Here is a 70,200-nt window from a genome sequence, read left to right on the forward strand (position 1 = left end):
AATAAGGAAAATGGTAATTTTACTGGGATAACTGCTATGAAGAAATAAACACGATAATTGCTTAGGCAATGACTAGGGTTGGGGGAGTGGCACTAATTTAGTCTGAATGGTTGGAGAAGGTTCTCTTAGGAGGTAGCAATTTAGCCGAGACTTGACTGATGAGAACCAGATATCTTTCTGCATGTCCCATAATTCCTTGTCTCAGGAATGGAAGGCTCCTTATGATTATCTGGAGAAGGTCCAATCCTACATGGATTTTATCTTCCAACAGTAGGTTACTGCTCCCAAGTAAGACAACCAGCCTCAAGGTTGCCAAAGATTCACACCAAAGTTGTTTCTCAAGACTCCCTCATGGATAGCTGCAGATCAAGCATTTTCTAGACACCTGCTGTGCACCAGACACTTCTACACCCAGTATCTTACTTGACTCCTACCTAGTAGTACAATTATTATTATGACCCTTTGAAAGATGGGGCAAATCAGAGAGTTTGAAGACTTGCCCATGGCCACACTGCCAGCAAATGCGTGGTGAATGTGCGTGACTCTAAAGCTGGTGCATCTTGCTGCCATTCTTTGCTCTTTAAATTCTGAAGTTTAAACCATCCTGTTCAGGCTAGAATTTCTTTGAGATTTCTAATCTCCAAACAGGCTTGATTTCATTGGATCTTTCTCACCAGAGCTATCAGCTTAGCTTTTTCCACATACTAACCCTATAGACACATGAAACTTTGCTGTCTTTATTTTTTTTAAGATTTTATTTATTTATTTGTCAGAGAGAGAGAGAGCACAGGCAGGCAGAGTGGCAGGCAGAGGCAGAGGGAGAAGCAGACTCCCTGCCAAGCAAGGAGCCTGATGTGGGACTCGATCCCAGGACACTGGGATCATGACCTGAGCTGAAGGCAGACACTTAACGAACTGAGCCACCCAGGTGTCCCTGATGTCTTTATTTTTCATAATTATAACATGAAGACTGAGATCTAGTATTACCCGAAATGCTCCCAACTGGACATTCTCATGCCTCACTCATGTTCCCTTCCACAAATCTGGGACACCCTCATAATTTCTGTGTGTGTGCATGCGTGTGTGTGTGTGTGTGTAATAGACTAATGCTGTTTACTTGCCTAGCCTGGAGGCTAAGAGGTCATTTCAGTCCCTTGTATTGTGACTTCTTCCCTCCCCCCTCAACCCCCAAATGTGCTGAGCCAGTTCTACTTTCCCTTTTACTCCCTTCAGTGGGTTGACATAAGGTATCTTTTGTGCCCCAGAGAGGGTCCTGTTACTCCTAGACTCTCTCCCTCCCTCCATCAGCCTCTTTCTCAGTCACAGGGTCTGGGCCTGCTGCCCTAGAGATAGAAACAAGGGAGCAGGAGCCTGGAGCTTCTCTGGGAGTCTCTGAGTCAGTCTGTTGTCATGCCCTCCTATGTTCACCTCATGTTAATTCAGCCTGAGATGTCAACCTGTAACCCTCCTTGTAGAGTCTTCTTTCTCCAGGGCCTAGCCAAGGGTCCTACGTTATCTCTGCCTGTTTGTACCACTGCCTTCCTGACATTTGAGTCAGCCTGGGTCTTGGGGACTCCATCTGGTCTCACTCCAAATGTAAGTCCTCCTGGTCATTTCCCCCTCTTTCTCTCTCTTTCTCAGCTATAACTATACAGTAATAAAAATAGCCATCATTTGTTAAAGCTGTAGTATGTGCCGTGATATTTATATACATGAACTCATTCAATCTGCACAGCTTGCTGATGGGTAAATGTTATTTTCTTGGCACATAGTAGGCATTTAATGAATGAATAAATGGTTTCTCCCCAGTTTATCATGGGGCCAACAGACATTGAGGAGGATCGCACAGGTAATAAGGGGCAGAGACAGAATGGGAACCTAAGTCTATTTGACCTCAGAGCTCAGGTTCCCAAAAATCATACCAGAATGCTTCTAAAACCACTGTCAGTGCACTGAATGTCAATTCCCAGGCCTGTGTGAGGGGGAAGCTGAGAGTTGTGGTTAGGGATGCTGGATGTGAAGTCAGGTAGCTAGTAAGCAAGCACACCATTTCCTGCCTATGTGAATGTTGTCAAGCTGCATAACTTCCCTGTACCACAGCTTCCTCTTTGGCAAATGGGGTAATAATAGTAACAACTCAGAGGGTTGGGTCACTTTAATGAGATAATATACATAAAGGGCTTGGCACAGAGCTTGATACATGGATATCAATCACCACATAAATGTTTTTGGTGGTGATGATGGTGATTGAGACAAACACAACACAACAGCCCCTTTTCATACCTTCTCTGCACTTGGTCCTCACCCTGTCCTCTGAATGGTAGCCACCAAAAATACATGACCCGGCCCTACTACTATGTAAACTACGAATGTTATCTTATTTGGAAAAAGGATCTATCTCTGCAGGTATGATTAAGTTAATGAGCTTGAGATGAGGAGATCATCCTGGAGTATCTAGGTGCATTCTAAATTCAGTGACAAGTGTTCTTAAAAGAGAAAGGCACAGGGCGCCTGGGTGGCTCAGTGGGTCAAAGCCTCTGCCTTCAGCTCAGGTCATGATCTTGGGGTCCTGGGATTGAGTCCCGCATCGGGCTCTCTGCTCAGCAGAGAGCCTGCTTCCTCCTCCTCCTCTCTCTCTCTCTCTCTGCCTGCCTCTCTGCCTACTTGTAAAATAAATAAAATATTTTAAAAGAGAGAGAGAGAGAAAGGCACAGGAAGATTTGAGTATCAGTATTTAAGCATTGTTAACTTTACATCATATTATTTAAATTTGGGGGATATCATAGGGAAAGTAAACGTCACTCAAGGACTTTACCCCTCATCTGGGAAAGGGGTTAGTGTGCTTTTGGTTGTAGGCAGGATAATTGCATCATACTGGTGGTATTATAACCTTGTTACTGTCTTTATTTGGAAACTATGTATGGTTTAAGGAGATGGATGTGGGTGTCAAGTTGATAAGGGGTGGGCTTGTGATAGATACTTTTATGTGCCAGCTTTATAGGGTCATGGGATACCTAGATATTTGGTCAAACATTATTCTGGGAATGTCTGTTGAAGGTGTTTTTTGGATGAGATTAACATTTAAACTGGCAGACTGAGTAAAGCAGATTGCTTTCCATAATATGGATGGGTCTCATCCAATCAGCTGAAGACCTGAACAGAATAAAATGCTGATTCCCCTCAATCTTTCTTGATTTTGCCCCCAAATAATTTTCCTGCCTGTCGGCCTTCAAGCTAGAATGTCAGCCTCCATTATTACATAAGTGAATAAGCCAATTCATATATATACTATTGGTTCTATTTCTTTGGAGAATCCTAATACAAAGAGAGAAACCTTTTCAATTCATTCAGCGAAGTAAATATTACTGATATTAGAGCTAGACAAAGACATCATAAGAAAACTACAGACCAAACCATGTCCAGTAACATATAAATAAAAATAACTAAGCACTATGAATCAGTGGAATTTATCCCTGGAATGAAAGTTTTATTTAATACCCATATTAATTAAGGACAAAACTAAATGAGCTTCTTGATAGACACAGAAGTACTTGATAAATTTGTCATTCTTTCATGATAAATAAAATCCCCCAAACCCAACAAACTAGGATGAGAAGGGAACTTCTTCAACCAGATAAAGAGCATTTACCAAAAAATTCACAGCTAACATATTGCTTAATGGTGAAAGCCTGTGTTTTTCTTCCCTAAGTTAAGGAGTAAGACAAGGATGTCTGCTTTTGACACTTCTTTTCAAGATTTTTACTGGAGGCTCTAGCCAGGGCAATATGGTGAGAAAAATAAATAGAAGGTATCCAGATAATGAAAGAAAAAGTAAGTATTTATCTCTATTTATAGAGTAGATAACTTTATGTATAGAAAAACATAACAAATCTACTAAAAGCCTACAAAAGTAACAAATTAATTAAGCAAACTTTCAGGATACAAGATCAATGTACAAAAATGTATATTTCTGAACCAATCTGAAATAAAATTAAGAAAACAATCTCATGTATGATAATATCAAAAGAATAAAAAAGGAATAAAGTTAACAAAGGAAGTACAAGACTTGTAATCTGAAAACAACAAAATGTTATTGTCAGAAATTAAAGAAGACCTAAATATGTAGAAAGTCATACTCTGTGTTCATGAAATGGAAAACTTAATATTTTAAATTTCATTTGTAATTGATCTATAGTTTCAGTGCTACTCCCATGAAAATCCCAGGTGGCTTTGCTTTGTCAATTTGATGGACAGATCCTAAAATTCACATGGAAGGCAAGGGACCCTGAAAAGGCAAAAACAATCTTGAAAGAGAGAAACAAAGTTAGAGAATTTACACTTTCCAATTTCAAAATGTACTACAAAGCTATAGTAATCAAGATGGTATCATACGGGCGTAAGAATAGACATGTAGCTCAATGGAATAGGACTGAGAGCCCCCAAATAAATATTCTCACATATAGTCAGTTGATTTTCAGCAAGGGTGCCAGGAAAATTCAATGGGGACAGAAAAGTATTTTAAACAAAAGTGCCAGGATACCTGTATATCCCCTTGCCAAAAAAAGAAAAAAAAAAGATGTACAAATGTCCAATAAGCACATGAAAATGTTCTCAACATTACCAGTCAGGGAAATGCACACCAAAATCACAGTGAGATGCCACTCCACACTCACTAGGATAACTATAATCAAAAAGAAAGGAAATAAATGTTGGGGAGGATGTGGAGAAATCGAAATCCTCGTACACTGCTGGCGGGAATGTAAAATGGTACAGCCGCTTCAGAAAACAATATGGCAGTTTCTGAAAAAAGTTACAGATAGAATTACCACATGACCCAGCAATCCCACTTGCAGGTATGTAACCAAGAAAAATGTAAATATATGTCCACACAAAAATCTGTGCATCCATGTTCATGGCAGCATTATTTATAATATCTAAAAAGTAGAAACAACCCAAATGTGCATTAACCAATGAACGCCTAAAAATTGTGGTTATAGCTATGCCATGCCATATTGTGTGGCAATAAAAACAGGAAAGCTAGTGACATGTACTACAGCCTGGACGAACCTCAGAAAAACTATGCTACGTGAAAGGAGCCAGTCACAAAAGATGTATGTATTGGATGATTGCATTTATAGGAAATGTTTAGAAGAGGCAAATCCACCAAGACATCAAGTCAACTCGTAGTTGCCAGGAACTGGAAGGAGAAAGGAATGGGGAGTGGGGAGTGGATGCTGATGGATATACGGTATTGTGGGGCATGATGAAATATTCTGAAATTAAATAATAATGACATTTGCACAACTATATAAATACACTAAAACCTACTGATTTGTACATTTTATTTTATTTATTTTTTAGTAAGGTTTATTGAATGATAGAATATAAAGCTCCCAAAGAGGGAGGGGACCCCAGAGGGTTGCCCTGATTTGTACATTTTAAAGGGGTGAATTTTATGGTATGTAAATTATATCTCAATAAGGCTGTTACAAGGGATAATCCAAAAAGCCAAAACATAATAAAAATAATTTGAGCTCCAAGTTCAAGAGAGTTTCAACAAATAATTAATATTCTCAACAGATAAGTTGTTCTTACAAATTATTTTTTAAAAAAACCTACAAAGTCAAAAGAGAGAAATATGTAAAGCTGAGAAGAAATACAAATTGGCTGATAAATATTTGAAGAGGACAAAAAGACAGTTAATAAGAGCTAACACATCCATGGTGTGTGCTGTGTAAATGCTTCACATATATTACCCATTTAACCCCCACAACAACTCTATGAAATAAGCTCCCAGCCCCTCACAGTGAATGCCACCAGGCTACCCAGTATTGTGTGACACTCCTGCCCCATCCACGGGGGTCTGCTGACTTGTGTGATTGACGTGTGCCCCCACAATCTCCATCTGAGTGCCATTGATCCCAGGGATCTGATTTCATCAGATAGGATTTCAGATCTGATTTCATCATCATTAGGATAGCTTGCTGGACTGCACGACTTCCGACAAGGCTCCTAGAGTCATTATTTCTGGAAGCACATGTTTTGCTAAGTGCTAGGTGGCAGTGTGTGAGTCCAACTTCCCTAATGAGCTCCTGGAGTGCAAATATTCTTTGTGGCAGGGTATGTGCACACCCATCAGTCTTAGCAATCAGCCAGGCTGGGAGTGAGGTTGTTCGCTGCTGATGGAAGGTGGGTTGCCCGGTGAAGGCACGTATGCTTCTGGAAGAAGATCACTGTGCTTCTGCCCATCAGTGGCCCTGGGAGGCCCTGCTAGCAGGGCTGAGATTTCTTATGGGAAGCAGTTCTATTTTGTACCCATGTGAGAAAGAAAAAGAAAGAAAGAAAGAAAGAAAGGGAGGGAGGGAGGGAGAGGGAAGGAGGGAAGAAAGGAGGGAAGGAAGAAGGAGGAAGGGGAAGGGAGGGGAAGAAAGGGGAAGGGAAGGGAAAGGAAAGGAAAGAAGAGAGAGAGGAATGAACGAAAGAATGAATGAACAAACTGGTTTCAGAGTCAGAGACCTGTGCCTGGTCATTTCAGGCTGGACATTTTTATTTTTAAAAGATTTTATTTAGTTCTTTATTTGAGAGAGAGACAGAGCACAAGAGGGGGGAGAGGCAGAAGGAGAGAGCGAGAGAAAAGCAGACTCCCCTCTGGAACCCAAAGACAGACACAGGGCTTGACCCCAGGACTCTGAGATCATGACTTGAGCCAAAGTCAGACACTTAACTGACTGAGCCACCCAGGTACCCCAGATTGGACATTTTCAAAATCAGGTGTTACCACTCATCGAATTTGGGAGGGAAATCCTTTAATAAACTAGGTGTTACCACTCATCCAATTTTGTGGGGGGGGAAGCCCTTAATAAACTGTCCGTGGAAAGTCCAACCCAAAACCTGAAGGCTCTGCTCCTTGTAGAATCTGCCTGGGACACTAAGCTTCCTGCTTTCCAGGGCTGTCAGCTCTAAGCCAGGGCCTTGCCTTGTTGGAACCTTAGTGGTGGAAGCAGGCAAGGGAGGGGGAGCTTGAACCACCCAGACACCTACAATGGGCTCTTTTCCTTTTCAGCCCCCCAAGGACTATTATGAATGGAATGACTGAAGGAGTCTCCGGTTCACTTGGCAAGAAGGGAGGGCAGGCATGAGATGACTCAGTTTCCCTTAGGTCACCAGGCTTGAGAAAGGCAAAATGGCTCAGGGAAGTCAAGACAAGAGTAAGGTTCAGATCAGTGCGTGCTCTACTCCATGGTGCTTATCGGCCTGGGACTGTTAGCTAACTGGGCACGGCACGGAGAGAGGGGAAGTAACACACATCTCTCTCATTTCTTTAAACCTCAGATTTCAGCTCCTGTCAGGCTCCCAGAGAAGGTCCAGCGGTGTTTGTGAACTGAACTGACCCATGTTCGTTCTTGAGAGGGTCTGAGTATTCTACTGATAGCAATCTCTGATGGACTTTTCCTGGATTGGAAGATCCAGGAAGAGTCCAATGGCACTGGATTCTTCACTCTTTTAAGCACTCATTATCCATAGAAGTCTTCTGGTTGGCCCCAGTCTCTTTGTGTGATGAAACCTGGGAGACTTGCATCTGGGCTTGGCGATCTGCTCTGTCAAAGAGCAAACTAGAGAAAAATTGGAAGCATGTGGAGCCAATTTCTCCATGTTCCATGGAGCGTATTGTCTTTGCTGTGGCCCACGTCATGCCTTGTTGTTGGGGACTGAGTCCTAGTCATCCCCATGTCCCTTCCAGGGGTAAAGACAGTGTATGGGACATAGGAGATAGTGATACCTATAGCTTGGAGCCAGAAAAATCCACCTCAAGCCTTGGAGTTGGCCACTTACTACATGTGAGGTGTTACTGAGGTCGGTTGACTTTCGATGACATCAGTTTCCTGGTCTGTATATAAAAAGGACTTTCGAATGAGAAAATGGATATGAAGTACATGGAAGGTAGTAGGCGCTCAGCAGACAGCAGCTGTCACCATCACCATCATCACCAGTAACATTTATTGCACACCTTCTGTATGCCCATCCTTATGCTTGACCTTGACATGGAGGCTAAAGGAGAAGCAGTGATTTCTGCCCCAGGTTAGTATGTAGTGGGAAAGAGAGGATGTACACAATGAAAATTTAAGTGCCAATCACAGGGAGTACAGTCATGATATGGACCTCCAAGGAAGGAAAGGTTTCTAGGACCTGCCAGTAAGGCTGCCCAGAGGACATGGATGCTAATGTAGGCCTGGGTAGATTGGATTTATAGTACCGGGAGGGAGGATGGGGAGGAGAAGGAAGGATGTTCTTGGCCTGGCCCAGCCCAGGCCAACACCCAAAGCTGGCAGTGTCCCTTACTTCCTGTTAGCTGTCAGCGCCCAGGTTTAGTGCTAGGTCAGCTTTTGGGGTGCAAATACTGGGCTGGCCGCTGGAGGTCGACAGAGATTGAGGAATAGGGAAGCTACCAGGGAGAGAGAATTTCCTTGGGGACTCTACCTACTCCTTTGATTCAACAACCTACCTAATGCCTCATTTCCCCACCGCTGAAATCCCACCTCCTCCTTCCCACACCTTTAGAGCCCTAATCACCTCTTAGTTCAGAAGCCCCCAGCTTCCTGACTTCCCCACCCCTTCCCAGGACACCAGTCCAAGGAAGAAAATTCCTCCTGAGGTTGGGGGCTGCTGTCGGCTCTATTTTGTGTCCTGGAGAAGGTCTGTGAAAGAAAAACATCCAGGCCAAGGAAATTCATGTTCCCCAGAGAAGCTGGCATCCTGTAAGATGCTGGGTGGTTCCTTAATTGAAGTCTTACCCCAACCCCAAGTTAGGCAGCCCTCTGGGGAGGTGGAGGTATGGTGGGGGCAGGGTGGAAGAGGCTAGGTGGGGAGACTAATGGCTTAGAAGGGAACTGGGAACTCACTGGGAGGTACACTGAGCCCAGGAGGGAACACTGGGACCCTCCTGGCTGAAGGTAGGACGGGAGGTCTCTAAATCAAATGGACTAAGTTGTGAACGGGGAGGGGCGGTTTCAATGTCAGAGGTCCTAGCTACGTTGGCTAAGGGGCAGCTGGAGGCTGGTGGGCCTCAGTGCCATATATCTGCCGGTGGGTATCTGGCCAGCTGGGTTCAGCCCCTTATCTCTCCTCAGGATGCCCCCAGGGGCTCATGACCTCTCTACCAGTGGGCCTGGGTTTATCAGTCAAGGAAGCCCAGGGGCTGACCCTTTAGCCCTCGCGGCAGGGTAGGATGTAGGAAGTTAGCTCATAGGCTAGTGAGAGGTCAAATCTAGGAGGGCTGGAGAGATGAGGAAGCAGCCTCTCTTCCCTTTGCTCCTTGGGTTGTCCAGATGTTTGCTCTGCTTCGGGTGTTCCTGCAAGGGAACTTTATTCCCTGCATTTATGGGGCCTGACATGTCCAGTGTGTTCTCTAAGGAGCCAGGAGCAGGACTGGGTGAAGATGCTATTTCTCCAGCTAGCATCATCCTGCTGGCCTTCTGAGATGGGGAGCCAGGCTGGGGTCAGTGACAGGTGGGGACCTCTACCGCTTCCCCTCCCCCAAACTCCTGAGACTTTGACAGTGATGTATGGCCCAGCCCTGCTTTGCATACTCTCCATGTCATGGGAGAGTGAGAGAATAACAGGAGGCCTGCCCCCACCCCTAGTGCTGTGGGATTACCCCCCCTTTAGACTGCCCCCTGCTGGGCTAGAGAGCACAAGACAGGAGGGACCACTAGAGGACACAGGAGGGCAGGGATGTCCAAAGACAAGGCTTCCGAGGAACCCAAGGTCCTAGCTGCTGTTCAGACCCTTGTGCCCCCTTCTCTGCCACACCTAGCCATGCTCCGTCTCAGATGTCCTGTTCTAGGCTCTTTCCAGGGACGGGGGCAGGTCACTTGCCTGTATGGGACCTGAGATTTCTAGAAGTCCAGGGTAGGGTGAAGTGGAATAAGGAGGGAATAAAGAGAGAGAGAGGGAAGGGGCAGGCAGGACCATCTCCAGAAGACGGGTTCCTCCTTTCCCCAGTATCCCACCCACAGCCTGAGCAGGGGCCAGGCTGACACCTGGAAGATCAAGGCAATCTCAGTGCAAACATCTGTAAACCAGGTGTGAAGCTGGGGCAGAGACTGGGGGTTAAGAGTCTGGTTGAACCTTGGGCGTTGGGGACCACCCCCTCCTTCACCAGCCACTGAAAACTGCCATGGCTGCCGTGGAACTAGACCTGCAAGGTTTACCTCCCTGGGGCTGGATCTGACCTAGTCGTGGGGTGTGGTGCATGCAGGAGAGGGGAAGAGGGAGAGCGGGAGGGCTCCAGCCCCACCCTGGGTTTGCCCGGAGACTAACCCAGAGATAGAGTGATTTGGGAAAAACCAGGTATTTGTGGGGGAGGGAAGACAGCCTGGGTCCCACACAGATGGCAGCAAATCTCAGCCAGCAGAGCCCTGAGGGCAGAGGGAAGAACAGGAGAGAAATGGACAGTGGGAATGAGCCAGCAGGACTCAAGAGAGGGCCTCACTGGCGGAGGTTGGCGGGGGAGGGCGGAGGGAGGGGATGCAGACCATTTGAGCCTGGAGCCTCAGTTTTTCTCATCTCTAGAGTAGACCTATCAAGGTCTACTTCGGGGACGTTGTGAGAATTAAACTCAGCTAATACAGCACCAAAGGTGAAAGTACCCAGCTACAGTGCCTGGCATACAGTGGGTATTCAAGAAACACAGCTCCCCCTCTCCCTATAGGGAATGGTTGTGGGTGTCTGTGAGGAGGGTATGCGCAGAGGCTATGGGTCTCTGTGCGGACAGACAGGAGACCTAGGGCAGGCTGGGGATGACCTGATCTAATAGAGGGTTGCTAGCCTCACTGGGCTCGCCCAGCTTACATTGCTCTGGGCCTGGGGTAGGCTGCCTGTGCTCTGACCCTTTGGTATGCAAGGTCCACACCTTGGCACATACTCCTTTCCAGAGCCTTGGGATATCAGTGTAGACTCATGAGAGTCATTGGTTATAACACAAATTGGGTAGCTCAATAACCTAGGTTAAAATCATGACATTTCTACTTCCTGGCTGTGCAGTTTTAGGTAAGTTAATTCACCTTTCCCGTCTCAGAGTGTAGGACAGGCAAGGACAGGTCGAGGACAAGGGCCACAGAAATTGAGGGTGAGGGTATATGTGTGTGTGTGTGGTAATGCTGATCTGGGAGGCCCAGGGAGGGGTGTGACTGTTATTGGAGCAGTGAGGACTTGGATAAGAGAGGATCCACATGCTACATGGAACCCAAGTTCTTCTCAGTCTCCCCTTGGGGGAGGGGGTAATTTCTCCCTACCTCAGGGGCCTGAATCCTTACGTCTGAGGCCCTTCTAGGGTGGCACAGAGAGTGGGGGCCTGGAGTCAGTGATCCTGGCTGCAGCTGAGAGTAGGTCCGGTCCTACTACTGAGGCCCCTAGAGCTGGAGTGGACAGGCTGAGGCAGAAAGGTTGTGCCATGACCAGCGGTGACCAGCATGTAAAGCAGGCCTCAACATAGAGAGTCCACTCCTCTTTCCTTTGCTGCCATCCCCACCCAGAATTAGGGGGTGCCAACGCACAGTCAGGAGTTGCTTAGGGTTCCCAAGTCTGGCACCATAGCCTCATTTCCCCCTTCCCCGACCTGGTTTGGGGCTTGCCTCCCAAGAGACACTGGGGGCGTGTTGGCAGCAGAATGTGAGGCTGGTGTTGGGGTTGGTAGTGGTGATTTTAGGTGGGAATCTTGAGATGTGGCCAGGAACACAGATGAATAGTCCCAGACCTAGCAACCTGTGAACGAAGAGTACAGTCCTGACCCATCCTGACGCTGCTCCCTTCCAAGCGTGAGCCAGCTTTTGACCAGGAATGAATTACGTAAGCAAGTAGGCAAGAAAGGGCTGAACATGTGACAAATCAGTATGGTACAGGCTTTAGGACTGGTTCAGGCTTTGGAGACAGATACGCCTGGGGGAATGTCTTGCTTCTACCACCGATTAGTTCAGTGACCTCAGTGGAGCTATTTCTCTTCCCTGAGCCTTGTCTTCCCTCTTATGTGAAATGGGGGGTGTGGAACTTATCCCAAGGGACTATGAGAGGAAACCCATCTAACATGATTCTTGGTACAGAGTCAGCACTCAGTAAGCAGCAGGCTTCTTTCCATCAGTGGTGCCACGCACACACTTCAAGGGATCCTAGTCCCCGGGCTGGACGATTGGTGCGCCCTTGCACCTTGTTCTCATCTCTCCTTGTCCACACCCCAGTAAGGGGTCCAGCTGTCAGGTGAAAGACCCGACTTAGCTTTTCCTGGTCTCTGTCCCCCCAGAACGTTTTCACCCTCCAGGCCCTGGCCCTAAAAGGAGGAGAGGCCTAGCTTCTCCCTTCTTATTCCACCCCCCCCCCAATCCAGGTCCACTCTAAAGCCAAAGAGATCATCACAGGATCCAGTGAGAAACACCTACTTAAGTGTGATAAGGACATGAACCTGTTTAGTAAACGGTAGAACCCTTTGGGAATGTTGCTCACCTGTCTCCATCAAGTAGCAGCAAGGAGACTATATCCCAAAGCCAACCCCAAACCCAGATCTTCCTCCTGGTGCTTTCCCTTCCTCCCCATACTGGACCGCGGTTCTTGCCAAGACTACCACGCCCGTCCTAAGTCTCAAGTCCAAGTCAAGTGCTATGTTTCTGTGTGTCAAGCTCCTGGGTGAGAGCTTCCCATTTCTCCCGGGCTCCCGCAGTGCTATGGAAGACCAGTAGGGGGAGACATTAGCACGTGGGTATGCCTGTTGGGGGTCGGACCAGGAGAGCGGGCCGGACCGGGAGGGTCTGAGCTATGGGATGGAGCCAAAGTTATAGGCAAGGAAGCGAGGAGGGGCGGGGAGAATGGGCCAGGGCTGGGAGACAAAGACCCAGATGGCGAAGCCGGGAGGGCCTAGAGTCTGGCGTCTTGGGGCCAGGACGCTCGCTTTTGCTTTTTCAAAAGGCGTCTGCCTGCACCCTTTTCTCTCTGCCCAGGAGGTGTCTTTCTTTATTGAGATGCCCCCTCACATCCCCGCTGGCCTATTCCGGGGTCTTGCCTGCCCCTTCAGACAGGACAAGACTCTAAGTTTGGCCTCCCAAGTCCCACAAAGCTCTCCCCTGAGGCTGAGATTCCAAAGGCCTGGTCCCCAGGGGCAAAGAGAGCACCTCCCACCCACCTCCATCCGGTACTTGATCTCTCTTGAGTCTCCATCACCTATCGGATCTGTGTGTTTAGGACTCCAGGTCCAACTGCAAGCAGACACTGCATTGTGAGGTAAGAAGGAGGAAGGCCCACCAGAGCCCCACGTGAGATGGGACGGGGAGCAACCAGGCTACTTTTGCCACAGAGGTGGGCGCAGAGCAGGACTTCAGGGTTCCTGTATAAAGAGAATGGAAGTACGTTCCCGGGATACTTGCGACAGGGCCTATCTGGTTCAGTGGGCCAGAGTGTTGACTAGGCGCGCGAGAGGAGAGCAGGCCGACAGCCCTAGAGGAACGCCAACTTCCCACCGGCCGAGCGCTCTGGAAACGGGACTAAACCGGACCCACCCCTAGCCACACGAGCCGCACTCTCTTAGTGAGCACGGCGTCCTTAAGAGCTCCCAGGAGCTCCGCCCCCTTCCTGTTCTGGGGGCGTGACAGGGGACAAGGACCCCGAGACGGAGCTTCCTATTGGCTAAGAGGAGTAGGGTCGGCCTTGCGTTCGCCTGAGCAGGGGAGTAGACAGCTCAGCGGCAGCCGGGGGAGTCTATGCGCGCTGGACAGCAGTGGGAGGCGTGTGAGAATCGCACTGGCCGCAGACCTTCGGGTGCAATCGCCGGGGAGCTAGGACTCGGCGACTGGGCTGCGGAGCGATCCGGCCGAGGCTTCAGAAGCGCAAATCGATGGGACTATCTCGCTCTGCTGCGTCTTCCCGCTCTTCTGAGTACACTGAACGGGGCCCCCGCTGAAGTAGAAGCTGTCGGTGGGGCGCGCAGCCCAGAGTCCCAGTGTGGCCTGGAGGAACGGAGACCGTGCCAGGGCGACCCGGCCGGGAGCCCCCGGACTGAGCTCGCATTGTGGGGAGACTCCGACTTCTTCCAAGGGGCGTCGATCCCGGGACAGTCGAGGCGTCGGTGCGGCCACCGAATCCTCAGTGGGGAGACCCAGTCAGGGAGAGGGCGCGCAGTCCCGAACAGTCTCGGGGAGCCCAGCGGAATCGGGCCGGATCACCCGGGGGCGCAGAGCCCCCATCGCGCCTCGTGCGAGGAGCGAGCCCTCAGAGACCGCGGCCCATGCCCGGGCTGGGGACGGCTGCCCAGTGAGTCCTCCTGGCCCGCCGGGCGGAGAAGAACGACGCCGAAGCCGGCGGGAGGGGAGCACTTCAAGGCCGGTGACTGCGGAGGATGGGCGCCTGAGCGGTTCAGAGCGCAGCGCAGCACGGGAAGGCGAGGCCAGTTTGCTGAGGAGGCGCCAGGGGATCCCAAGTGCAGCCTGCTCCTGGGAAGATGGCCCGGCCTGGGCAGCGTTGGCTCGGCAAGTGGCTTGTGGCGATGGTCGTGTTGGCACTGTGCCGGCTCGCCACGCCGCTGGCCAAGAACCTGGAGCCCGTGTCCTGGAGCTCCCTCAACCCCAAGTGAGTAACTTACTGGCTCAGGTCCCTGGGGGTGGGAGGCACTCCTGCAGGGTGAGGCCACGCGTCCCCGAGTGCGTGTGGGGAGGTGTTTCGAGGAGGAGCGGCGCCCCATTTTGTCTCTGGCGTTTTCGAGTGTGTTTTCCTGCGGGCGGGTGGGGCAGGGTGCGGCGGGGTGGGGTGGGGGGCACTCGGCTGGGTTGTGACCCCTTGGCTTCCCCGCTCTCTCCTTCGCATGTCCCGGATCAAGTCGGGATGGTCGCGCCTGGCGGAGCTGGGAGTCCGGGCGCTCGAGGGCGCACCCGAGAGCTGGGTGGGGGAGAGAACGCATTCCCCTATGGGGCCCCTGGGAACGTGGCGGTTTTCTCCGAGAGCCGCTTTAGGGGCGAGCTTGACCTGGTTGGGGGACGAGGCCGGAACACAGGTTTCCCATTTGTTTGGCTGTGAAGGGACCACGGCTCGGGACTCCGCGCTTGGGGCGGGTGGCTGCGCCTGTATCCCCATTCGGGCTTCTCCAATTTCCATTTCTCTTTCTTCTCTCTTTGCTTCCCTAGCTTTTCGCTTTGCCGTCTCTTCTGGCCCCTCTTTTCTCCCCACTGGGGCGGTGGAAGGGCGGGCGCCGCTCTCAGGCTCACAAAGGCGGCCGGTGGAGAGGGGCGGAGTGGGAGAGGGATTTGTTGGGGAGGGGGGTTCGATCCAGCGCCCGTTGGGGGTCCAGTGGAGCCAGCGGCAGAGATTCGAGGGCCAGCCCAGGCAGAGTGGCGTCGGAGCTGGCGAGGGAGGTGGGGTGGGGATGGAAGGATTCCTGGCCAGGCGGGTCCCGGTGGCCCCCTGCCCTATGTCCCTCAGATTGGGAAGCTATGCTTAGCTTTTCCCAAGGGGTTGGGGATGTAGCTATGTAGAGGAGATCCTTTCTTTTCTTCCTCTTCCTTCCCCTTCACAATCCCCCCCACCCCCAAACAACACACACACCTTTTAGGGCGGTGGCTCAGTGGTTTCTGGGCTGTTAGTGAAGAGTCTCTGGGGCTGTGTAGTGACCTCTGGACCTTTTACTCTTTTGGCATTCAGGACTGGGGTTGGAATCCAGGGTCAAGATTGCTCTTCCTGTTTTGTGGAGGTTGTGGTGATGTGCAGATACCCCTACTTAGTGGGAAACTGGGGGGCTTTGGCCTGCCCTCTGTGCTCTCTGATTTTTGTATCTGTAATCTCTTTCCACTCTCCTGGGCTCCCTGGCTAACTTCCCGGGCTCCTGCCTGCCTTGGCCTCTTACATTCCAGGGACAGTGCATCTCTCAGCCCTGGAGTGGGAGAAGGCAGCTTCTCTAGTTCTATTCTTGCGTTAAGGTAGGGTCCTATTTACCGGTTTGTGGGATGGCTAAAACAAGGTCAGTGTAGAGGGTTCCGGAAAGGAAACAAGGTACGAGGAAAGGGATTGACAAGAATTTCTTCCCCACCCAGGAGCCAGACTGGGTGCAGTGCTCTCCTAACAGCAGGGAGTTAAGATAGTCTGGGGACCCTGAGCTGTTTAGCTCAAGGGAAAGGGTTGTGAAGAGCCCAGTCCCCCCGCCCCTCCTGCTTACAGGGGAGGTGGAGGCTGGAAATGCTCTCTCTCCAGTCAGGATAGCTGAAATCCGCCTGGGGTAGCCCATTATAGGGGCTCATGGGAGTGACCTAATTGCTCTCTCGGGTCTCTAACCAGAGATAGCAGGCAGCTCCGCAGCTGGAAAGGAGCCCTCCTGCAGAGTTGGAGGGGGGCGCTGGGAGAAACAAGATCTCTCTGAGCTTCTCCCTTTTTGTGTTTTGAGCCTTTAGTGCTGTGGACCAGTTTCCAGGTTTTTGAGTTCCACCCACCCCACCATCCACTTCAGGCTGAGGGCAGGCATCCGGGTGCAGGGTGAGGACTCAGTAGGACTACGTAGGACCTGCACAAATTCTGTCCTGTAATCGAGCAGATCCCAAGAATGGTGGGGGACTGATGCTGGTGCCCCTGCATGCCCCCCAGTTCCACCCACGCCCAGGGGTCTGTGTGTGTTGGTGCATGGGGGGCTGGGCAGGAGGACAGGAGGGAGGCACTGCGCTCAGCTCCACAAGAGCTCCAGGGGCTGCTTCTGCCACCGCGCCCAACCCTCAGGCTGCCACAGCCTTTCAAATAAACAGTCTCTCTCTGTCTGTCTCTCCCTCTTTGCCTCCTGCCCGAGTTCTCCCTCTCAGGTCTGTGTTGGTTCGCCCTCTCACGCCCTCTGTGAGCCTCACTCACCTCCCCTCTCCAGTGAGGCTCGCCCTGCTCTCCCTTTTTCTCACACTCCCTCTCACTCTTAGTCACTCTCTGCCTCTTTTTCTCAAGTCCTTTTGTTTCTTGCACATGCCCGTGCTCTCCCTCACAGGCTCATTTTCTCTCTTCCCTCCCCTCTTCCTCCCTGCTTTTGGTCTCTTTCCTCAGCCTTGTCAGGAGCTGGCACCCCCCCCCCCACTCAAATCTCCCAGTGCCTATAAACCTTGCTTAATTGCTTCCTTCTTGGGGAAAAGAAATCAAAATAAAGAAGTGGTTGGGTTGGGGGTATGTTTCCAGGTTCCAGGGTGCATGCAGCCCCAGCCCTGACTGAGAGAGAGGAGCAGGAAGCGCTGACTTGAGACTTCCAGGCTCTTTCCCAGAATTGTTGCTGGGGTCTTTCAGTGTGAAAGTCCCTGGGTGGTGAGGGCTTCTGCCTCTCCTTTGCCCCTCTTGTCAGATTTGCCTGATGAGCATGGGGGGTGGGTGGTAGGTTTAGTCCCACTACAGGTTGGGAGAAACCAGAGGGTATGCATGTGCTTGGTAATAGTCCCAGAGTGGCCCCCTCCCCCAGCCTCTTCCCCAGAGAGCTTGGGGCAGCCGGCAGGCCTCACACTTGAGTCCTCAGCCAAGTCCAGCTGCTGCAGTTCAGTCTCTCTGTCCCATTCTGACCCCTTCCTGCCCCCCACTCAGGTTCCCCCACCTCCAGGGAGTGGGAATGTGCCTGAGATCACATTACACCTTCCCTATAAGGGGGTGGGGGTGGGGGGGTTCGGCTTGGTGTCCAGGACCCTTGACTCCAGCCAGCATGGGTGGGGGCAGCTGCAGACCCCAACCCAGGCTTGCCTGCTAGGAGCCAAAATATTGGTCCCAGCCCCCTCACAGCTGTTCCAGCTCACAGTCCTGGGGAGGCCAGCTCAGGGGGCCCCTTTCCGGGGCGGCTAGAGACCTGACCTCTTCTACTCTGTGGCTGATTTGGACACAGGTGGGGGCTTGAGAGTGATGGGAACCCAGCAGCTCCTAAAGTTTCCTGTTCCCCTCCCTCCCCACCCCCACCCCAGGCAGTTGGGCCAAAGCAAGAAGGGCCTGTGAGTCTGGGGTGGGGGCTAAATTGAGGGTTCCCTGTTTCCCCTCAGGTTCTCCACTGCCTCTTCAGCTCAGGTGGATGGGGAAGGACAGGCCCTGGACACTACTGTTTTCTGGGGTTGGGACTGTGGAAGGGGTGGGCCAGCCAGGAGGCTGCTTGTTGCCATGAGAACACCAGGTTTGGGGGAGGGTCCACTCTGTGACTATTAGGCAAGTTGAGGTGGAGGGCGTTGCTCACCAGTCACATCCTGGATTCCTGGCCCTGGAATAGCAGCCCCTCCTGTGTGTGTTTTCATAGTGGGCATTTTGGGGCGGGGGTGCCAGCAGCCAGGAGTGGAAGCTCCTTTAGTTTCTTCTAAATGGTACTGTGTTTGGCAGGCCAACTTAACAGTCAGGCAACACCTTGCTACTTACTTACAAAGCATCCTCCTATGTGAGTTCGTTGGTGGTTCCCATCAGCCCTGGGGAGTAGGAATTGCCCCCCTGCCCCCTGCCACCCGTTTCCAGATGAGAAGGCCTGTGCCTGGAAGAAGGAAGTGACTTGTCTAGACTCAGCTCACAGGGGGCAGAGCTTGCCGTATGGCATTCTTTCCATGCCATCCTGCTCCCTCGGGATCTAGGAGAGAGAGAAATTCAAGGTTGGGTTTGGAAAGAGGAGCCGGCTCCCTGCCCCTGGGTTCCCCTCTTACCTCACAGGTGTGTGTGCATCTGTCCTTGTGACTCAGGCCCTGCCTGCGTGGGATGAGCAGTGCCCTGGCTTCCTCCTTTGATTTGGTTAGGCCTTCCTCTGAGGGCAGCCTGCTCCAGTCACCCGAACTAGGGGCGGTCAGCTCCTGCCTGGCACTCTCCCTCCTGAGCTCAGAGTGGTACCTTGGGTTCCTCTCTAGGCCAGGAGCCTCACTTCCTCTCAGGGATCCCACAGAAAGCAGACAACAAGGAAAGAGGTGTGAGCCCCCCTCCATTGGACCCAAGTATGAGCCTGGTAGGGCCGAGGGAGGACAGAGTTCAGTGTAGGTGGGGAGGGTGACTTCCTCTGGGACTCTCCTGGCTTCTCTGCCTCCGACAGTGCTGTGTGTGTGTGCCAGGACCCAGCTGCTGTACCTGCCCACCCACGCCTGGGCGGGCACTGCTGGGACACGCCAGGCCTGCTCCTGACGCCTCGGGGGCTGGGTGGAGCTGGGGGAATGAAAGAGGAGCCTTTAATTTGGGGGCTCCCCACCCTTGCTGGGATGGGAGCAGACTTGAGCTTTGGCTTGGGGTCTGTCCTCCACTCGTCCTACCACTCTGTGGGTACAGGCATGGTGCCGCCGGGGTCCCCGCATCAAAGGGGTGGCTGGAGTCTACTACCAAACTTGGACCGGTGCGGCCTGGGACTGGGCTCTCCCTTAGGCCACTCTTTGACCACAGGTTTCTAGAGCCTGAGGGAAGGAAAGAATGAGCCTGGTGGAATATGAGCACCTTTCTGGGCATGACCCCCACAGCTGCAGGCTGCCCCCACTGCAGATTGTATGTGTTTGGGCAGAGAGGGGCTCAGCGGGACGAAGGAAGCAAGAGGGCAGTTAGCCTCTGACCAAGCTACTGCCCCAGACCCTTCAGTCTTCTTGCCTCCCAGGATTTGTAACTAGCAGTCATGGCAGCACTTCTCGGCTCAGCAGAAAGGCTGAGGGAGAGACTTGGGCTAGGGTGGAAGGGAAGAGGTAGGCCATAAGAAGGAGCTGGAATGCTCCAGCAGCCTCCCCCAAGTCCTTTTCCTCCCTGGGGTGGCTCACTGGGGTCCTGGGGCTATCAGAAGCTGAGAAGGGAAGACCTCAGGGGTTACCATGGCAACCTGCTTCGGGCTTCCTGCTGGGCCTTGTCAGTCCCCTTATTTTCCAGAAAAGGGCTTTGTCTGGGGGTGGCCCCAGGCAAGAAAGCTTGGCCTGATAATAGTTTTGAAAAGTGGGGGATAAAGAGTTTAACTTGGGGACAATCTCTTTGTCCTCCTCCCTTGCCCCTACTCCTAACCTGACATGTATGAGGGGAGACCTGCAGGGTCCCCCCCGCCCCCACCTGGATAGTATGACTAGTGTTGTACCTGGCTTCAGGCTTCGCTCTCGCTGGCTACACACCTGCCCCTTATGTCCCCTTGCCACTTTCCTGGGCTTCCTGTAGGCCAAGAAGCAGTTCTCCTGATGTTTGAGAAGATGCTGCGGAGGCACCATTATAGGGGATCAGGGTCAGGGAAGGCAGGTCTCATCAGGCTCTTCTCCATTCTGCACTTTAGGGGAAGGTGAGTTTCCCTCTGCCAGCTGCTATGCAAATGAACTGGTGAATATTCATGAAGTCTTTTGCTGAGGTTGAAGAGAGTGTGAGCGGTGTTGGGGGCCATAGTTCTTTTTTCTACTCCCTCCTCCATCCACTGTATAGACATCTGTTTCCTCAATGGCTCTGGATTCAAGGTAGAGCCCCCAGTAGCTGGAAGCCCTGTATTTCAGATCTGGAGCTCCAGAACCTGAGCAGCCGTAGATGTGCTTAGAACAGCTAAGCCCCCGGTGAGGAAGCCAGGGCCAAGTGGCACGAGAGGTGAGATGACCTGTACCCCTTCGCATGCCCTCTGTGCACCTGCCATCACCTCCATGGAAGGTCTCATCGAAGCGCAGCTCTGTAAGGATTCAGCCAAGGCTTTAGGTCTTCTTAGAGCCCTAGGGCTTAACGTCCTGGCTGAGGGTAGCCTCCTCCAGTCAGCTTGGAGCACCTCTCTTCCATAGGAATGTTCAACTGATCACGCCATCCCTCATATGAGGGACGTGGACTCAGTAGGTCTCGAAGGTTCCACTGGTTCTAAGAAGTTAGAAGTCATCGAATCCAGCTATCTGGGTGGACCCAGTGTGAGGCTGAGGAAATGAAAATGGCCTTGGGAATTATGGGGGCCTGGGGTGAGGCTGTTCCCTCTTCAGTGTTTATAGGGGCCTTCCTCCCATGCCTGCCTCCTTTCTGGTCCTCTAGAGTGCAGTAAAGCTAGGTCCTAAGGGAAAGGCCTTCTTGTTGTGGTTTTTACCCTCCTGTAGAGGAAGATGGCAGGTCTCAGCTTGTCAAAGCCTCGTTTAACATGGAGGGAGGGCTGCCTTTCTTCATCTGCTTGGTCTAGAGTCACCTCCCTGGGTATCATTTGCCTCCCTTGAGTGAGGGCCCTGAGCTCCCGGCAGGCCCTCGTACCTTGTGGTCCCCAGTGAGCAATAGGCCCCCAGGAAGTGAAGCCATGCTCTCCTGCTGTCAGCTCTGTTCCCTTGAAGTGCTACTTTCAACCCCCCATTGTCCTTGCTAGAAGGTCTGTCCCCAGTGGGATGCTTGTTGTGACACTTGAGGCCTTTCAGACTGGCCCCAGCTGAGCTTTTCTACCCCCTCTTCTTCTCTCTACCAATTGTGGGGCCAGTCACTGGCCTGGGGTTTGTGTTCTAGCCACTTCTGTCCATTCTTGCTCTGTGTTAACTTCTTATTTTCTTCCTCCTCCCCCACCCCCGCCCCCGCCAGGACCCACTTGCATTCTGCTCCTTCTGAGGAACCATCTCCTGTCAGATGAATTGTCTCCTTCCTCTCGCTGCCTCCAGCCCTTGCAGTTTGAGCCACCATCCTCCCACATAACCTACAGATAGCCTGGTACTGTCTGTTGCTAAAGCATGGATCCTTTTTACTTTTTTGACCCACAGCAGACAGAAAAATCCTCAAGGATGGGGTTGTAGCTTCTCTTCCTAGCCAGCCCCCGCCCCCACCAAAAAACCCCAAGACTGGTGTCATAGGCATTTGCTGTTAGTTAGTATCTTGCCTCGCGGCAGACTAGACTGTTTCTAAGCAGGAGTCAAACATGTTGAGTACCTACTATGCACTAGGCACTCTGCATGCACCACTGTACCCACTCCACAATCCTGGGCCAGGGGTGATGTGTAGGGCTCTTACCACTGCCAGTTTATAAGTGAAGAAGCTGAAACTCTGTGAGATCATACAGCTCATCCAAGGTTGCAGAGCTAGGAAGGGCCATGTCTGTCTGGTTCCAGAGTCTGTCTGCTTTCTCCTTCCTCCATGCTATTGCCTTGCTCCCAGCTCCAGCCTGCCCAGGCTCAGAAATGGCCAAGATAGCACCATGGTTTGACTGTGGGCTTACGTAAGGACAGAGTGATAGGGGTAGATGGGCTTGGGCAGTTGCCCTCCCTCTGCTACTCCCTGGTCCCAGCCTTCAAAATTAGAAGATGAACCTGGCTCAGAAGGCATTTGGCCTGCTCCCTCAGGGTCTATAACAGGGGCAGATGTGGAGGTGGGGGTATTAGAACACAGATGTGTGAGGTTCCTGGGACCATCTCTTACATGATCTGTTGTCGGTATTTGGGCCATTTCTCCCCTCCGTCTGTTCTTTTTTAGGATTGAGACTAGTCAAGTTTGGGGACTCAGGTCCTCACACTATGGGGGTTGAATGGGTCCCCCCTCTAAGACATTGGGCTGTGGAGAGTGGGGAATGCTGTGTAGAGTCGCACCTCGCCAGAGACTACCCATTACTCCTTGGTTCCAAGCAATGCCTATTCCTTTCTCACTATCAGGCCCAAGATTAGCAAGGATGGGAGAGAAGGCTTGGGTCTCAGACAGGTTGAGATCCTCCAGTTGTAGTCTGGGAGCCACAGGGGTGGTGGCTAAGGCATGTGTGGGCTCGTTGTATGTTTGTGTGTGTGTATCTGCACACACACACACACACACACGCGTGCGCGTGTGCTGGGGAGATGGTAGCAGTGGCTCTGAAGGAATGTAAGTGTGACGGGGGTGGGAGGAGAACAGGGCCACCACCTCCAGGCAGCCCAAGTCTGACACCATTGGCCATGTCAGCCCCCTGCGGAAATGCCACATTAGGACAAAAGGCTCCCCCAGGTAGGCCGTGCCCCACCCTGCCAAGCAGTCAAAGCCTGGCAGCCTTGCCCATGGGCCACCCCTTCCACACCCTGCTGGCAGTGTGATCGTCTCTCCTCACCCCAGCCTGAGGATGGTAGAAGGACGAGATACCTCTCCTTCCCATCTCCACCTAGCAGGCTCAGCCTGGCCCTCATGGTGTGTGCCCCCAATTCAGGGGAGGGCCCAGGACCCCTGACCCTGAGGCTGACTGTCTTCCCTTCTGGGCAGGTTCCTGAGTGGGAAGGGCCTGGTGATCTACCCAAAGATTGGAGACAAGCTGGACATCATCTGCCCCCGAGCGGAAGCAGGGCGGCCCTACGAGTACTATAAGCTGTACCTGGTGCGGCCCGAGCAGGCGGCTGCTTGCAGCACCGTGCTTGACCCCAATGTGCTGGTCACCTGCAATCGGCCAGAGCAGGAGATCCGCTTCACCATTAAGTTCCAGGAGTTCAGCCCCAACTACATGGGCCTGGAGTTCAAGAAGCACCATGATTACTACATTACCTGTGAGTCCCTTCCCATCATAGGGTTCTCTCTTATGTGGTAGCAGCAGGAGTTTCTAAGTAGTACAGTGAGCGAGCACATGGCCTGTCCTGGTCTGGACCCCTCTGAAGACCAGTGTGCTCTCCTTCCAACCCGGCCTGGGATTTCTGGCCCTAACATTCACCAAGGGGGTGGCTGCCAGTCCCCTTGGCCCTAGAAGTTGGGTGGGGGAAGACTCCCAATTTGTGGTGCCCACCTGAAGTTCTCATTTTCTTGGCCTGCCTAAGGTCTAATCTCAGGAATGGAAGAGTTGGCAGAACTCTTTGGGATCAGCTGGCGGTTAGGCCTTTCTCTTCATGAGAAATTGGCCCCAAGAGGTGAAGGAGCTTCTTGCCCCATGTCACTCGGGGAGTTAGGGACAGTATTGGGACTCCAGCCCAGTTCACCTGACTGGGTTCCTTCCAGTCTCTGCAGGAGCCTCCCGCATGATTCTGGTTCTGATTGTTTTGCCTCTGAGCAACCTGGCCCAAAGAGAAGATGCCTTAGTGTCCACTGAGAAAGAAGGGCTAAGGCCTGGTCATGATCAAGGAGTAGCATCCTTGGGGGAAGCGCTAGTCTCTCATGTGGGCTGGGTCCGGGGCTGGCTACTCTGTTCCCAGCGCAAGGGAGACAGGCAGAAAGGTTCGCAGGTAGGTGGGAGCTGCTTGCCACCCCCTCCAACTCCCAGTTCTGTTTTTATGGGATAAGACAGCACTAGGATTTCTAGGTAGTGTGGGCAGACCTTTTTCTCCTGCTGACTTCTCTGGCTTCTTGCTACAGCTACATCCAATGGGAGCCTGGAGGGACTGGAAAACCGGGAGGGAGGCGTGTGCCGTACACGCACCATGAAGATCGTCATGAAGGTTGGGCAAGGTGAGTGCCCGGTGTGAGGGCTCCCCAGTTGAGCCTTTGCAACAGATGTCCCTGGCTGAGTATGGGTGCTTTGGGGAGTAGGGGAGGGGCAATAGGGTCAGAGTATCTGAAGTCTGACTTATAGGTCACTGTTGGCTTGTGCTAGATGATTGAGGTCCTTGGCTCACCCATCCTCTCCCTACCCCCAGACCCCAATGCTGTGACGCCTGAGCAGCTGACCACCAGCCGGCCCAGCAAGGAGGCAGACAACACTATCAAGATGGCCACGCAGGCCCCCAGCGGCCGGGGTTCCCTGGGTGACTCTGACGGCAAGCATGGTGAGTGCTGTGGGTGTCTCCCAGAAGGGCACAAGCCATTGCTTGGCCACCCTTTCAGGCCCTGTCTCTGAAGCGAAGCAGGACAGGGCCCAGCCAGGAATGGGCAGTGTGTCCCTGGGACCCGTGGCCAACCACGTCTCCCCTCCCTCCTCCTTCCTCAGAGACTGTGAACCAGGAAGAGAAAAGTGGCCCTGGGGCAAGCGGAGGTGGCAGTGGGGACCCCGACAGCTTCTTCAACTCCAAGGTGGCGTTGTTCGCAGCCGTTGGCGCTGGCTGTGTCATCTTCCTGCTCATCATCATCTTCCTGACAGTTCTGTTACTCAAGCTGCGCAAACGGCACCGGAAGCACACCCAGCAGCGGGCACCCGCCCTCTCCCTCAGTACCCTGGCCAGTCCCAAGGGGGGCAGTGGCACGGCGGGCACCGAGCCCAGCGACATCATCATCCCCTTACGGACTACAGAGAACAACTACTGCCCCCACTACGAGAAGGTGAGTGGGGACTACGGGCACCCCGTCTACATCGTCCAGGAGATGCCACCCCAGAGCCCAGCGAACATCTACTACAAGGTCTGAGGGCCCAGCGCAGCCTCGGGTCCCCGAGAGACAGTCGGCCAGGACTGCACCTCTCCTTTCTCCCCCACACTCCCTCCCCTGACCAGCTGTGCCCACCTTTGTATTTAGTTTTGTAGTTTCTTGGCTTTTATAATCCCCCTTTTGCCCTGCCCCCTGGGCTTCGGAGTGGGGTGCTTGTGCCCCCAGCCCCCACGCTCTTGTGCCTTCCCCCTCTGGCCAGGCCTCTGGGCTCTGCAGGGGCGCCCCTTCTTGGAGGGCAGGGTTGGACGCTGATGGACAGCAGGCAGGAAGATGCCCCCCCCAGCTCTGTCCCCCTTCCCCTTCCCCCCTTTCCCAGGACTGTTTGTCCGCTATGATCACTGTTTTTAATGTTTTTGTGTTCATTTTTTAGCTGTCAACTCATTTTCATCTGTTTTTTAAAGAAAAATGGAAAAATGTAAAAGCCAGCCCCTCCTTGGGCTTTCTGAGCCTGGCCCAGCCCAGTTTAAGGGAGCAGGGGCAGGATGTGGCCAGCCAGGAAGCATAGGATGGTATCTCTTTTATAAACTCCTTGGTGTTTGGGGGAGGGGTGGCTCGACCAGAGCTGTTCTTGCCCAGGAGGGAAGATGAGAGTGCCATTGGGCAAAGCATCTCACCCTGCCCTCCTGACCCTCCTTCTACAAAGCTGATCTTGGCAATGGGGTAGTGGCTGCCACCCTTCCACCAAAAAAAAAAAAAAAAAAAAAAAAAAAAATCTCTTCCTTGTGGGATTCTTGGACATCTCCTGCCTCCCTCACTCTCACGGTAATTAACGTCTTAATTGGCTGTTGCCTGGGGAACAGGAGAGCTGCTGCAGGCAAATGACCTCATGGGGGTGGAGGGAGGTGAGGTGCCCAGGTGGCTATTTGCCCTGCAGAGCTGGGAGTTCCCCCTCCCCCTCCCCGCCCTGTTCTCTTCTCACCTTTGGCATCCTTTGGCCTAGTGGGAAACAGAGGCCCAGGGCAGAGACCTAAGCGGGTATAAAGCCAGGTGGCCTGCTCCTTTTCTGGGCTCTAGCACAGGCAGGTGCCCCCCTCAACCCAGATTCCGCTGGCCCCTCCAATCTTGGGCCAGGGCCTGGAAGGAGGAAGAGGCTGCCCAGGGCTGGGCCAGCACGCCGTGCACTTTGACCCCGGCCCCTTGCCAGCACGGCTGCTAACAGAATGCCACTGGAGTGCGCTTTGTAGGCGCTCCCCAAGTGGCCATGGAAGGAGCTGGGCCTATCACCACCCACCTCTACACTGCCTCCTGGCCAGCTGCCCACCCCAATGCCAGGTGGGAGAGGGAACGAAACAGCCAGCCCCTTCCAGGTGGCAGTCGGAAGGGTTTTTTGTTTTTGTTTCTGTTGCCATTTGTGTAAATACTAGTCTTTTTGGAAGAAATAATGTAAAGATGTTTTGTATAAACTCTGAATTATTTTCTTGTTGCTTTTTTCTTAGAAAAAAAATGAGAACTAAAAAAAAAAAAAATTAACCACATGGAGAAATGGGTGTAAAATGGTGTCATGATATTGGGGAATGAGGTGTGAGTATGTGAGTGCTTGTGTGTGTGAGAGAGAGAGAGAGAGAGATTGAGAGAGGGAGAGAGAAAGATTTCCTGTGCCCAAATCACTGACGATCAGGGCAGGTATGGGAAAAGGGTGGCTTTCCTAGTAGAGCAAGCTGTTTCAGGTGACCTATGCCTGTCCTATTTTCCCCTACCCCCCACCCCAAGTTCCTCTGCCCTCTTGTTCTGCTGGAGCCTGCAGCACTTTCTCCCTGTCTGTCCCGTCACCTCCGTGGCATAGGCCATGAGCATCCGCCCAGTCTGTCATTAGGCTCTGCTAGAGAGAGTTGATGGGGGAGGGGGTGTTCCCATGGGGACCTGGGTGTGTCCACAGGCACTGCCACCACCTGGCTGGAACTACATCTAGGACCTGCTGGCAGGCCCAGCCCTGCCCTGCCTCAAGATACCTAAAGGTAGATAGAAATGACTTTCCAAGAGTTGGGCCTCAGCTGTGGCCCACTGGGGACTGGGGTTGCTTCAGGCCACCCAGTTCACTTCTTAGCCGGAAGAATCTTCCTCTCTTGTTTTCAGAGGTGGGCTACCCCAGAGTCCTCACCGTGGCATACTCAGGGGCTTCTGGCTGGCAGGCAAAGCCCTAGAGCTAAGCAGCCATGAGCAGCCGTGAGCACCCAGTCTCCCACAGGCTGATGGTACAGGAGGGTCTGGCCCCAATCCCGCAACAGAGAGGCAGAGTGGCAAGGGCCTGGGGCCTTCCTGCTCCAGTCTGGGGGTGGGGAGCTCCCTATAGAGCTGGCCAAGGCAAATGTCAGGAGAGGAGGCAAGTGAGATCCCAGTAGCTAGAAATGGGTAAGAAGGCACTAGAGGAAAGAAGAAGGAGGAAGGAAGGGGAGGGCTAGTTAGTGATCCAGAGCAGGAAGGCTTCTGGAGAACCAGCCAAGGTGCAGGCAGGGCTATGAGGGAAGTGGGAAGCACAGGGAGAAGGAAGGGGGAGGAGAGCTATGGTACCTGTAGGGTGAAGGGAAGGGAGGCTGGGCTGGAGCAGGGCTGGGCCTGGCTGGGGTGCTCCTGGAGCCAGCTGGGGCAGAGGCTGTTTATTTGGTTTCTCATTAACCAAAGGAAGTGCCTGGATCAGATGGGGCCTCTGCTACTTGACTGCCTGCCCAGAGTGGGGCCCCCAGCCTGGGTTGGGGGGTCTTTAACCAGGGCTTGGTTTTCAGGACAGGTTGATGTCTCTAACTGGGGTGGAGCCTGACCCGGCTTGATTGAGCCCTTCATGCACTTCTGCAACTCAATGTCCTTGTGTGGTCCCCCGCTATCAGCTATCAGCTGCCCTCGCCCTGCCGGTGGGGGGTCGAGTTTCTGGGGGCCCTTGGGAGTAGCTGTGGGGGTGTGAAGGCAAGTCAGTGGGAGAAAGCTGGGGAAAGTGTGGGGCTGTCTCTCCAACAGCCCAGATCTGTGACTGGCTCTTCCCACTTGCCCTGGCCTGGGGGCCGTGGTGGGTGCTGGATTGGGCTCGGTGCCTGAGCAGTGCTGGCCACACAGTGGTGCTCAGTAGCTTCTTGCGGCAGTGTCCTTCACCTGGACCACGCCTGCCACTTGTCTCAAACACTTACCTTACACACATTATGTCACCAAGTCTCATAAACCTTCCTGTGAGGGTGGACAGTGGGGAATTCTTCGCCTCCTATCTGAGATGAGGAAATTGAGACCCTTTCGGGGCAGTGACTTGCCCGGGGGCACCATCAAGTGATCCAGAGCACTGGGATTGGAGCCCAGGCCTTTTTCTACACTGTGAGCAAATAGAAGTTCCCCGATGGCAATTCTCCTTCTCCCCACCCCCTTGCCCCTTACCCTGTCTGGGGGGAGACCCAGCAAGCTTGCTTCCTTAGGGACCTTGACGAACAGGAGCCCTCCCCACCTTCCCTTCCCAGCTGTGTAAGTCAGAGAGAGACCAAGCTGAGCTAGGTGGAGGCTGGAGGTGTGAGCCTCCCGTGGTAGGGCCCAGACCAGCCGCACCCTCAGCTCTCCTTCCTGTCCCAGCTGGGCCCAAGCTCCTGGTGAGTCAGGGATTGATGATGCTTTCCAGGTGAGGGTGGGGCTGCCTGACTTCCTCTGCAGGCTGAACCCAGATCACCAATGAGGCAAGCTGGACAGGTGCTAACCAGGCCTCAGTTTCCCTCAAAGGGACAGGCCTCGCACCAGCTGGAAAACCGGGGCTCCTGTGATTTATTGCACTGGTCCACTTTACGCTCACAGGAGGCCTCGCCAAGGATGTGGATGGCCTGGCACATTCTAGGCAGGGACTGAGTGTGGGCTGAAGAACTCAAGGAGAGACCCGGGCCCCACTGGGACCACCCTAGTTTGCCCCAGCTGAGCAAGCGGCCCTTTAGCCACGTGGCATCAGTCGCTTTCAGAAATCCAGCCTTGCCTGGACATCACAGTCACCACTGACACCCCTGCTGAATCAGCCCCAGCCGGCCTGGAGACCCTTCTTGCCCATCTGCTGCTGGTCTCCTGTACAGCTGGCCATTAGATCTGGGGGGCTGGAGCCCCAGCTGGTGCTTGTTAGGTTGGATCCCCCTCTGGGAGGCTGCTGAGGGAGAGACCAACCTCCACCCAGGACAGGGGTCACAGATCCCAAACTGAAAGCAATTTAAGGGCATGGGGGAGACAGTAATTATGGGTTCGGTTTCCAATGGTTAATTACCCAGCTGGCAACGAGAAAGAAAAGAGGAAAAGCTGGGGGGTGGGGGGAAAAAGGAATGTGTGAAGGGATATGGGAGGATGGAAGGAGTTCGCTGCAGGGCGCTTTGATAAAGGGGAAAGAACCCCAGCCTGAGGGGCTTGAGACTGAGGGCCTGTGCCAGCTCCCACGTAACTCTTGACCAGAGGCAGGCAGGTCCCTGTTTCTTTGGGCCTCAGTTTCCCTGTCTGGGTAATGAGGAATAGAACAAGATTTCTTCATCTATTCAGAAAATATTTACTGAGCACCTACTATATGCCAGCTGGTGGTCTAGGCATTGGGGTACAGTGATGAACAGAATAGACACATAGCAGGGACCTTACATTCTAGAAGGGCCTTTAAGGCCCTGGTTAGCTCTTAAGTGTTTGTGATGGGCTGTGGGAACAGGAGAGGCAGAAATAGAAGGTACACAGATCAGAAACTTGGATTCTAAAGTTAGCCTTTCATACATTCATTCACCCATTTTCTTGCCCCATAAAATGTCGAATGCTGGGCATGTAGTCAGCACCAATAAATGGTACCTGTTGCTTTTCTGGCAAGGCAGGGAATGGGCAATTTGGCTGGGCTTCCTGGAGACCCCAAGCCCCCGGCTGTTATCATCATCACTGACCAAAGCTGGCCTTTTGCAAAGTTTCTGAACATCCTCAACAGAAGTTACCCTGAGGCTCCAGTCTCCAGGCTGCCTCCCCTAGCTCCAGTCCCAGATTCCTGGGCTGGAGGCTGGCTGAAATAGACCCATGATCAACACTTCCAAAGCCAAAGTAGAAGAGATGTGTGTCCACAGCCCTTGCTACCCCTATAGCTCTATGGGCTCAGCTCTCCCAGCCTCCCTGGAGGCAGCACTTAAGGAACTGCCTTCTGAGGGAGGAGCTGCCCCCTTTTCTCCAGCCAGGGTCCTAAGGGAGAGGCTCCAGGTGGCTCCCTAGCTTCCAGATTACCAGGAGAAGCCAAGGAGATCCTGGAACCCACCCTGCATCAGGGGGATTTCACACCAGCTGGATTCTACTGGGCAGAGCTTTTGCTCTCAGGGGGACGAGCCAGATTTCCCTGGCTGCCCTCATGCCTGTTCAGTAGAATCTGAGAGGTCAGAGGTCAGGAAAGGGTGGAGCTAGGACTTTCCCAAAGAGCTCCTTTCCAGACCAAGCCCCTTAGGGGGAAATTGAGGCCCAGACACCTGAGGGGACTTACTACCCCAGGACCGGCCAAGCCAGGCATCAGAACCAGCAACTTTGCCTCACAGGCCACTGTCACTTGCTCTTTCTTACGCATTGTTTCTTTCTTCTCTCAGAATCCCCAGAAGTTTGTGCCTGTGAGTGAACCTCTATATACACAGTATTTATACTGACAAACTCTGTAAGTTGACAGAAAGCAATTACCAAAACAACGCATTATCTATAAACCCTGAGGGAAGCACGGCCCTGGGAGGTTTAGGCCTGGTCGCAGCAGATCTGGAAAATGCAGTAAGACTGTTCCCCGGTCACCCCATGCTCCCCAGCCTCCAGGGGCACCTCACACAGCTCTGAAGTCACTCCGTAGGATAGATCGGGGGTGAATGTAGAGACCTGCCCCAGAACTGGGCATCTTAGTTGGGCGGGGCCTTAAACGGAAGGCGGTTCAACCTTCCTGGGGAGACAAGTGAAGTGGGGTGGCCTCCAGTGTCCACCTCTGGGACCTTACCCCCCCCCTTTCTCTCCTAGCCAGGCGGCCAACCTGGGCCTCTCAGGCCAGCCTGACAGTTAGCTGTCTTTGCCCTGTCTTCAGCGCCCCCCTACACACACTAACAGCCATGGCAGTAACATGCTTTCACATGCAAATTGCTATGGAATTCTCAGCCCTGCCAGTGCCCCAGCCCCTAAGGCCTCCCCCTGGGCAGATTCAGAGAAGAGAATGGAATCTTTCAAGTTGTTAGGGCGTTTAGAGACCTTCTAGTCCAGCCCCCTTGGTGGATGGATGGGAAAACTGAGGCCCAGGGAGGGGAAGGAGGAACAGCCCACAGTCACGCAGAAAGTTCACCGGGACTGGCCTTCACCCAGGTCTTCTGACTTCCAGCCCATTGCCTCTTCAAACCACTGCACAGCCTCCCAGTACTCCCGCCACTGTTGTTTACTGTGGACTCTGGAATCCCTTCCTCTAGCACAGAGGGTCAACCTGAGGTACCTCCCCCTGGGGCCTGGGAGGGTCAAATCCAGAGAAGAAAAGGCCAGTGGTACCTATGACCTAGGGGCATTGCCCAGGGAAGGGAGCCATTCTCCTCTGAAACAGCCAGCACCGGGGGATTTGCTCATTTCTCACCCTATACAACACCCCATCCACCCCTATCCCCTCCCTAATCCAGGCCAAACTGCTCTTGCTACCCTCCCACCTACATCCCTCCCCCACCCACCCCAGCTCCCCTCCTTCCACCCCGCCCACCCTAGCAGGTCTGCCAAGCCACACCAAACCTTCTCCTGGGCCGTAGCCTCACCAGATCTTCCTAGCTTTGTGCATGATCACTCCGCTGGAGCAGACACCAATAAAACCTGGCCCTAGGAGGTTTGGGAACCCAGGTCCCAGCTGCGGGGTGGAAAAATCTCCCTTTCTTTCAGTTCAGCTGAAATAAGATCAGAATTGTCTGCAATGAACTTTACAAGGAAACCCACACAAACACCAAAGGGGAAAAAGAGACCAGTTTACAGAGCACAGGTGACTGCTCCCACCTCAGCCGTGGTCTTCTCGCAGATGGGCCTAAGCTAGAAACTTCCAGGTTAATCCTGTAGTTTCTGCCTCTGAAACAGCTCTTGACCCTGCCCATTGCTGGGCAGCACTAAGGCCAGCACTCTGGTTCAAGCTGCCTTCACCTCCCTCCTGGACTATGACAATAGCCTCCCACCTAGTCTCCCTGCTTCCATCTCGTGCCCCTCCCTTGACAAAGAGCAGCCAAAATGATCTTTCCCAAACTCAATCTTGATACTGTCAATCTCTGTCTACCTTTCAAATGTGTCAGTCATCCACCTACTCCTGAGCGTGGGTATCAGGGCCCCGGGTGATCTGACCCCATGCCCATACCCGTATCGTAAGCTTCAAAGCTTTCATCCTTCCATGCCATACTCACCTTACATTCCAACGACACAAACCTACTTACTGGTCCCTGACCAGGACAGGCACCCTTCAGCCTCTGAGCCTTTCTGAATGTTTTTCTTTCGGCCAGAAATGCCCACCCACTTGGTCTTGGCCTGGGAAACCCCTGTTAATCCTTCAGGGACGCTTCTCACCTGCAAATACAGGTGAAGGTAGGCTTCTCATCTCAGCTCTCATGGTGCGTCTGCTCATGCTATGTGGCCTGTGTCTGTTTCCCCCACTAGACTGTGAGCTTCTAGAGGCCAGAAACCCTGTCTGGTTCATCCCTGTATCTCACCTAGAGTGATGCCCAGAACAGAGTTTAGTCCAGAGACAGTGTCAATACCCTTTTGAAAGGTTCGTTGAGTTGAAGGGGCACTTGGATGGGCTGGAGCAGTCATCCCAGGGCCCTGTCCCTGCCCCTCTACCTGCTTACCTTACTGCCCAGCCAATCTGGAGCACCAACGTCCTACTATATTACCTTACAGTAACAGGAGACATTGACTGAGTCCTTATTATGGGCGAGGCACTGTGCCGGACACTTGACATGCGTGACTCCATGGACACCTCAGGTCTCGATAAAGTTCTAGAGAGGTCCTTATCTGAGGTAGGGCTGTGATTAGCCCTGAGCAGCAGTTACGGAAGCAGAAGCTCAGAAAGGGAAAGTACCTCGTCCTTGAGCACACCGCTAGAAAGTTGCAGAGCAAGGATCGGAACTCAAGAGGCCTGATTCCAGAGTCCAAATGCTTAGTTAGGTCCTTGGCCACGCTGCTGGCATGAGAGGGTAGTGGCGGCCAGAGGAGAGGGCAAAGCTGGGCCCAGCAGCCTGCACGGCTCGCGTTCAGCCACATGGCGTCAGAGGCCGGTTTCCGGTGTTTGGTAAGAGCGCAGACTCCGGAGTCATGCTGCCAGGGTTGGCACCCAAGCTCTACGGCTTTCTGGCTCTGAGTTCTTTAGCAGGTTGCTGAAACCCTCTGTGACTTTGGTTTTGCCTCTGGAAGACGGGGCTGAGAGTAGCAGCCACCTTCGTGAGATTGCAGAGAGGATTCCGTGACTGCACGCCTAACAAGCCCTGGGAACGGAGCCCTGGGAACTGCTTGGTGCGTGCCACTTACCAGCCTGGGAGTCCCGGAGCAGCCTTCAGTGCTTCTCACCCTGCTGGAGGCACCAAGCCTGCTCCAGGCTGGTCTCTGGGCAGCCACTGAAAGCAGGGGCTCAGCAGCCAGAGAGCCTCTGGCCTCAGCCTCAGCCTGGGTCACTATGGCTCCATTGGGAGTGGGCGGTAGTAGGCTGCCAGCCCCTCCAGGCCTGGAAGAAGGAACTTCTAGTCTGTTGTGCTCCACTGCCCCGGGAGCCTGGACTCAGGGTCGGGAGGCCTGCATCTGAGGCCTGAATCTGCCACTAATACTTGAGTAATTTCTCTCTTGGGGCCTGGGTTTCTTCTTCATCTGTTGGGAAAGGAATGATATAAGCAAAAAATGGTAAAAAAAAAAAAAAAAAAGCCCCCACTGAACTTTGATGTAAGGAGTCACCGCTTCCCATCAGGATGGGATCCTGGGGCACCTGGGTGGCTCAGTGAGTTAGGCGGCTGCCTTTGGGTCAGGTCATGATCCCAGGGCCCTGGGATCCAGTCCCATGTTGGGCTCCCTGCTCGGTGGGGGCCTGCTTCTCTTTCTCCCCAACTTGTGCGCTCTCTCTCTCTCTCAAATAAATAAATAAAATCTTAAAAAAGAAAAAAAAAAGTGGGTTCCTTTGGGCCAGTGAACCTGGCACTCAGCAAAGAGCTGATGAATGAATAAATAAGCAAGTGTCTTCCCCACCACCACCCCACCTTGGACTCTATGCCCATCCCCCTGCCAGACTCCAGCAGCCAGAGGTCCAGCTCCAAAGCAGGAGTGCTCTGGTAGTGGTCTGCGGAGCTTCTGGGAAATCAAGAAACATGTGTTGCCCTGTTCAGGAGAAGCCCATTAACCAAAACCTGAGATCCAGGGACTCTCTTGTTCTCATCGTCAGCAGGGTCACGGGAGGTCCCGTGTACCCTCGAACTGAAAGATGCTACACTAGATGGCTTCTTTCTACACCTATGAGTCTGGTGAACTGTAAGCTAGTGCAGTCATTCAGGGGGTCACTTAGATAATAATATACATATCAAAAGTCCCCCAAAGGTGCAAGCCCTCTGACCTAGCAATTCCTCTGTGGATTAAGGGCCTGTGTAAAGGATTTTCGTTGCAGTTGTATATAGTTTTAGGGTTTTTCTAAAATCAAAAAAAATTGGAGAAACCTCAAAAGCTACCTTCTCTGGTAAGTTTCCATCATCTACACAAACACACACACATGCGCATGCACACACACACACACCCCTCCAGTAATGATGCAGATGCTTTGAGGTAGCATGTATTAACTGTTTTCTCCATTAAGAAACCTTCCCGGTTCTTTCTCTGAGCTCTGTGGGTGTCCCTGGGCTCTAACACGTTGGATCACAATTGCTGAGTTCCTCACCCCTCAGTCATTCTGTTTTCTCATCTGTAAAATGGAACTGCTGATATCACTAATGGTGCTGGGTTGTTACAGAGATGCCATGGCAAGCCTGGCCATCAGCACTCAATTCATTTTATTATGATGATTACTATCTCAGTGTGAGATAGTTCCATGACTTCCTCTATCATTACACCGTGATATCTTCGAGGGTGAAGACAATGCTATGTTTCTTTCTCCTCTCTGAATATACAGGGCCCAGTACAGAGCTTGGCACAGAGTAGGTGCTGAGGGAGGTTGATGAGAGAAGAAATTTAGTCCAGAGCCCTCAATGCGAAGAGGCAGCTGAGGCCCAAGCAGGGGGCGCATCAAGGATTAGGCCTAGAACTTGCGTCTTCTTCTGTCCTTAGATTGTTGTACCCTGGAGATTCGGGGGTGAGGGTGAGGGTTGGGAGCAAACTTCTGGATTCCTTGAGCTGAACTGCCTGGACTCTTTCCATGCTTTGGGTCTGGAAGCCTATGTGCTGGGTCTCCTCCCCATTCTTGCCCTCATTCTCTCCATCTCAGGCTCTAGCCTGGCCCAGGCAAACAGGAAGATTCATTAACCGTCTAAATATACAGAGCCCAGGGGCCATGTGCAGCCTGCAACAGAGCTGGGGGCCCACCAGGGCCAGAGCCCGAGGCGGTGGTGCAGGCAGAGGGCTGGCTGGGAGGGGCCCAGCAAGGGGGAAAGCCCTAGAACAGCTAATGTGATGATTGATGGGGAGGTGAGTGAAGCCAGGCCAGTACCAGGCCCCTAGAACTCCCAGTCTCTAGCCCCATTTGTAGCCTTCTATCCCTGCACCAACCCCCCAAAGGTCTGACTGTGGTCTCCATGACAGCTTTGGTACCATCCCCCCCTCTCCATGCTCCCCAACCCCTCAGTCCAGTTTCAGAAGCATGGAGCATAAGAGGTGGGCAACCAGGAGTGGGGGAGGGTTTCCCTAGGCTCCCGCCTGCTTATTATTTTAAGGGCTATTTCTCTAATCAAAACTCCCCAATTACCCAAGGGCCCCTCTGATTAATATTCCATGATAACAGGAACAGGTCACATCTGGCTGCAGGAGCTGGAATTTGACACTCCAGGAGCCCCATGATTGGTCTGCAGGAAGAATAATAAACTTCCTTTATCCTGCCCCCCTTTCCCTTCCTTCCCATTCAGAGACTCCCCTTTTCTTCCACCTCCCCTTCCCCAGCCCCTTTCTGCCCCTCTCCACCTCCATCCAAGTTCCCTGCCTCGCCCTCTGCCCTCTGTGGAGGCGGAAGTCACCTTCCCAGTCTTGGGCAAGCCCCCTGGTCATTATCTACCCCTGCTTTGCTAGGCTGACTCTTTGGCCAGGGAATATCTTATGCTGGGGTGTGGTGTGCTAAGCAGGGAGGGCGGTTTCTGAGTGGTCCTGGGTGCTCTGAAGGTCTCACATCATCAAACCCTCATTACCATCTCCTACAAGGAGGTCACAGTGTCTCTGAGAAGCCTCCGGACTTGCCCACATCAAACAGGCTGTACATGACAGAGCTGGCATTTCAAACTCAGAGCTTTCTTCTTCCAAGGCTCCTCTTCTCCCTGCTCCCCAACCTCCAATCTGCTGAGGACGGTTGCAGTCTCTGGATGCTTTGGATTAAGATGGCACCCGTTGACATGACTCAGAGTCGTGCCCAGGGATGCCAGCCCCCCAGGCTTCCGTTGGCTTCGAGTTGGATTTTTAGGAAAGAAGGCGCTGAGACCTCGCAGTTGAATTCTACAGGCCAGACGGGAGAAAAAACTCGGCTTCATTCACGTGGGGAAGTGGTAGTGAATATGGGACTTGGTCCCAGGTCTTCTAACATGCAGACGAATGCCCCTTCCATTTGCTGTCCTGTGGAGGGCTCTGAGAGAGAGGTTTCCCATCATACCTACCTGTGAGAGAATGCCAGATGCCATCATCCTCTGACCTGACGCCCCCGACACACACACACACACACAAGGGCATAGCTGCTTGTGTTTTTCTGTCTTCACCAAGGAGCCTGGGCAGAAAGCAGTCTCTGCTCAGAGTGGGGTAGGAGCACCAGAGAAAGGAGTTGCTTTCCACCTGCTCGTCCCTACGCGGTGTGTCCCTCTGGCAGCTGCTTCCTCCTTTCCCACCGGGATTCTTCATAGCCAGGAGAAGGGGCAGGCCCTGGTTCTCCCTTGTACCTCAGTGGTGGCGTGCACACAGGCTCTGTGAGTGCCCAGCGGCCAGATAGCAGCTTGATTTTTTGAAGGAAGGGCAGGGCTGTGGAGTGCGCCTCCCATCACCTCACCTGGCACTTTCCTTGCCCCTCACCTTAATCTTAGCTCCTCTGTTTGCTCCTTTGCCCAAGGCTATTCAGAAACACCCTGGAAACACCTCCCTGATTCATAATTGGGTAAACTGAGGGCCCTGGGTGAGGAGACTGATTAAGGCTTGATTATGTCAGTGGCCCCGGCTCCAATGGCTCTTCCCACTCCCTCCATTTCATGGCTGGGATTGTCCCGGCCAAAGGACTAAAACGCAGGGCTGCTCGGTCTTTGTGTTCTACACTTTGGTGGGGTCTGAGACCTATGGGGCTTTATAGGAAGCCATGAAGCTTCTGGGACACAAGGACCTCAAGATTAATGGAGGTCCACACAAGTCTTATGGATCTTGATCGCAGCCTGAAGAGCAGAGGCCCAGGGCTCCCTCATCTCTATGTTGTCTTCCTGCGACTGCTTGTGTCGCCCCATAGCCTCTCACTTGAACCCCTGCCTCCGCCTCCCTCCTGGTCCCACTTTCCTTCTAGTTGCCCCTGTAATTCACCTGCTACACACTGAAGCCGGGCTGACCTTCTCAAACTCCAGACCCAGGTTACACACCTACTTTCTCTAGGCCTTAGCTTCCTCCTTTGTGAAGTGGGGATAATGAGCAGACCTGGATTGTGGGGTCGTGGGGATGAACCAAGAGCATGACGTAAAGTACGTAGCTCCATGCTGGGAGGAAGAGAAAGCGCTCGGTACTGTCATCTCCTCTGCTAATAATGAAAAAGGCTGATGCTAACCGAGGGGTTACTGTGTGCCAGGCACTGTTCTAAGTGCTTCCTGTGTGATAGTTTCTTTAATCTCCATGACAGTTTTACATGGAATCACTGCTATTGTTCTCGTTTCACAGATGGGTATACTGAGGCACGGCAATGTGCAACTTGCCGCACCTCACACAGCCACTAACCTGCTGATCAAGCATTTGAATCCACATAGTTTGACTCCAGAGTTTGGCCTCTTAACCACTCAGCCATCTTTCCTTCCTAGAAACAGTCTATGACTCCCCAGTACCTATAGGTGATTTGTGGGGTGAGGAGAAGAAGGGGTAAGAGAGCATTGAGTGGCAGCTTAAAGAATTGGGACTTTATCCTGTAGGTACTGGGGAGTCATAGACTGTTTCTAGGGAGGAAAAGTAGCTGAGTGGTCCAAAGTGACTGCTTCCAGAATATTAAGGGCACTTACCTGCTTCCCAGCCCTGGCTTAGGCAGGTTCTTCAGCTTGGAATGACCCTCTTGCCAAAAATAATCTGTGCATACACGAACATGAAGCCTGTCTTTCCAGGTATTTATTCTGAACCCATCTCCATAGCCAATGGTTCAAAGCGAGCACCTGGAAAGGCAGGGTTTGGAGGGTATCTGGGGGCGGGGGCAGGGGAGACTTAGAGGGACACTTAGGGTGGGACTACATACGGTGCTCAGTGCCAGTGGTCCTTAACCATTTTACCACCTAGGGCTGTCCTTTGGAATTCTTCCTCCCCAGGCCTCTCTTCTCCCTGCCCTCCATACCGCAGTTTTGAAAGATCTTGTCTACCAAACCCTCTGCATTTAAAAAACATAAAGCAGGGTTGGGGCTGGCAGGTCTCCTGGGAAATCAGAGACTGCCTTTGAGAGGTGTATGGATTTTGCCTTCTCCACATACCCCCGTTCTTCTGAACTTGAGTTTGAATGAGTCCATATGAGTTCTGGGCAGAGCAGAGGCCGGGGCTGGGCCCCCTGCAAATGAGAGTAGAAAGATCAGTGTTTTTCGCTCTGCTGTTGATATGGCTTTATTGTCATGCTGTAGGACTGACTGCAACAGACAATTGATCCGACTGCCCAATTATTATCAGAAAGCAGACCTTAAGATCAACTACCCGAAAACCCAGATCATCGGCGTTGGGAGACAGCCCCCGGCGTTCAGCTGGTTTCTCTCCAACAATTTCATATAGCGGGTCAAATCATTTAGTTACCTGGGGGTGCAATTTGCAACTAATTCATCTTGGAGGGTTCACCAGGAAGCTATATTGCCTAAATTAGATGTTCTAGGGGTGTTTTATTGAGTTTTTAAATAGCCACAGTGGCAATTGGTAACGCCTGCTTTGAAAGCATTCCAGACAGAAATGGCTATAGGCCTGGCTCGATGGCAGAGAACTTTGCGTGTTGGAGGGGATTCAGAACTGTTTTCAGGAGAACACTGCCCTTGCACATGGGTTCCCCTCTAGGCCTCTCTGTGAGCATCGCTCCCAGGCCCTTTTGATCCTTGTAAGCCCTCCCCTCTGTCTAGCTCCCCAGCCAAGCCTGGGGCTCTGCCCTGCATCAAGGACTCACAATCACAACACTCCAGGATCTTGCTCCAGATAACTCAACCTTGAAGCCCCTGAGGCCCCAGCCTTATCAACAGCTCAGTTGGGAGAACCAATATTTATATGGGGGATAATCCGCAGAGTGGAGTATCCAGCCCATCTCCTGGAGTCTCATATTAGCCTTAGCCTAAGGCAGCTCATCAGAAGGCTGGGTGTTTGGAACACAGCACCATGGCCCTTCTGGAGGCAGGAGGGTATAGTGATTACAAATCTGGGTTCTGGGGACAGATTGGTCTGGGTTTGCGTCTAGCCCTCCTACCTCCTGCCTGTGTGCCCTTGAACAAATGATTTCACCTGACCCTCAGTTTCCTCCTCTGTAAAATGGGCATAATAACATTGTTCACCTCCTGAGTTTATCTGGGGGGGATTCAATCCCTGGTATATAGTAGATGGTGGCTGACGTTATTTATTGTCATCGTGGGAAAATTGCTTTGGGTCCTTGTGGTAGATGCCTAGAGGGAACACTGTGAGGAAATCAGCCTGGAATTCACTGGCCGCAAGGTTGTTGAAGACACTGTGTGGTCATTTCTCCCGGGGTTCTCTTTGTGAAGGGCCAAGGAAAGGATGTGATTTCTTCTCTGACTAGGGAAAGCCATGCGTCTCTGGAATACTTGCTTTATCTTTATGGTACAAATGTCATGAAGCTTATAATTGATGATGTTTCCCTCTTTTATGAGGCTACCGGAGGAGTGGAATCCAATATCTATATAGAACTTTAGAGAAGGCCTTGTGTGTGCGTGCACGCTCTGCTCGTGTGTGTGTGTGTGTGTGTGTGTGTGTGTGAATCTTACTTCTGGTTTTATTTCCTGACCTTGTTTTTCCTTATCTTGATTTCTCTCAAGTACATATTTTCTCATTTTATATTTTATAACATTTGCTCAGTTGTCCCAAATCATTTAATGACTAACTTGTGATATTAATGACTGTTGTTAAAGAGCCACCATCATTTAGTGATGAGTACTCCCTAAGAATTAGCCTATTTAATCACACAATAACCATATGAGAAAGGGGCTGTTATTATTTTTTTACCTTTTATTTTAATTTTTTAAGGTTTTTATTTATTTAGTTGAGAGAGAGAGAGAGAGAGAGCACAAGCAGGGGGAGTGGGAGAGGGAAAAACAGGCTCCCCACTGAGCAGAGAGCCCGATGCGGGGCTTGATCCCAGGACTCTGGGATCATGACCTGAGCTGAAGGCAGATGCTTAACTGACTGAGCCACCCAGGTGCCCCAGGGACTGTTATTATTATTCAGCTTTTATAGACAAGAGAATTGAGGTTCTGAAAGACTAAGTTACCCACGTCAGATCATACAGCTTTGCAGGTCTGGGTAGGGACCTGTGCCATCCAACTCCAGAGCTGTACCCTCACTCTGCAACGTGCTTCTGATAAATGAAAGGTAGGTACACAGGTAGGTATCAAGGGGATAAGTGTATACAGATGACAGGTTAGATAAATAGATAGAGGCATATATGATAGGCATAGATGGCAGACAGACAGTGAGATGAAAGATATGATTGGTTTTTCTATAAGATAACCAGAGTTGCCTCCTTGGGGTGATATACTTCTAGTGCGAGGTGGAAGAACTTGATGCCTTAGCTTGAACAATTCTACCATAAAGAAACGGTCATTCTCCCTTAGGGCTTTTGAAAATTGAGATACTTGTGCATGTTCATTAATGCCTTTGTGGAACTCTATTCATCCATGCATTCATCCATCATGCAATTACTACGTGGCTGGGCACGGGGGACACAGGGATAACTAAGACACGATGTGTCCCCACCCTTGAGGGACTCCTGACTCACTGAATGAGACACGCATGAGGACTAGAGATCACAGTGCAGATGCTGGAACCTGGGCCTCTTCAGGGTGTTTGGGAAAAACAGAGGGAGCCAGGGGTGGGGAGCAGAAGGTCAGGGAGGATCAGAAAAAACTGTAACTCATCATCTCTTTGGGAAATGCTTCCAAGAGGGGGAATTGAGCAACGAGTAGAGGACGATTAAGGGTTTGCTAGGCTGCCGGAGGACAGGTGGAATCACATGGGCAGAAGCACAAAGGCGGGGGAGACCAGAGCACATTGGAGAAGCTGCAAATAATCTGTTCCGGTTGAAAGGCAGGGGATGTGTTGGGTGGCCTAAGAGATGGAGCGGGACGGGTAAGGAGGCCAATTCCTGAAGGGCCAAGGCGTTTGCAGTTCATCATCCAGCAGAGAGGGAATCCTGGAAATGTTGAAGGCAGGGCAGGGACCTGGTTTGGAGAAGTCATCCGTGTCGTCAGAGCCACGTGAAGTGCTCAGGCAAGGAGACCAGGTAAGAGGCGGTTTCCACCACCCAGTTCGGAGCCTGCTACCATTGGTGGGTCACCGCCTCAACAAATATCTATCAAGCACCTACTAAGCACCAGGCACCGTGGTTGGCATTGGAGACACAGCAGTAAACGACCGGGACAAAGCCCCTTGCCCTCGGAGATCCACAATAAACAATAGACATAATACACAAGTGATTTCTATATGACATGAGAAGGGGAGGAGAGCTGCAGAAAAAGGCAAAATAGTGCACAATATGGAGAGCTGGCACCGTGAGGTCAGGGCTGGCTTGAGACCTTTTTGAGAAGGTGACATTTAAGCCAAAAATGTGAAGAAAGCAGAGGCCATATGAAGGACGCTTTCCTTGTCGGATTCCTACACTTTCGCAGCCCAGGCCAGTGGACTTGGGATCTTATGGGCCTGGGTTCAGTTTCTAGCACCTTGGGAAGGAAACCGCCCCTCCGAGCCTCCCTTTCTCCTGTGCACCTTGCCTGCTGAGGCTGCGGCAAGAGCGTGAACACAACGGTGCTTTCTAATCTGACAGGCAGGGCCCAGACATAAAGGGGTTATGACAAATCTTCTCTCTGGCATCCCTTTCAAGGCCTCTTTGTGCCCGAGGAGCCAGTGGAAGAGAAGCCTGTGGGAGACTTGCTGACGGCCTCTTGCTCAAGGGAGTGTGAGCAGCTTGTCTCAGCTCCAGTGAGGATGAAACTGGGCCATGGGCTGGGCTTGTGGCACTGTGGCTGTTGCCTTTGCCATGCACCACTGGGCATAAACCCTCCATGTGGCAGAGCTGGAAGAAAGCCCTGCCGAACAATCCAGCTCAGCCCCTATGGGATAGATGGGGGTGCTGAGCCCAGGGAAGGCAAGGGACTGACCCACGGGCACATGGTGAGGAAGTCAGAAATGCCTGGAACTGGGTTCTAGGTCTCCTGCCTCCCAAGCGGGTCATGGTTTAGCTGGGAGGCTCCTTTGACCTGAGTGAATTTGTTAATAGCTTGGGCCTGCCCCAGCTTTTTTTTTTTTTTTTTTTTTGGTCTACTGAGGCTTCCTTTGGGGACCTGCGGCCCACTGCTAAAAATTAGAAGGATAGCTAACATTCTTCCAAGAGATTTCCACTCATGATCTCACTGACCCAATAACCCTATGAAATAGTGGTAACCCTATTTTTATTGGTGAGAAAGTCAAAGCTCAGAGCAGTAGAGCAGTTAAGTGACTTGTTCAAGGTTACACGCTTGAAGTTGGGGAGCTGGGGGCACCTGGGTGGTTCAGTCGGTGAAGTTTCTGCCTTCGGCTCAGGACATGGTCCTGGAGTCCTGGGATCGAGCCCCGAATTGGGCTCCCTGTTCAGCGGGGACTCTGCTTCTTCCTCTGCCCCCCACCCTGCTTGTTCTATCTCTTCCCTGCCGAAGTAAATAAATAAAATAAAAAAGAAATGGGGAAACTGAACAATTTGGGCAGTTTTGTTTATGAGTTTTTGTACTTGGCCACTAGGTTATACAGGTGTGAGATGAGTGTATATGCATGATGATTTCATGTGTGTGTGTGTATGCGTGCGTGTGTATGTGTGCCCACATGATGGTTGTGTGTGGTTGGTTGTGAGTTGGGAGGGGTTCTTGGCTAACTCCCAGTTGCTCTCTCATGCTCCACACAGGGGGTATCTGGGGCACAGGGCGAGCTATCTAAGACTGGGGGTCGGGTGCCTGTGGTTCAAAATAATTGTGACCTCATGTCCAGGTCCCCTTATCCCTGTTACAAGAGCAACACATAGTAGCAAGAACGTTCCCGGATACCATGGTGGATGGAAAAGCATTAGCTTGTGGTTCTCCAAACTGTGGTCCCAGGGCTGGCAGCATTAGCAACACCTGGGAACTTGTTAGAAATGTTAATTCCTGGGGCGCCTGGGTTGCTCAGTCAGTTAAGCATCTGACTCTTGGTTTCAGCTCAGGTCCTGATCTTGCAATCATAGTTCTGCATTGGGCTCTGTGCTCAGCATGGAGTCTGCTTCGAATTCTCTCTCTCCTTCTCCCTCCCTCTCAAATAAATAAATAAAATTTGGAATGCCAACAGCTCAGTCGGTTAAGCGTCTGCCTTCAGCTCAGGTCATGATCTCAGGATCCTGGGATTGAGTCCCGCATTGGGCTCCTTGCTCAGCGGAGAGCCTGCTTCTCCCTCTCCCTCTGTCCCTCCCCTGCTTGTGCTCTTTCTCTCTCTCTGACAAATAAATAAACAAAATCTTTAAAAATCAATCAAAAAATTCTTTTTTAAAAAAAAAGGAGATTCAAATTACTGGGCCCTAGCCCAGTCCTACTGAACCAGAGACTTGGGGCGGGGCCCAGCAATCTGTGTTTTAACAAGCCCTCCAGGTGATTCTGATGCCGCTCAAGTGTAAGCATTTGATATAGGCGAGAGAGGCCCAAAGCCTGCCAGGATGCACGCTTCCATGTACATGTCCACACGTGCCCAGGGCCCAGCACTTTGCAGTTTACCAAGGGCTTTCTCACCTATAACCTCTTCTGATCCTCTTAACAACGAGGATCCCGCCCACTTCCCAGATGAGTAAACTGACTTCCAGGGAGGTGAGGTCATACAGCAGCTAGTCCTTGCTGGACGCCAAGCATGGCAGTTCTCTGTTCGCCAAGTGTCTGTCTTAGATCCTCCTACCCTTACCCCCCATGCTGGTCCAGGGCTTTTCCTGCCCACCGCAGCCTCCCAGAGGAAAGAGAGCAGAAAGATGGCTGACCTTGGCTTTCTGCCCACCCTGCTCCACCCCCTCTTCCTTTTGTCAGCAGCACCTGTAGAACAAGTTCCCCACTTCCCCAGGTGACTTCACCTGCCCAGGAAGGAGAGCAGTGTCCACAGAAGTAAAAGGGGTTCCAGGGGCCCAGTGGCTATTTTCCAGGGAGTACCTAAAAGTGGATCTGGGGGCAGTGGAAAAGTTTGGGCTCAGAGTCCCCTCTCCATTACTTCCTCTGTATAAGGGAGCTCCACTGGAGTTGGCCCAGCCCCAGTGGAAGGTGAAAGGTGGGACCTTGAGCTGATTTCTCCCCAGGCCCATCTCCCATTCTGACCACACAGCTGCTCTGGGGGCCCTGGCAGCAAAGTGAGAAGCCTATCTAGTCTGGCAGAGGGCCTGGGGGTTACAAGAAGAGATAAAGAGTGGGGGCATGTCTGGGTCCATAGAATTAAGTTATATACACAGCCAAGAGACCATAAAAGCAGGCATGGGTCCAGAGCATGTTGGCAAACATCTGGCCCAGTGATTCTCAGCCTGGGATTTGTGCGATTTCTTGGGGGGGGGGTCCACTCTCAGGGGTCACGAGTTCTTTGAGAATTGAACTCTTACGTTCTTATTTTGATGGTAATCTAAACATGATTTTTCTTACAATTACAACAACAGCTATAATTTACACTGGAAGACATTTTCATAGCCTCTGTTAAATTCTGAAGACATTTCTCAAATGAGGGACATGCAGATCTGGGTGTGGGAGTTGTAGCTGTTCAAAGATATTGTTTCAGGGGATTGTTCCCCTGGAATGTTCATCCTATAAAGGGAAGAGCTGTGGATTCCGCTCCACGGTTGAGAAGCACTGACTTGGTTCAACCCCTTCATGTTTCAGTCGAGGACACTGAGGCGGAGTGAGGGCTGAGCACTTGCTTGAAGTCTTCTGGGAAGACAGGAGCAGGGCTGAGACCGGAGGGCTGGGCTCCCACTGTCTGGCCCAGAGCTATTCCTGTCACACTTGTAGGGGTTGTGGCTCAGGCCGTGGCAGGGGCAAGCAGAAGGGTGCGCCTCAGAGAGTTTCATTAAGATTCGTCTGGTCCTCCTTTTCTTCGTGGGACTTGTATGGAGTCATTTGGATCTCTTTAAGAGATCTGGCCAGCCAGAGGGTAAATGGGGGAGAAGGATGGACTCAGATTTTCATGCCATGGTGACTATGGTATCTCCATTCTGCGAGACACATACACGGATGGGCCAAGGGTACCCTGCTCTCTCCGGGTTACAGCCGTCTGGGGAGGCAGGTGCAAAAATCATGGCAATGTCCCGTCACTCTTCAAAGCAGACTCTCCCATCCGTCTTGCTAACAGACATTTATTGAATGTTTACGATATGCCAGGTACTTTACCTGTAAGATGTTGAGATGTCATTGAATAAAGTGTGGCCTCATTTTGTAGATGGGGAAACGAGATCTGGGAAGGTTAAGTAAATGGCTTCTAGGTGGCGGAGCCAGGCGGACTGATTCCTGGGCACATCTTCATAACATTTTCCTGTCTCGTGTGATCTTTCTGGTAATAGGCCTGGAAATGGGTCTGGATGGGTCATTATTCCCCATCTTATAGAAGAGAGATGTGTGGCTCAGAGAGGGGGACAGTTGGACCCCAGGGGATGAAGCTAGAAGGTACTCTATCTGCTTCCTGATGTAGTGTCTGCTCACCAGCCTTATACTGCCCCATTGGAGACCCGAGACAGTGAGGTCTTTGTGGATCTGGTAACAGGTCAGAAACAAACTAGTGAGAAATCAGTGGCAACCGCAAATTCATTAGGATTATAAATTGGTTGAAAATAAATCTGACTAGCTAAAGGTTTTCCATGTAATAATAATTTCCAGGCACTATGGGGAAAGTTTTTTGTTGTTTTGTTTTGTTTCTTTGTTTTTGTTTTTTTGTTTATTTGTTTTACACTTGGAGCATGTTTGCCTATTTTCTGGATTTTTCAATTTTTATTTTTCAGGGGAGAATAACTTGGGCATTCATTTTCAACTCCTTCTTCCTGCTCTGGTCATTCAACTATATTTGCACGAACTTTGAAATCTTACCTCTTCTTTTAAATAAATTGCACCAAAAGCAAGTAAGTTGAAACTGAAATATTTCTATCTGCTAGTCCCAGGTTCCATAAATGTAAGCTAAGATGAATATACAACCTTTCAATGCAACACAATCTGCTTTTCAAGTGATTTGCCTTTAAGTTTTGCAAATCCAGTTTATTTATTTATTTATTTATTTTGCCAGTGATGCTCACGTTCTTTATCTTTAACGTACTCTATCACCAGTTTCAATATACACCCCTTCTCAACTTCAGGGGCTTTAGCTTAACATCTTTTCAACTGTGCCATGGTAATCATTTGTTCCCACTGGGAATGCTGCTTGCTGTCAGGACTGAAGCACTGTATGGTTTCTGGGACAGGGACAGACTTGGGCTGAGCTTTGTTGGTGTAATGGTGCTTGAAAGTATTGGCAAGGAAAATGCCAGCAGGCATATTGTCCATGCACACAGCACACCAGGTGGAGTGTAAGGTCAGGGAAACATCAGAAGGCTGTGAAAAGGCTCAGGGCCTGTTGTTCATGGCGGCCCATGAACCACTGCTTCAGTGTTGGTCCACCCCATCTGAGCCTTGCTGCTCCCCACCTTGGCTTTCCCTGAGAAACTTGATTTGGGCCCCACCCCTGGGTAGCATCAGAGTGGAGTCTAGGCTCAGAGCAGTCGCCCCGTGGGGCCTGCGTGTGTTGATCCTTCCACCAAAATGAAACAAATTCCCTTCAGCACACCTGACCGGGAAGAATGGACGTTTCAATGAATTAGAAATAATGCCCCAGAAGTAAAGAATGAGCTCCTCCCTTTAAAGTTGAATGATGCACTAAAAATGCTGAAAAGTGTCAAAAAAATTTGCTAAAGCATCGCACAGTATGTCAAAAAGACCAATAACTGGAAAAAGAATCACTAAGGGTGTATGATATTTTTTCCTCTAGTTTATTGTTTAGAAGCAACTTTTTTTCCCCCCATCATTTCACTTGGAGCCAGACCAGGTGGGTTGGAAGAAAGCTCCTCATCTCTTTCTCCCTGGAGTTGCCTAGAGCACCACTGGGTCCATGCTTGAATTGCGTTCAGCTGGGCCTCATGCCTCCTTTTTCTACACACTTGCTCTGCAGTATCTGTCTTGAAGTAGATCGTCTGGCTTCAGAAATCAAAGAAGAAAAGCATGTTGACAAATCGAGGTCAAATCAACCCTTTTGCTAGTATGGATTCAAAGGAGATTTCTTCCTTTTTTTAAATGGGTTTTTCTGGGTTTCCTAAATTTCCCACATTACCATGTATTACTTTTGTAATTAACAAACATAAATCCCACAATAAAAAGCTAAAAGCACGTATTCAAAATGCAGAACCAAACCATGTACCAAACACCGTGTTGGGTACTTTGGGATTGGGACTGTGGGTCCCTGTCCTGCGCCATCTGGTCCTACTGGAGGCTTACTCTCTCAGCTAATAACTGGGCTCCTCTCAAACCTCCACAGTACCTTCATCTGCCAAGAGAGCCAAGGAAGGAGGTAATGTGCTCAGGTCTCTGTCACCAGGGGAGTGAAGTGATTAATATAAGGGGACACATAGGGGACACACATTGAGACCCAGTTGGGATAGAACCGCAACATGGAAGACAGGAAAGTATTTCCACCCCAAAGACTAACAGCCTGTCTAGGCAGGCATCTCTTCTCTTGCCTCCAGCTCCCTTGACCCTCAGGCAGGCCTAGAGTCCCCCCTTCCCATGCTCCCTCCCCTAGTCCAGGGAAGACCTCTTTTGCCCCCTCCCTAACAGTCTGTCTGGGCCAGTCTGTCTCCCCAACCCCAGCACAGCATTAAAAATTGAAAGCTCCTTTGAAGAGAAAACAGTTTAATAAAAGCTCTATCCATTTTTCATGAGGGGATCAGGAGAAGGATGGTGCAGAGAGGAGAGGCAGGATGGGGGAGACAAATGAGGGTGGGGACAGCGGGCAGTGAGGGGCTTGGGGAAATCCCTCATGGGGGCTCAGCAGAGCAGGAGCCAGGAAGTGCCACCTCCCCCTTACCTGAAGCTCTGATGGTCCCAGTGCCCTCTTCTTTTCTCACTTCCTCTTAGCAGGATCCATGCCAGGCCCGTCAATACTGGGAAGTATGGCTTCCCTTCTGAGGAAGCCTCCTGCTTTCTCTTTGGGAAAGGCCTCAGAGGACCTCAGAGGAGTGGGAGCATTAGATAACCTTGGGCCCAGGGTGGGGGTGCTCTTCCACCACTGAGCAGCTTCCTGGGTTGGGCAAGGCGAGGCCTGTTACTTGAGCTCTGGCTGCATATTTGGTACCCAGAGGACTGGGGAGGGCAGGGCCAGGCCAGACCACCAAGCTGGTGGTCACTGGGCAGAGGGCTGAGCTTTGGGAAGAAGAACAACAGAGAGTCTGGGGCGTTGGTGGGGGCGCTAAGAGAATGAGGTACAATCCCCGGCTCTTGTTCTTTGGACCCTAGAACATTTTCCAAATAAAAGAGACACAGTTTCCTTTACTGTCCGGCTTAACCTCCACCTTTTCTTATCACTCCCACCTCAACAAAGACAGGTCCACCCAGGAGAGAGGCCTCACACACTGACCCTGGCAGGAGAGATGTGTGTGTGTAATAGTGGCATGTGCATGAGTGAGTGTCCATAACTGGGGTGTGTGTGTGTGTGTGTGTGTGTGTGTGTGTGTGTGTAAGCAAGGATGTGGGATGGTGACCATGGGTGACAGTCCTTGTTCCTACTGCTCCCTGCTTTGGAACAAAAACAAGCCCTTCCCTGAGCCCATGCCAGAGGCCAAGTACAACAGCGAAGGCTGGTAAGAGGGAAATGGGAAACAGGGAAAGGAGGGCAGGCCCCAGGGAACTGAGCAGCCTCTGGGGCCTGGAAGACAGGCAGGCCAAATGGGCCAGCCCCAGCCACAAGAACTGTTCCTGTGGGCCCTGGCAACTGAGGAGGAGTTTGCTCCCTTAGTCTCCCCAACTCAGGAGGGCAGGAGAGTGTGCATATGTGTGTTTGTACAATGACCAGGGGCTTCTGCTTCATCAGCATGGTTGGGGGGGGGCGGGGTTCAGGGAACTTTCCTGGAGTGAGGGTTGGGGAGGAGAATGAGAGGCTCATCAGTGGTACCTCTACAGGTTTGGGGGTCCAGCTTTCAGTGAGAGACCCAGGACAATTTTGGCAGAGTTTCTTCCCTACTCTTCTCTGCCCCCAGCAAGAGTCAGGTCCCCAGGGCCCAGCTTCCAGGTGGCTGGGTAAAGAGTGAAGTCCTGGATCTGGGAGAGAATTTAGGATGAGGGTTGGGTATCCTGCCTGATCCTTCTTCTGGGTGTGCTTCAAACATGTGTCCACTTAGCCATGCTTCCATCCATCCACTCAATGCTTTTTTACTGAGCCTTGCCTCTTTTGCCAGGGATCTCATCGGAGTACCGATGGGGCAGATAGGTTCTTGCCCCCCAGGACCGTGGAATCCAGTGCATTCTTAGACACACTTTTCCATGACTTCATATTTGTTGCCTCCTTCATGGCCCTGTGAGGCAGCTGGCTGAACCTTGTAGCGGCAGTTCATTTGACAAGCCAGGGAGCCAGAAGACAGAGAACCTGACATTCCCCATGTGACCTTGCCACCATCCCTGCCAGATCCTTTGTTTTCCCATTTATACTGGGACTGGTTGTCCTGCGATGGGCTCAGAGGGCCCTTCCTGCTTCAGTGACTGTTCTTGACTTTGGACAGATGCTGTAAGACAGCACTGACAATTCCGGGGGAATTTTTCCCTTGGCCAGTGGCTCTGGGTGGCCTTAGGCAATTGATGTCATCTCGGAATCTCTTTAAGCTTCGTTTCCTCAACTGAAAAGAGGGCATAATAAAACTACCTTCCTCAGAAGACCTTTGGAGGTGTTAACTGTGGGTACTCACGTGTCCAGAAATCCTGACACACAGCCTGTGCACCAAGAGCAGCATGAGGCCATCGGGCCAGGACTGGTGGCAGCATTGCTGACCATGTTTCCAGTCCCACCATGCTTGGCTCCTCCTGCACACTGAGGCAGGAGTGTGAGTTAAGGTGGTGGGCATGGGAATTGGTAGTTGAGGGAACTGGTCTGGGTCTTGAGGAAATCTGGCATGGGAACCAGGGAGAGAGGCCATACCAGGTATGAGCTCCACTCGTCCTGTTGACCTGAGCCCAATGTTGGGAGGTTCCCACAGGCCCCGGGGCAGATACAAGGGTTGGCTGCAATACCCCATTTCATTGCTCCTCCCTTCCCCGGCCCAAGTCATCCCTTAAATGTGAAGGCCAGAGCTGAAGAATAGCCACTGGCATTGTCCTTGATGGGGAAGTCATAGCAGAACAAGAAAACAAAACAGGAGGCCAGTGGTCATGCGCTTGGACCCTCTTTCCCTTCTTCCCTCCTCCGTTCCTCACCCCTACCCTCTTCAAAGGAAGGAGTAAAGGAGTGGCCCTTCTCCTCCGAAGTCCGACAAGCCCGACCCTTAGGGGACCATGCTCCAGTCATTTTCTCCCCTCTGCTGCTTCCCTGCCTTCAACCTGCAGATACATTCCAGTTTTTTTCCCATCTGAAAATATCTTCTCGTCTATGCTATATACCCCCTCGAGCTCCCACGCTTCTGCTTGTCTACCCAGTCATAGCCAAGCATCCATGTGCACTGTCTCCTGGCCTGGAGGGCCTTCCACTCTACTCTCACCACAAAAGCCATTGATGTCTGTAGGACTCAAAGTCATCTCCTCCCAACTTGGCCTTGACAACACCCGTTCAGTTTTGACACCATTGTCCAGTCTCTCCTTGCTGTGGCCCTTTCCAAGCTTTCTTTGGAACTGTGCTCTCCGAATTCTCCTTTCTCTCTCCTAGTCCTCCTCAGGATTCTGCATGCTTTCCCTTGGATTCTTTCTCTTCTTCCAATATCTTCTCTTGGGAAACTCATCTGTTCCTGTGGCCTCGACTGTTTCCCCATGACAGAGGAAGAGTGGGCAAGGGAAGGGAAGGGAAGTCCTCTTGTCTCAGGAAGGAGAGACAAGTGCTGAAGAGGAGATGGTCTCGGAGCTCCTCCAGGCCAGAGTCTGTGATGTCAGTGAAGTGCTATATCTGAGTTTCCAGTGTTCCTCTTCCCCTTCTCTTTCCTCCCTGCCCCATCCACCTTTCTTCTCCTTCTTTCTTACCTGCCACCTAACATCTTCTGAGTGCTCACTATATTCTAAGAGCTTTTTCATGTTGAAGGACTCAGCAAGGAGGGGGTTGGTGGCATTGCAGATGAGCAAGTAAGGGGAAGAAATGGTGAGGACTGAGTGGGAGAGCCGGGCAAGGGCCAGAGTAGGCAGGGCCCTGTAAGCCATGGGGAGGACCTGGGACTTTGTTCCAAGGCAAAGGAGAGGCCATTGAGGAGTTGTGAGCATGAAAGTGACTTGATCTACTTTGCATTTTTAAAAGACCCTCTCTGGTCTCTGTGTTGAGAATAGACTGGAGGTAAGAGGAGGTCCACTGGGGAGAGCAAGGATGGGCATGATGGCTTGAGTCGGGCTGGTGGAAGCGGAGGTGCTGAAGAGTGGATGGATTCAGATATATTCTGGAGTTAGGGTGGCTAGACTAGCTGATGGAATGGATGTAAGAGGTGAGAAAAAGAAAAGATACAAGGTTCTGGGGCTGGAACAACTGGTTGGATGGTGATACCATCTGTGGAACCGGGGAACATGGTGGGGAAAGAAGGTTTGGAGGAAATTCAAGAACTCTGCATTGGCTGTGTTAACTTCAAGATCCTATTAGATATCCAAGTGGGGGGGTGTTATTGGGGCAGTTGTCTGGAGCTCAGGGGAACAGTCAGGGCAAGAGGTTTAAACATGGAAGTGATCAGAGTTTTTACCTGGGACCTTTGAACTTGCTCTTCCCCCTGTCTAACACTGTCTTCATGTAGGTCTCAGCTCAAACATTGCTTCTCACTCCAGGCATGCTCGATCTCACAATTTATTTCATTTCCTTCCCTGCACTCATCACTTGCTGAAGTAGTCTTGTCACTTACTCATTTATATGCTTCTCCACAGCGCCAAACTGTAAGTTCCATGAAGGCAAGGGCTGTCATCTCACAATTTATTTCATTTCCTTCCCTGCACTCATCACTTGCTGAAGTAGTCTTGTCACTTATTCATCTATATGCTTCTCCACAGCGCCAAACTGTAAGTTCCATGAAGGCAAGGGCTGCCGGATCCCCGTGGCCTAGAACTGCGCCTGGTACATAGTAGATGATCACCAAGTATTCGTGGACCGAATGAATAAGCACTTTACAGTGCATCAGCTGCCTTCATCCTGACAACAACACCGTGAGAGTGGTAATGGTAACCCTCAGCTTTCAGAGCAGGAAGCTGAGCCTTAGGGAGCTCACTGAAGGTTCTAGGCCACCCACTAGGAGGTGGTGTAACTGGGAATCAAACCCAGGTCTCTGGCTCTAAAGCTTGAAAGTACTTTTGAGAGAAGGCTTGGGTTAGAGTCCTCCTCAGCCACATCTTTGCTCTGAGATATTGGACCAGCTCTTAAGCAGTTCTGACCCTCAATCTTGTCTTCTCTCAGCTGGGCAGAATAAGTATCCCTTACTTCCGGGATTATTCCAAGTACTCCATGTAGAGACATGGGCTAAAGAGCTTTGTCCACTCTATCAGTGGATAGATGTATATATGGGGTTAATAAACTCTCTGGGCTTCAGTCTCTTTATCTCAATAGTGGGTGGGAACTGAAGAGAGTGTAGAGGGGACGAGATGATCTCTGATCAACCTTCCTGTGCAGACATCCCAAGAATCCTGGGTCTCCAACTTTCGTAGAGAAAAATTGAGCTTATACACACCAACCACAAGCGTTGTGAACACAGGGGCCTCTACTTTGGCCACAGAAACTTCAGTTCTCTGGATGTGGGAGGCCTCTTTGAAGCTTGAGGGAGGTAAATTGAGGACAAATCAAAGGAAGTCCTTCCTCACCCCAACTTAATGAGCTTATGGCTTTCATTACACACAGGAGTGGTCTAGGCAGGAAACAGGAATGGCTTTGGGATGGAATGATAAATGCCAGAGACACGGATGGTTCTGAGCAGGAGCTGGCAATGCTGACCTCTGAGGTCAATGGGAGGAAACTGGCCCCTTAGGGCCCAGGGCCCAGCCCTGGACTTGCAGAGTGGCAGTCATGGGCGGTGGGAATTAGGTGGGCGGGGGAAGTCTTTGAGACCATCTGCCTGGACTCCCTCCCTCCAGCTCCCTGAGCCTAGCCCCGGACTAGGGGTTGGTAGGTAGAGTAGGGGTGGGAATTACAGGAGAGGCAGTAAGATGCAAAGATTCCAACTCTGAACCTCCACCCACCTCCACAGGAAGGCTTGGGCCGGCTATGCCAACACCCCCAGCTGCTGTAAGGAATATCCAGCGTATGATCTCCCTTTCCTTCTGCCTCAACCCCACCTGCACCTGGTGACATCAGCTGGAAGGAAGGACTCCGTTCCTTCCACACACTGTGGGACAGGTGGAGATTGGTAGCACTGGGAAATAGGTGTGGTTTGGCCCTGGTGCCTTGCTCTCGACCATATCAAAGCCCCTCTATTTCTCCTATTTCTGTCCTCCTTCTTCCAAAAGCCAGTACTGTAGGGTCTTGCTCTCAGCTGGCTGTCAACTAAGGTGTTAGCTGTCAACTAAGGTGTTAGCTGTCAACTAAGGTGTTAACTGATATCTAAGGTGTTACCTGATAACTAAGGTGTTAGTTGACAACTAAGGTGTTAGTTGATAAGGCTTAACACCCCCCAAGGGGTATATGCATTTTAATAGGGGATTGTTGAAAAGGACTGGCCTTCAAGACTCAGATGATATATGCTATATTGGTGGAATTTCAGACAATGGTGTTGATTATGGCTTGGAGGTGTGGGTAGTCTCCTCTAAATCATACGACTTAAGTAATCACTTATTCATAAAGTCACGTGTGCGCACACACACACGCACACATCTCTATCACTCTTGCAGAAAGGTTCTGAATTGTGTGTATATAGGTGTATGTGTTTATGACATGCAATAATAACAAACACATAACAATATGATAGGCACTGTTCTAAGCACTTGACATATATTAACTTAATGTCATCTGTGCAGCAGCCTCAGGGGTACATGCTATCATTACCTTGATTTTACAGTTGAAGAGTTGGAGGCTCAGAGAGAGGGGACATAACTTGCCACCAGGCCACACAGCTCGCTGCAGGCAGACTATGTAGATAGACGGCATTCGGGGTCTTCACTACCGTACCCAAAACTTCTCACCCGGGTACACGGTAGAGAATGTTTGCTGTAGTATGGGTACATCCTAAGGAGTGAGGGCGGTGTTCTCCTTTACAAGTGTGCACTCTGAGTTTTTAACCCCTAAAGGACAGGGCTTGGGAGAGGTCTCTGAATAGACAGAATGTGTGCATTGTGGGAGGTGTAGGTGTGTGGGGCCTGAGAGCTCTGTGGGCTGAGGTTGGCTACTGTTGGAGGTGTACACTGACTGGGCAGGGCTGTGTGCACAGCGGTGTCCTGCACTCGCCACTCATGTGACACAATCCTGTGATCTCTCTGCTCCGCCCCCAGCCCCTACTTTGCAACTCACCGTGCTGCCCTTTGGAGTTGCCTCCATTAGGAGGCTGGGCTCTACGAGAGTCTACCGGGGAACATCAAGAAGCAGCTCCTGGTTGGCCAGCGGGGAACACGACCCTGGTGTCCAAATAAAGTCAGACAAAAGGAATGGATTGGAAATGAATAAAGAGAATGTGTGTAGGGAGGGTGGTGTGGGCTATGTTTTGGTAGCTCTTCTGCCAATTGGAGTGAGATGATAAGAACAAGGGTGGGAAGCGTGCGTGTGCATGCACATGTGCATGCATGAGTGCACATGTGTGTGTATGTGTGTGTGTTCCTCCTCCTTGGAGGAGGGGATCCTGGGAAATGAAGTTTTCAAAGAGGCTGACAGCCCATAGCTCTTTTCCTTTTTTTTTTTTTAAAGATTTTATTTATTCATTTGACAGACAGAGATCACAAGTAGGCAGAGAAGCAAGCAGAGAGAGAGAGAGGAAGCAGGCTCCCTGCTGAGCAGAGAGCCCGATGCGGGGCTCGATCCCAGGACCCTGAGATCATGACCTGAGCCGAAAGCAGAGGCTTTAACCCACTCAGCCACCCAGGCGCCCCCATAGCTCTTTTCCTATGGGCACTTGGGAACCTCTGGTTTGTCTTACAGGTGGGGGAGACATGATCGGATAAACCTGTTAACAAAGGTTATCCAGATTGCAGCATGAGGAAGGTGGGGTGGAGGGGGACAGGCTGGAGACTGCAGTAGCCTGAGCTGAGTGTGGATGCGTGACTGTGGGGAAGCTGGGAAGGGCATGGGGTCAAGACTGTGGAATTATAGTTGCTGCAGCTCTAAGAGGGGTAGAAGCCTGTGGCTCCATGGAAACCAACAGTGGGTTTTGTAGCCTGGAGGTCAGGGGAAAAGTCTGGGTTGGAGATGATGCTTTTTTGGGTAACTTTCTTATTGGTTTTTCTTATTACAAAGCAATACATGCTTATTTAAAGATGTAGGGTAAATGTAGACAAGCAAAAATAAGACAGCAATAATTTGCAACATCCCTGCCAGAGTTAACAAGTGTTAAAGTTTTGTCGTATTTCCTCCTTCTGGTCCTTTTCCCCCTGTATGTATTTACTGGTTTGGTTTTTCTAAAGGACCTTTAAGGTAGATTGTAAACACTGTCTGGCACTAAATTTAATCCCTAGGTTCTTTTTGTTACAAAGCATTCAACACTATGGGTAAACTAGAATTTACACAACTGTTGGACTGTATGTTGTTTTTAAAGCGTCTCGATTATAATGATTATTGTCATGAATATCGCTTTGGTTAGTGAGACGAAGATTTGGAGACTGTCAACTCTCCCTCTTGCCCCCCGCCCTTCTCAGGGTCCACCAGCTGAGGTGGGGTGTGATAGTCTGTCTGGGCTTGGCCATTTACAACCCTGCCAAGGACAGGCTGTGGGGTCTTGAGCAAGTCTCTTTCTCACTCTGGGGCCTCAGACTCCCCATCTGTGCAATGCAAGAGATTAGGCTTGGTGAAGTTCTTGGGTTTTCCCGGGGGCAACGTAAGCAATATCCACTCTGAGCACTTACTTTGCTTTTGTTCTTTTTAGTAGCATTCTCGCCCCCCACCCCTCTCTCCTTCCCTCTCTGGGCTCCCTATTTCCTTTTTTCACTTCCTTGTTTCTCCCCACCTGTTTTTTGGTCCACTTCACTTTGGCTCTCCTATTGGGTCAAACTGCCTGTGAGCCGTTGCCCACTTTGGAGCTGGCCTGCTGGCCTGACCCCTCCATTCCATGCCAGCCCTGCCTGGATAGCAGAGCCCCTCGGGCCGTTCTCACTGCCCCAGCGGCTCCAGTGACACGAGGCTTTCCTGGCACTGGTTGTCTGGTAACTGGGTAGACAGGCGAGACCCACGTGAAGTGAAAACTGAGGCTTTGGGAAAGGATAGGGAAGACTGAGGATTTCTTGAGTTTATCTTAAAGGGGTAATCTTTCCCAAGAGGAGTGCCACCATGCAGGGAAGAACCATTGGAGCAGAGTTTCTGGATTCCAGTTGGTGACCAGGATCTCTGGGCAACTTCCGGGGATCTGGGGACCCGATCTTTGAAATTAATTGCAAACAGGTTGTGGGTGTGTGTTCCCGGCTTCTCATCAAGACGCTTGAGAGGCACATGACTTCAGAAAAAAGATTAAGAAGACCCCTCCTGGGAGGTCTTCTTGTCCCACCCCTACTCTTCAAGGATCTACCCTCTGGTACCCAATACAGACATACACACAGACACACGCAAGTCCAGACCCTAGGGATTTACTTCAGTGATGTCTCATCACCAGGAAGGTGACATCAGTGTTGCTCAGGGATGTGCTCCCCTCATACTGCTTTGGGGAATCCCTGTCCTTCTAGCCACCATCCAGTGCCTTCTGCCTCTTCCAAAGTTTCCAGTGATGAGGAGAAGTTTCTCAGCCTGGAGGCCAGGCTTGGGGCATCTGCAAGGGCCAGAGCATCTGCTGCCTGGGGCCTCTGGAAGTGCCTGAGGATGGGAGTATGTGGAGCAATGCAGAGCTGGAATGGAGAGGATTAGATAATTGACCTCATAATTGACCTAATTAGGGAGTGGCTGTGTGGAGAGCCCTTGGGGACGCTGGGCCCGCAGGTGGCACAAAGGCCAGGCAGAAACACATAGAGGCTGTGAGAGCCAAAGCCTGGGCATTTGCCAGCAGTTAGAGAAGGGACTGCATTGCGGGGAGAGGGGCAGGACCCGAGGGCACCAAGAAGAGAGGGGCAGGAGCAAAGGGGGGTCACTGAGAGGAAGAGGGGCAGGAGAGACCTTGAGAGCAGAGGGATGGCAGCTGGGCAGCCGGTGAGGGGAAGGATCAAGATCTGGGGACACCAAGGGGAGGGAAGCAGGGCCTGTTGGGGGGACCAGGGAAGAGAGGGGGAACAAGGTCTGGGGACATAGGGAAAAGGGTCAGAGGAGGGAGAGGGAAGAGCTCAAGGGCAGAGAAGCAGAGGTTAAGGGGCCTGGCCAGGAAAAGGGAGCTATTGGGGGAACAGGAGCAGCAGGTGAGAGAAATTTAGGAGGAGAAGGGCAGGGCTTGGCAGTTCTCTGGAGGTGGAACCAAAGAACCTGACCCCAGTGCCCACATTTGGGCAGTGTGTGTGTCTGCACATGCACACACAGGCACACACATGAACACACATACACTTGCATGCACAGTCACTCTAATCCCATTTGGGGCTGGGAGGAAACTAAAGGCATCTTGGTAGGAGGTGAGGTGGTTGGGTGGCATTGGAAATAAGGCCTGAAACTCCTAGATCCTAAAACAAGCTTTAGGAAGAACTTGGCCTTTGGGGTTTCCTCCCCAGGATGCAGTCTTCCCTTCCAGTATGCATATTCACTGGGTATCTATGAGATTCCAGAAGATGTTTTAGGAGCTGGGATACATCAGTGATTAGAGCTGACAAAAATCTCATGGAGCTTACTTTCTAGTGAGGGGAGACAATAAATAAACATAACACATGAAGGAATCCTTCAGTGTGCCAGAATGTGATTAAGTACTATGGAGAGAAAAAGGACCAGATTATGGAAAACAGGGTAGGGTAGGCAGTGATCTGTGATTTTGAATGGAGTGGTCCTGATGGGTCCCATTGAGAGGGTGACAGGAGGCATATGAGTAAATAGTGAAGGGAAGGGAGAGAGCCTTGTGTATATCCGGGAGAAGAGCCCTCCAGACAGAAAGAGTAGCAGATACAAAGGCCCTGAGGCAGGAGGGAGTCTGGTTGCTGGAGAAACAGCAAAAAGGCCTGTGGGGCTGGAGGGCAATGAGCAAAGGGGAAAGTTAGAAGAGGAAGTCTGAGAAGTAATGGCGGGACAGGGGAGACACATATCCTGCATAGGGCTGCAGTAAGGATCCTGGAAAGGGCGGTGGCTTTTCCTCTGAGTGAGGTAGGAGCTACCGCCAGGTTTGAAGCAGAGGACCTGACCTCATTTTAACAGACCCCACCCCCTCGACTGGTTTGTAGCTCTTATTCTTTGGCAGGGTCAAGGGAGAAGACAGAGAGCAGTGAGGAGCCTCTGCAGTCATCTTGGGGAGACAGAAAGGAGGCTCAGCCAGGATGGCGGGGGACAGGTGGGTCAAAGACCCCATCATTGCCAGCCTCTTGTGCTTGCGTCCCTGGCTTGGCTTAGTCAGGACAGAGTGAAGAGCCCTGTCTAGGAAGAGAATATGAATCCAGGTCCAGACGTTCTCGTCCATCAGGAATCAGGCATATCTGATGGAAAGCCACGTCTAGCTAGGAATCCTGTGTGGGAAGCTTGGTCCTTGGCACTTGGTGAGCAAGGCATTTATGGGAGAAACGGCACCCGCAGTCCCTGTCCTTGGGGTGCTGGCAGTGTGGTTGAGGGGACCAAATACATACATGGAGATGCCAGCTGAGGAAGAGCCTTTCCCCAGCCCTGATGTCTGCTGGGAGCAGAGAGGGGCAGGGAGAAAAAAGGCTTTTGGAGATGGCTCAGGAGAACCCCGGGGGACTTTCTGGAGGAGGCGGCTTTGGGGCCTCCCACCCACAGATATACAGACATAGAAACACACATTGGGATACAGATGCCCATCACAGAAGTGGCTGCCATTGCATATGCACATAAGCAGCTACACCCTATAGGTGTGCTCAACTCACACCTATAGGGACGGGCACGAACGGACATTACCGCACGGCTCACACTTCCATATACACATACAAAGTCTTCGTCACAGGTAACAACCTCCTCCCAGCCTCATCTTCCACCAGCCTCTGCCTCTTTCCTTCCCCACCCCAACCAAACCACCTTCCTTGAACGGGCTGTGCATTTTCACACTACCTCACCATGCTTTTGCACATTTCCTCTGCCTGGAGTGCTTGCCTTTATTTTCTCCGACCTCCTTCCACAACAGCTGGTGGGCCCCCTGCTGCTGCATGGAGCACACAGAAGTGTTAGTACCTGCACATTTGTGTTTCTTCTGCCCTGTACTGGGAACCTCCCAGGGCCTTGTCTGTCTTCACCACTAGAGCCCCAAGATCGGGGCCTGCCACACATGAAGTGCTCAACCATTTGTTGAACGAATGAATGTAGGTCTTGAAGGGGTAGAGATCTGTGGTGGGCTAAGGAGGAAGACAGACCCAAGGTGGGGTGGATAGGACAGATGGCACACCTTTCTCTGAGGGACAACATGATGGCAATTTGGGGGAGGGGGGAGTGCTGTCTAGTGTCCCTGTTGTAGCTCTGTGAGCTTCAGGGTCTGGTCTCCCTCCACCTCCAGGCCTGAAGGAACTTCTTGGGGCTGGGGGAGGAGGAGGTACAGTGGAGGGCCCACGGAGGGGGAACGGATTAATCTGGGGATTAATTGGAGGACTTGTGGGCTGGCAGCGTGTGCTTGGGGTAGCGGCTCTAATGGCTTAATCAGATTACAGGCTTCGGCACTTGGTGTGTCCCAGCAGTGCCCAGCTCACCCTCAAGAGCATCCCCATTCCAGGGCTCTCCAGGATGGAGCCCACAGCCTGTGGGCAAAACCCACTCTGAAGCTTGGCGTCTTGAGCACCTGCTGTGGAGACCTCTTATCTGTCCAGTCTAGCTGGGTCCGGGCCCACTAGATGAGCCGATTTGAAAGGCATACCTTTGCAGTTGAGGTAAAAATGGGTTCAGAACTCAGCCCCACCACTTCTTAGGTGTGTGATCTTGAGAAAGATGCATAACCTCTCCGAGCCTCAGTTTTCTCATTTGTAAAAGGGGCCAGTAACATCTCCCTCGAGGCACTGAGAATGTGAGAATTAAAAAGATGCATGAGAAAGCATGTTGCCAAGTGTTCCTTACTGCTGTGAGTGCTGGTCAACCCTTTTCTCCCTCTAGTTCAGTCTCGCTGAGGCCACAGGTGGAGGATACAGAAGGGGCAAGAAAGAATAACAATAAAACCAACAATAATCAGCAGCCACCCCCCAAATCAACCCCCGTCTGGGACTTTAAAGTCGAGGAAGAACTTTCCAGTCCACAACCTTATGTAATACCCAGAAGATCCCTAGGAGGCAAGTGATGGGGGATGGGCAGTCTCCTTGTAAATATAAGAGAGCAAGCAAGGCCGAGAAAAGAGATGATTTGTCTCAGTCAGTGGCCAGAGCTGGGCCCACAGAGACAATCCTGCCCACCCAGATGCTGATAGAATGGCTAGGTACGGAGTAAGTAGGAAGCCTCCAGCCCAAGCTCCTGGACGAGATAGCCTGAGGGGTGGAAGCCCTTGGCCTTACCACTTCTCCTGGCATGCCAGACAGAGCTGGGAAGAGCGCCCCGGGTTCAGGGAAGATGAGAGCCTCTGGCCTGGGGGAGTCCCCATGGTTCTGAGGCCTGGGGAATCTCAGATCCCAGGGCTAGGACTGGGGTGGGAGAGGGGTGGGGCTTAAGATACACTCTGTGTAGGCCTGAAAAGCCTATGGCTGCCCTGGGAGTGGCCAGGCCCACCCGGGCACAGATGGATGGACTGCTTTGGGAACAGACTGGCTTCTGGCCTCCCTTCCTCTAGCCCCCAGTAGTCTATTAGGAGTAATTTGTAAAGCTATTCCAACTTGTCAACAGCAACTTCAATGCCTCTGGCTCCTGCTTGCTTTTTGGGGGGGTCCAAAAACGTCAAGAGCTGAAGGACAGGCTGGAAAGGAGGAGGCCATGTGAGAAACAGGCTTTTTGAGGAAGGAGGTGCTCAGGCCTCCCTCCATCTTGAGGCCTTACCTCCACAGGATGCCAAGTCTGAAGGGAAGAGAGATGGGATAATTAATCTATTGCCCTCATACCCCTGCCCCCTCCAGTTGTGCTCCTGTCTCAGGGAAAGAGAAGTCTCCAGAGAGGAACAGGTGGCTGGGGTGGGGCAGGCAGGTGGGGTGGCCTCTGGCCAACTGGGGTGGGGACTGGGCCTGGAAAGGAGGTGGAGATGGCTAGGAGGTCTCAGGCTGTCCTGTGGTGCTTGGCTTCAGAGGGGATGTCAGGCCTCAGGAACCTGCATGAGTAAAAAACTAGATATGGTCCCATTGTGCGAGGCACCGGGTTCTAGGTTTCACTGCAAACAGCTCAGTTTATCTTTGTAATCTTGTCATTTTACAGGTGGAGAAACAGGCTCAGAGAATTAAAGCGACCTACCCCAAGTCACACAGCTTGAACAGAAGTGGTAGGGCTGAATTTGAACACAGATCTGGCTGACTCCAATGTCTTCAGAGTACTTAGGACTGCTTTAGATGGCAAAGAAACAAGATGTTCAGTCAGGGAGGTGAGAGAGTAGCTCAGTGGTTTGCCAGGACTCTGGCCCTGACCTGGTTTCCCGCCCTTGTGAGAACCAGTGGGAGCTAGAATGGAGTGTTCTGGTGGATTCTGGCAACTCTGATGATCAAGGATTTCCCAGGTCTGTCTTTTACTCCTTGTGATGGCCAGTCTGCAAGGCAGTCGGGGCTAGGGGACAGGAAGGCAAACGTCGATGAGCGTGAGCCACCCTGGGATGAGGGAAGTGTGGGGGGATATTTTTCATGAGACAGCCAGGCTCATAGTACCCGGCCAGGTGCAGCTTTGAGCAAGACTTGGCAAGAGGAGACAGGTCTGAGGCGAGTTTTGGCTCTTAATTACTGCTCCCCTTCCTCCCGCACACCCTGCCACCCTCCCAGGGGCTAGGCACCATGGGGGGCTGGGAATGGAAAGGGCCTGCCCGCCACATCCCCTGCCCCAGCCCTGCCCCCTGGACTCTGGGGGAAAGCTCATTAGCTTGGGGAAGGGGTGCGCTGGCCCTCCCCTCACAGCTTGTCACACAATTAGCCACCCTCTCTGTATAAGTTGCTGTGTAATTATTGGGTCTTGGCGGGCTTGGGGCCATGTAATTAGCCTGCCCCAGCCTCCAACCAGCTCTCAGGGTCATTAGTGGGCCCACTGAGGGCGGGCGGGCAAAACATCTGCATGACAATGCACACATTGTGGACCCCTCTGCCCACACCCAGGGCAGAGGGGCAGCTGGTGCCACTGTGTGGCCAGGCTCCTGGGCACATCCGCCTCTACCCAAACAGCCGGCTCAGAAGCCCTCCCAACAAACCCTTTCCCATCTGGGCTCGTCCATGAGCCTCACCACTACCCTGGAGGCAGGAACCCTGCTTATCCCCATTTCACCGATAAGATAACCGAGGCTTAGAGAGGGGCCAGGATTCTGGTAAGATCACTGAGATCTCAGGTGGAGGAGCCACGCTTGGTCCTCAGATCCGTGTCACTCATTCACTTTCTCCCCACAGTGAGCCTGGGAACAGACCGGCTCCCCAGGGCAAGTGCTTGCCTTGTTCGTTCCCAGGGGCCTCTGTGGGGCCTCTTTTCGGGTCCCCAAAGACCTCTGCTGGCTCCTTGGCCTCCCCAGCCTCTTCCAAGACCCTCCTTCAGGAGTCCTGGGAATTCTTCCCCAAGCCAGCATGACGAGGTGACTTCCCTAAGCGTTCATTCAGCCTTCTGAGGGGAGGGCCGCCAAGATCCCCTCAGCACCTTTGACTGCTTGGAAATGTCTCTTCTGTCTGTAGCCAGTCACCTCCTTGAAGGGCTAAGAGTGGGCACCCCCCCCCCCCAGCTTCATAAGAATATCCCAGCACTGAGACACTGTCTCCAGTCTCCCTACCAATCTGCTTTTCCCTGCCTCAAAAGGTCTTTCCCCATCTCCCACCCTCGCCTGCCATCCAAAAGCCTGGGTCATGCCTTCCTCCATTAAGAGGCTCTGCACGGTTGACAGAGGTAGGGAGGGACAGACACCGCAAGGGCTCCTGGATGCTTAAGCCACTGGCCTCGCTTCGCAAAGGCAGGAAGGCACATTTGCCGTGGGACCTTGCCTGGCTAATAGCTCCTTACTCCGGCCAGCTAGAGCTGTGTGATCTTGAGCAGGTTTCTGAGCCTCTCGGACCTGGCAAGGACTTACTGTGAAGACTGACTGACATAACTTTGGCAAGTGCCTGGCTCTTGCTGGTGCCGGGCATGAAGTGAGAAAGTGAGTTCCCTTCCCAGTTCGCAGCAGCTATTGGCCTCTGAAGCCAATCGCACCTTCCATCTCTCCCAGGCTCTGAACAAAGTCCCCACAGAGCCCCACTGTTCTGCACCTTGCCCCCCCCTCCCCTGCTGCCTGCCCCTGGCGACCCCCAGCCACCTTCCAGCTCCCCCTGAACCCTCTCCCTGGTTTGAAGGCTGCATTTTCCTGGCTGCAGGGAAATGAGTTGTTCCCTTGAAACCCCATGCCCCGCCCTCCCTGCCCCCCTTCCCAGGGCTGGTGACAAGTATGTGGGACTTAATTGGCTGGCATGAAAGGCAGCCCTGACATTAATTGGCTACATTTGGCAGGCAGGCCCTCAGCGTCCCCCTTCTCTCTCCAAACCCCTACCGCTTCCCAGGAACCTTATCAATCCCACCACAGGGACCAAGAGCTTCGAGGCCCCTGCCAATTAGGCACTTTTTGCTTCTTTTCTTCCCCTGATGGGGTTTCGTTAGAATTTATGACACGCTATAGGGCTGGGGGTGAGGAGGGTGGGAAGCAGGAGATGGGAAGGCTGGGGGAGGCCCATTCCTTTGGAGAACAGGCTAGGGGAGGGGGGTGGGGTGCGGATGTGAAAAGGACACTTGGGATTAGGCCCCTGAAGCTGGAGAGGAGGGGGTCTATGATGCAGGATGTAGGGCTTGGGGGAAGGGCTTTGGCCAGGCCAAGAAGACTGATTTAATAGGCACTGTGTGCACACTTGAAGGTTTGGGAAAGTTTGAGGCAATGCAGTGACATGGCTAGGGGACAGAGCCGGAAGGCCCGAGACCTGGCTTTTATTCCTGGCAATCCATGTGCACCCTTACATCTGTCTCTGGCCCTTTCTGGGACACAAAGTGTTGGGGCAAGGTCTGTAGTTCCCATCCCAAGCCAGTGTCCGTGAAGAGACCAGCTGCAGAGCCCTCTGAAAGTCACCCACACTGCTTCAGAAAGTCTGTCCTGGGTTTGGGCTGTTGTGCCAATGACTGATTGGTCTTGGCCAATTTCATGCTGGCCCGAAGTTTCGATTGGCAGCCCAGGAAGTCTATAAAATTAAACCAGGAAGACAAATGAAACGTTGCTCCACCAATTCTGTGCGTGGGAGAGTAAATCTTCCAAAGTCCGAAGAAAGGGGTAAAAGAGATTCCTGGTGACGTCGAGGGGCACGCACCGGCCTGTGTAGGCTGGCACGGGTGGGGAGGAGGCAGAGACGAGGGGCCACCTTGTGTCACACTCTGAAATCATCCTCGCAGCCAACATAGCCTCCCTTGTTGGCAACGGGAAAAGGTTCAGCTAATTCAGGGCTCCCGAGGACACTGAAATACAGATGTGCTCTTTCGGGAAAGGAAGGCCTCGGGCATTTTGGATCTATACCAGCGTTTTGGTGTTGATGAGTGGGTCAGATACTATTCTTACAGGCCTCTGTTTTTCCCTGTTTTCACATGGGTTTATGAACCTCTTCTTACTTGTTCTTTAAAAATATGCCTGCTTCCATTTTTGTTTTCCCCTCTCTTTCAGGCCACACACGAACTTCTCGTTCTTCTCAGAGCCTTGGAATTGCCTCTCTCCTCCCCACAGCACTGTCCTCCAGTCTTTTCTCTGGCTTCTCTGAGCTCTGTGTTCCTGGTGCCCCAGGGCCCAGGCCCTCTGTCATGGTGAGTGTCAGCCCGGCTCTACCTGTTGACCTCCTCCCATGGGACCCAGTTCCTCCTTCTCCTCCCCCAAGGTCCTTCTTGTGGGTCTGATAAGAAGAAGCCCCTGGCCTCAGCTTCCCCTCTGGCAGCCAAGAGGCTGATGCTCACCAAGGCCCGCCAAGGAGCGGGCAGCCATTTTGCTTCTAGCAGCAAGAACCTGACGCTGGCAGGGGTTTGGAGAGGGAACGCCAAACCACAGACCCCCATTGCTGCTCTGTTTTAACAAGGGATGGCTTCCAACTGAAAAAAAAAAAAAAAAAAAAAGAAAGAAAAAACTGAACTAAAAAGAGGTCCCCTCTCCCCAAGCTTTGCAATTCCATCACTGGGGTCTCCAGGCCACTTAGGAGTAGTACTCACCCTGGGCTTTGTCTGATAGTCTCATTGACCTCTGCATGACGCATCAGTACTGGGTAGTAGGACGTTGGCCCTGAGGAACCTTGGCAGGCTCCTTCAAACACATCTTGAACATAACACACCTCTCACATGTGCTCCCTTTGTCTCCTTGCACAGATGTTTCCCACTGCCCAAACTCATCTCTGTTTCCCTGATGACGGCTAACTAGATCATTACAGCAAGCACTGTTTCTGAGGGCACACTAGGGCCGGGCATTATTCTAAGCACCTCATCTCTACCCTTCGTGTACTTCTGATTCCCATGTTGCAGATGAGGAAACCAAGGGAAAAGTCACTTCTCCTGGGGTCGCATAGCTAAGAAGACGTGGAGCTGGGCTTTCCAGGCAGATCTGTACGACTTTGAATCTGGGGCCTCTGTGCCTTTGGAGTGGGAGGTGCTGGGGGCACTCATCATAGCTCAGGGGATCGGGCACTGCCTGCCGGTGTGTATGCGTGCTGACTAGAGCACGTGGAAAACACGTCCCCTTCCTTTGTTCTGCCATCCCGTGACACCGATGTCCCTCCAGGTCCTCGGACCCCCTTTATATCCGTATGGCATCTAGTATCCCATCTGAGAAAATCAAATCTCGTCTGCGGATCCTGGATCCTGGGGGGAACACGGGAGGGCCTGCCGAACACACACTTGGCCACAACCTCAGGCCCCAGAGCTCTGGGACAGAGACTTCAGTGGCCACCAGGGCTGGGTTTTAAGACCTTTAGAGGTCTAAAGCTCTAAACAGCCGGCACAGCCCCTGCCCCCCGCTGGCCCATATATAATTAAAATTAAAAACAATACTAACCCATAAAATACGTGTAAGGAAGTCCAACAAAGTTTCAATTTTTCCCAAGATACCACTTTGATGCTTGAAAAAATATATCAAATTCTTTCAAAGTTTTTGGCTTTCCCTCTCACGTGCATGCATGGACGCGTGCACACTGCTATTCACGCCTTGAGCACACGCAGGCTGCCTGCCATTCCTGGAATCCAGTACTCTTGCCCTCGTTGTGGTCCTCACCCTGCCAGCAAAGGACTACATCCTCACCTCCTCTCGGATGCTGCGTTTTTGTTGAGCATTTGGTACCCGAGCCCCACACTCCCCTCCCCCCGATCCATTTACCTCTGCTAAATTGCCAACCTGTTGGTTGGGAGGGGCTGGTGACCACTTCTCTAAGCCATGCTATGCCAGGTGTGGTGGGTGGAGCAGCAGCAGCATCTGGGAGCTTCTCAGAAATCCAGAATCCCAGACCCCACCCCAGACCCGCCACAGTCACACAGCTTCCCCAGGAATTCCGATTCTCAGGCCCCACCGCAGTCCCACTGACTCAGAAACTCTAGGGGGTGAGACCTGGCAATCTGTGTTTCCATAAGCTCTCCCGGTGATTCTGGTAGACTCTAGAGTTCAAGAAGCACTGTTGCTCTATGTACATAAGGCGGGAAGTTCTCACAGAGAAGCATCAGGCCCTTGGACTTCCCTCCCCCTGACAAAGATGACTTTCAGTCAGGCCTCAGCATCTGAAGGTGGGGGAGTGGGTCCTGCACTGTCCTGATGATTATTCAGGCATCTGGGGTAGTCTCTGGGAAATGATGTTTGGTGTTGGGGAGATTTCAGAAGGCTGTCATTTCCACAGCCCTGACTATGTGCTGGGGATAGCCAGACTTAGTCAAGACATTTCTTCACCTAATCTACACACCATCCTGTGGGCTAAGAGTTAGTCCACCACCCTATTTAAAGACAAGGAATCTGAGGCTCAGAGAGGTCAAGTGAGAAACAAAGGGTTTATGCCAGATCTGTCCAACCCCAAATTTCACGCCTTGTCCATAGAACTTCTGTTGCCCAAACTTCAGTGCCTTAGAAACGCCAAGAGTTGGGACGCCTGGGTGGCTCAGTTGGTTAAGCAGCTGCCTTCGGCTCGGGTCATGATCCCAGCGTCCTGGGATCGAGTCCCGCATCAGGCTCCTTGCTCCGCAGGGACCCTGCTTCTCCCTCTGCCTCTGCCTACCACTCTGTCTGCCTGTGCTCGCTCGCTCTCTAACAAATAAATAAATTAAAAAAAATTAAAAAAAAAACAAAACAAAACACCAAGAGCTGACTGTATGCTGGACCCCATTCTAACTGCATTACCAATATCAAGCCATTTAATCCCACAATACCTCCATTTCACAGATGAGGTGATTGAGGCCTGGGGAGGCTCACTTACTTGTCCAAGTTCTCACAACTAATAAGGGGTAGAGCTGAGATTCCAACTCGGGCAGAGCGGCGCCAGAGGCCTCGCCTGAAAGACAGACTTAATTTGCTGTCCCTTTAGAAGCCAAGTACAGGTCAGGCAATGGGAACAAAAGAGGGAGTTTGTTGGCCTTGACAGGTTTATTGGGGTGGTTTATGTTTGATTTCCCCAATTTCCAGCTCAGCTGTTTCACTCACATCCCCTCCCTCCCAGGCAGGATCAGCCTGGATGGCAGGCCACTTCCCTGCTCTGTCTAGTGCTTCTCCCACCACATTCTCCAGGCTCCTTAGGGTTCCCTGTAGCAATGACCCTCAGCTCAGCCTGGTTTGGGAGGCTTCCTGCCCAGCATCCAGTTGGCCAACCTGATGCTCCCAACCACCCGAAAGGCAAGAAATAGGAATCATAGAGGTTCTGGAATCCCCGGGGGTGAGAGCAGGGCTGGATGGCAGCCAGATGAATGCATCTTCAAGGATCCTCCCCATGCTTCTCACTCCTCAGCGTTCTGGTTCCCCACCCCCTTTTTCCACTGGCCTACTATCTGCCAGGAGCATCAGGTCCCTGGCTTGGCACAAGTTCTAGGATGCCAGCTTCCTGTACTGACAAATGGGAAGGTGAGCCACTGCAGAGGCAGGTGAGCTGAAGGGTCCACAGTCTTCCTCCCAGGGATAATGAGATTCTCCCAGCTGCCATCTCTGTAGTGACCAACAGTTTACAAAGACTCCTCAGAGCATTCTCTCAGTTAATCATCACAAATGCCTGGTGAGGAAAGCCTCCTCACTGACACAGATCTTTCAGGTGAGGAAACTGAAGAGGTTCGGAAACAAAAGCAATGGAGCAGAACCCACAGGCCTGCTTATACTGTCCAGAGCTGCTATAGAGCTATGGTGCCAGGTTCTTGACAAATGAAATGGAGTGACTGGACCAGCTGAGGAAACTCCAAAACCTGGGAGACTTGACATGCTTTGCTCTGGTCAGCTTCAGGGACCCAGGCAGGCTCATTCTCTTGTTTCTTACATTTGGCTCTGCTGGGAAGAGGTTGGACAAGCTGCTGTGGTCATGCTCCCAGAGGACTGCTCGAAGGACAAATGGCTCTCTCAGATGCCACGCAGTCCCCCATCCTTCCTACCCAAGCCTGACTTCATCCTATCACAGCCCTGAGTGTTCTCCATGAAAGCCTGTTGTATCAGAAACAAAGCCACCAGGCTCTAGATTTTCTCCAAACACATTCTCCCTTTACCCTCAGATCAGAAGTGAAACCCAGTATTACCGTTAGCGACTCTCTCCAAAGGAAGCCCTGCTTTTACCTTTGTCCAGCTTGGCTTCTAGGAGCAGTTGGGAGACTGGTGTAATTGCTGTTCATGACTCAAGGCTCCTATGCCTAATTCCAATTCTCCTTCTTCCACAGGGAGCCCCACTATTGACCAGAAGCCCCTCTCCCCTTGCTCAGCCCCACTGCCCACCAGAATATGGGCTGGTCTTCAGGTCCCAGAGTACCAGGTCCCAAGCTTTTCTCTCTATTCTAGCCCCTGCT

General features: G+C 51.9%; 1 protein-coding gene across 2 annotated transcripts; it reads left to right on the plus strand.

Annotated features, from left to right (window-relative positions):
- Positions 1–13,709: 13,709 nt before the first annotated feature.
- EFNB1 (ephrin B1) lies at positions 13,710–30,834 on the plus strand. Of its 2 annotated transcripts, XM_080795327.1 has the most exons (6): positions 13,729–14,607; positions 23,098–23,375; positions 24,172–24,264; positions 24,453–24,581; positions 24,743–25,071; positions 30,711–30,834. In XM_080795327.1, the coding sequence occupies exons 1-6, from the start codon at positions 14,480–14,482 to the stop codon at positions 30,765–30,767; spliced, it is 1,014 nt and encodes a 337-aa protein (XP_080651453.1). In that variant the 5' UTR covers positions 13,729–14,479; the 3' UTR covers positions 30,768–30,834. The 2 variants fall into 2 exon arrangements, with proteins under 2 accessions (XP_080651454.1, XP_080651453.1); XM_080795328.1 differs by lacking the exon at positions 30,711–30,834 and having other exon boundaries at positions 13,710–14,607; positions 24,743–26,606.
- Positions 30,835–70,200: the final 39,366 nt, after the last annotated feature.

The sequence above is a fragment of the Martes martes genome (assembly GCF_963455335.1).
Source record: "Martes martes genome assembly, chromosome: X".
In the NCBI taxonomy this organism is placed as follows: domain Eukaryota; kingdom Metazoa; phylum Chordata; class Mammalia; order Carnivora; family Mustelidae; genus Martes; species Martes martes.

Bases quoted from the DNA above. Each gene is read 5' to 3' on its own strand.
- EFNB1 (XM_080795328.1), top strand. From the start codon at position 14,480: ATGGCCCGGCCTGGGCAGCGTTGGCTCGGCAAGTGGCTTGTGGCGATG. The intron at 14,608-23,097 runs GTGAGTAACTTA...CCTTCTGGGCAG, and splicing joins TGGAGCTCCCTCAACCCCAA to GTTCCTGAGTGGGAAGGGCC. The intron at 23,376-24,171 runs GTGAGTCCCTTC...TTCTTGCTACAG, and splicing joins CCATGATTACTACATTACCT to CTACATCCAATGGGAGCCTG.